The sequence below is a fragment of the Mercenaria mercenaria genome, chromosome 16 (genome assembly GCF_021730395.1).
Source record: "Mercenaria mercenaria strain notata chromosome 16, MADL_Memer_1, whole genome shotgun sequence".
NCBI classification, from domain to species: domain Eukaryota; kingdom Metazoa; phylum Mollusca; class Bivalvia; order Venerida; family Veneridae; genus Mercenaria; species Mercenaria mercenaria.
The window spans coordinates 33,743,594-33,796,262 of NC_069376.1; the positions used below are offsets into that span (position 1 = coordinate 33,743,594).

Genomic DNA, 52,669 nt, shown 5'->3' on the forward strand with positions numbered 1-52,669 from the left:
AGTTTCAATATCCTAGATTTGAAATCGCAGTGGGAACTGCAAACCTGTTTGCAAACTTGTCCGCATTTCACGATCCGAATCTTAAAGTGCAATCTGGTCAGCACTTTCTTACTGTGGACTAAAATGCTGTTCACAGTTCTCAGGTCCTAGTTTGACTGGAGTTCGAACTGCAGATTGATTTGAATCAGTTTGCAGTTCGCAGTTCAAATTTGCGAACTGCAGACAGTTTGCAAACCGTATATAAAATTGCGAACTGCAAATTAAGAACTACAGACCAATTTAACCAGTCTGGAAACAGTCACCGCACAGATCTGAAAACATTAACAAAAATGAAAAATATAAAACTGATTTAATGTATTCAGATATTACAATTCTGATGGCAAATTTCATGGGCACAGTCCAATGCTGCGGAACGGTGATAGTCTGGGAACTGTATGCCGAAGGACAGGGGTTTGTATCGCTGCAGGTATGGAGACCAGTACCCGGCGAGGCCAATAAGTACATGCTGGTAGGCCGCAATGGGATCAGGCATAGGTGTATGTACCTAACCTTTCATTTGTTTTATCAAAATAAGACTGTTCGATACTTTTGCAGCTTTAATTTAAACTTATATCATATCATATAAATAATTCTCACTGCCCACTTGTTTTTGTCATTATGCAAGTTCTGTTTTTGGTTGCGGGTTTACCCGCTACTATAGTTACAAGTGTAATTCTGACAATCATATAGCATCTTTATTTTATTCCAAATCACTTCCAAAGGATGTTCATGTGCTACACAAAATAGTCCCATTCATGAATAATGTGGATGAATTATCAATGATAAAGCAGTTCTGATTCAACCTGTATCCATTCACACTGACCATTTGAATTACACAAGATCTATCAATGATAAGGTTTTCCAGCCCATGGTTACATCACAAGCTAGGTCAGGCAGAGTTCATCTTAGATATGAGGCACATTTGTATATTTGTTTCTCATTCATGTATATTTATAGATTGGCATTTAAACCGAAAATAAATCTAACAAAACCCGCAACCACCAGACATCTCAAGGCTTTGATTAATGATTTTATCATTTTCAGCGACGGGTATTTCCCAAGAAGGAAGGTCAATCGCCAATAGGAATATGATCCACGTCGTCCCGGGGGACATTATTGGGTTGTAAGTATCTTTATGTAATAATTATTTAAGATACATTTTTTTTTTTGATACAGTATCTTGAGTTTTATGGAAGCATTTCCATCACACATGTAAAAAGAGTTACCGCTCTTTAGATTTCATGATAGCAAGCAGTGATGTCATCTAAATTGACGTCATTTAAGTTAGTGGACCCGTAATGACATTCGGCAATTTACGTATTATCCGTATTCGATTTCGGCATTCTTCGGTTTTTATCGAGAGTCGAATGTGCGCATTCTGATTACCTTGGCCTTTATTCTAACGGAGGATTCCGGAGATGGCCGAGGCTTCCCGATTGGTATGTGCGGTCAGCTACATTTACGTACGAAGAACACTGAATAGCATAACGGGAGTACGTAACCATACGGAACTTGCCGAATGTCATTAACGGGTACATTACCATAAAAATTGGAGGGTATGGTAAAAAAGGGCGGTAGCGGTGCTTCAGTGGATTTCATAGACGTCGGGCACTTTCTGCTATAGATATTTAGATTTTTGGGACGTTTCACAGGGCCTCTGTTGAAATACACACATCTTTTCTCAAAACCGTGCAGTCTCATATTTGATATACATGTATATGAATGAAAGAGGCTTAGTAGACTACTCTATTGGACAATATAATGAGCATAAACATATCAAACATAATCTTATTTCTGATACAAAATAGTAAAACAACTGCTAGGGTTCAGACTTCTGGGCTACGTTACAACTTTGCTCTGACCGAAAAAATATAATCAAACAATGGGACTTAATTAAACGGAAGGGAAAGGGCATAAAGTATTTTTAAAACAGTTTAATTGTTTAAATATTTCTCTTAATTAATAGGAAATGGTGGCCTCATGTTTAGGCTGAAAGAAATTGAAATTCACACTTTTATAGAAATAGTTATTAAAATGCAATTCAGTGATATGAGATCCAACACTAGTCTAACACCGCTTTCAAAAAATCTAAATATGTATGACACTTTCCTTCATTTTGAGAACAATTGTTACGAAAAGTCGACACAACTGCGTATCAAGAAAACTTTCACAATATCCACTTATGTTGATGGCAGAAGTGGGCACTAACAGGAAGTTTTGTCCTGTTAAAAAAATTATCTGGATAACACGCAAGTTGCCACTTGCAAGATAATAACTGTGACATTTTTAGACAAAACTGTCTACATAAACAAGCTGATATGTGGTTGGCAGAAATATGCCACACCGTAATTGACGAGCGAGAATTTACAATCAGGGGTAGCAGATTCTTTTAAAGCTATTTCTTCATAGGGAGGAGTAAGCTGAGTCGGCTGCATTTCACAACTTAACTCAACTCAACTCAACTCAACTCATATTTTATTAGAGTCTCATCTTTGTGTACATTACAATTTACAGATAAAACCATTCACATAACACAAAGCCACTCCTTCATAGGAATTATAAGAGACTATAAAACATCCCTATTAAAAATCATTATTAAAAATTCTATTTACATTCTACCAATATTATATCCAATATTTAGCTCATTAATTACAATGTGTATATTTTCTATTTTGTTTTGGCTATGATATTATATAGTTATATAAAAAAATTAGCTAAAATTTATGACTATTCCTATTTATAATCTTTTAAGCATGATGTACAAAATTCATATTAAGCTAATTTATAATTTCCAATTTTCTAGAATCATTAGAAGGTATTGATAAAATATATAAACAAACTGCTATTTATTACTGCTAGAGTCATTTCAAACTTACAGCCAAAAATTCATATTATTTTAGAATTTCTCCTTAAACTAAAATTACTTCTCAAAGGTTCTAAAAGAAAAAACAAAGTTCACAGTGAACACCAGATTTGTCAAAACTATCTGCACCTAAGTTGTAAAATATAAAATCAAAATACTATATATTACAACTAGAGAGTCGCTTCAGCCTACCATCTTATTTTAAAATTTCTTCTAAAACTTAACATTACTTGTTTAAAATTCTAAAAACAAAGTTCATCAGTGAACACTGAATTTATAAAATTTATCTCCTGAACAATTTTAAGCGTCTAAGTTGAAGTATTTGGAAGCAGGCTTTGGCAGAAAATTTTACTATATCAGAATTCTGAAGTATAAAGCAAAGTTTCTCTCTATCAGACAACATCTCAAAAGTGTTACAAACATTTCGTATTCCACATATTTCCACATACAAATCCTCACGGATTTCATTGTATACCTGACAGTGCAGAAGGACGTGGATCTCGTCCTCAACACACAAATTACAATTAAAACATGTTCTACTATTAACATCCAGATTTTCAAACCGACCGGTTTCAAGACGAATTGGTGCCACACCACACCTAAATTTTGACAAAGCACTTCTATGATGAAATGGTAAATTATATTGCAAATATTTTTCAACACCAGGTTCCTCTTTAAACAGTCTATAAGTTCTAAGTTTGTTACCACCATTACTTCTATTTGAGACATTCCTATTCAATAACATTTCCCACTTATCAAGTTCAATTGATACTAGTTTACTTTCTACCATGTCAACAACATTCTTTGCACTTAAAACTTGTGTGTTATTAACATCTACATCAGTGCTATTAAACATTTTACATATTCTAAATACTGGTTTTTACACTTGGAAGAAGCACTCCGTCTGGCCCAATCAAAGATCTTATGGTTAAGCCTTCCATTATCCATATTTGACATTCTACAAAGCTGTCGTACAACCGACCCCCATTGCCGTACTATGGATGGTTTCCACTCCATTTCTTCAATTACCGCCACATTTGGGGTATATTTTCCAACCCCTAAGAAGTACCGCATTGCTCGATTCTGAATAGCGTTTATACAAGAGAAGGACTGGTCACCCCAAATAGAAGCACCATAGTTTAAAATAGGCCAAACCGTGCTGTCGTACAGCTTCGAGAATGTCGTGTATTGAAAACCCCCTACCTGTTTACTCTTTGATATGAGTAGACAAAGTGCTCTTCCAGCAGACAGTGCTACTGACTTTGCCATTTCAGCATAATCCATAAACTCATTCAATATTAGACCCAGATATCTATAACTATTAACAATATCAATATTTTGGTTACATATTTTAAAGCTAAAAGATGTCAGATTTGTACTTTTAGTTCTAAAATGTATAACCTTTGACTTATCACAATTTACAGACGTAGCATTTGTATCACACCATATACTAAGACGTTCAAGTAAAATTTGCAGGTGTTCTGCCGTTTCAGCCAGTAGGACAACATCGTCACATGTTAAAAATAACTATTTCTGTAAAAGTGTGAAAATTTCAATTTCTTTCAGCCTAAACCCGAGGCCACCATTTCCTATTAATTAAGAGAAATATTTAAACAATTAAACTGTTTTAAAAATGCTTTATGCCCTTTCCCTTCCGTTTAATTAAGTTTTAAAAAATATCTGTGTCAACGTTATATAAAACGGTTTTGTTTTCGTTAGTTTCCCATAGTTTTTCGGCGACGCCGTCTAAATTCGTTTTCGTTACCTATGCCACGTGACTTCAGATTGCAAATCAAACTACTTGATAACGCATTATATAGATAATTTATCAAAATGGAAGATTTATGCAACACTCTGCCTGATTGGACGAGAGTGTCAATTTCTTTCACTCTGTTGATTGTGCTACGCTGAGTGAAATGTAGACAAAGCGTTTATCCTAAACGACGCTGTTCACAGTTTTGAAGCTAACTTTGGTTCAGTATATTTAGCAAGAATATTGATATATCTCAAAATGATAAGTAAGTTTAATAAATATGATAAAAACCTGTTGAAATACCAACATATATCAAATTAAAGAAAGAGCTGAATACGGTCTGCGTATCACATGAATAAGGGTGTGATAAGAGTCTTTTATGTAGAGAAGTGCTTTTTAAAAGATTTTCCTTGTTACAATTGTCGTCTGTATATGAAAAGGTTTCTTGCTTTTGTGTCTTATTCAGATTGCATATTAAAATGAGTACTTGTTTGCTTTGATATATTTGTTATAAATTATTTAACTGATTTATTATATATGAATATTTTTCTTTAGTATGGTATGCAAATATTGAACTCAGTTGAAATCTGTTTTATTATATATATGCTATATAATGACTGAATCTCATTACACTGAAATGAAGGTACGCTGCATACAGTTTATCTATGTGATATGACTACGGTCAAACTTTGCTTATGAAACAGAAATATTGAAACAATTACAATTGTATGTTTTGCTTGACCTTCACTTTTTAATAGGTGTGACGTCATTGTCCAAAGATTCATGAATAGCGAATATGCTATTTGTTAAAGCGGGATCAGTTGGCCTATTTTATAAATAAAAAAAAATTAATAAATAAAAAAATCCTTTAATTGATTTTTTCTCATGTATTCTAATCAAACTTGATTTGTAGCATCTTTATTAGGCCCGCAGCCAACTTTGTTCAGCTGGGACATTTGACCCCTTTTAGGGGCTGCTAGAGCTAAAACTAGAAATGCCTTTATACAGCGTCTCATGAACAGCTTACCATGGTGGATCTTTGTCATACTTGGTCTGGAGCATCATTATAAGGTCCTCTTCCAAATTTATTTATATAGGAACTTGGGCCCTATTAGGGACCATTATAGCTAAAAGTAGATATGCCTTTCTTCGCATTAACCACTAAAATGTAATGGATTTTTATCAAACTCGATGTGTAACAATATCGTAAGGTCTCCTGCTATTTTGTTACAAATGGGGATAGGGACCAATTTAGCTAAAAATATAAACACGTTTAATGACCTCTTCTCATGAACCGCTTCATGAATCTTCATCAAACTACTGCTGTAATTATTCGTCTAAGGATAAACGAAACAAAATTGCAGCCCTACGAAACCTTTGCGAAAAATTAAAAGAGAACCATTTAAATTGTTTAAGTGCGGTGTTTAGTTTTGCAATTTGAAAAATGTTAGATGAAAGATAAATGTTAGATGAAAAATTCATAAACTTCTTTCCTTATTACAATTCGCCGACCATCATTTTTAAAGATATTTCTTGTATTAAATGTTTTTTCTGTCATACCAAAGTTGTAACGCAGCCTGTGCAGCACTTTCGTGATGCCAGCTTTTATATATAGCAGACTTTAGGGTGTAATAGATGGGGTGATTTTTTTTTTCATTTTTACATCTCCACTTGTTTTATTGTATATCTTACTGACATATACTAACTGCGACGTACATTTATGGTGTATGTATAGGTTGTTTCCTAACAAAATAATCTCAAGAAAACCAAAGCTATTTCGTGAGGACTAAATCAGTGTGCCGGTATAACGGCAGGCAGCGTTCGAAATAAAAATCAAAGCGCTGAAAGCACTGAAGGACGGTTGTCCTGAAAAGGAGCAAAAATGAACATTTGCGTTAAACAAGTAAATGCTGACCAAAAGTCACACTAGAGCTCAATTAAACAATTAGATAAAGTACAGTAGGCATTCGTTTGCATTGTTTCTGGCGGTGCACACACAAGTGGCAGATAAAGGTTATTTTCAACCTTGTTTCCATTTTCTGCAGTATAAGTGTCATGTTCTTGCTTTTATCATGTGGTGTCGTCTCAGAAATGCTGCACAGTAGATTTTTTTTGGCTTCATCACTAGACACCATAGACACAAAGAAGGTTAAGGGAAAAACTGTTGTATTCTGGAATAAAGGTTTCACTAGGAGGCTTGTATATTCTTTATATAGGTTGAATTAACCACTTCTGTAACAAACTCATTTCAAACATGGTTTTAAGAGAAAAGAAAGAACATTATATATCCTATAAACCTTAATGTAGTAATAAAACAATGTTAGACTAGTTTAAAGTGTTCTAAAAAACTAACAAAATTAGGATTTCCAACATGCAGGTATTTACAAAACTAGTTTATCTTGTTTCTTTTTTTTAAAATTATTTTATTCAACTCGTTTAATAAATTCAATATGGAAAGACACTAATGTAATACCCTCTAGGTAAAACACATATATGCAAGACTCATTTGCTGACAAATTGTAAAAGAAAAAACGCACTATTCAGCCAGCGGTTGCGAATCGTTTTCAATATCAAGGCAACCGTGTGACTTTGAAATTCGAACTAACTTTAATGACCTATATGAAAATCACAGTGATTCAATAATCATATCAAGTTTCAACGGGTTCGTCGGTTAACTATCAATAAAATGTGGTGTATGGATCAATGGGTCCATGCTTTTTTGTAGGGCAATATGAAATAAATAAGATTGATCGGAAATTTAGTCAATATGACCACCCCAATTCAGTGCAAGTACAAAACAAAAGTATAAACAATATACAGGCTATATTCAGCAAACTAACACAAAAATACTGTGATTAATCACAAGACGTCGTTTTGAATATTGCGCACCAGATGTGAGACTTTGTTTTCAAGTTGGCCGAGTAACAGTTACAATGTATCAAACTTAACATTCATTCATTCATTCATTCATTCATTTTATTGGTAAATCGGTAAAATACATTACCTTTGGCCATTTACAAAATTATTTGACAAATATGGCAAAGATAATTAACATAAACGTGAATACAACATAAGTTACAATACATATAAATTCAATTCTTAAGGATAATATCACAACTAAAAGAAGAAAAATCAATTCAAGAAGCAGTTACATGGTCAAGAGACTGTCGCCTTATTTTAACAGCCTCCTTAACATAGTGAGCACTCTTAAGCATAAGTTTTTTGCTACTTGTTGACAATATATTTGCAAACTTTTGCAAAGTGGGCCATGGGTTATATCCTAGATATTTATTTCTTATATCTACATATTTTGGACAACAGAGAAGAAAATGATATTCTGATTCAACAGCGTTACATGTACATAATTTGCATTTGCGATCATTTCGTTCCATATTTAAAAATCTGCCAGATTCTATTTCTAAGTTATGAGAACCTAATCTTAAACATGTGAGTTCTTTCCTCAACGAGCTATTGGATACAACATCTAAATATTTTTCATAACAGAATTGTGTTTTGAATTTTCTGAAATAATCAAGCTTGGGCATATTCTGAATACAAGTATTCCAGTTTTGAATATATTGATCTCGTAGACGCTGCTTAAACAAAGGCAAATAGTTAACATTCGTATCAAAGTTTAACCACGCATCACTAAAACCTAAACTAACTAGTAGACGTTTTACATTTTTGCCTAATTAACATACATATTACTACTGCATTGATCGACAAACATTTTATACATAGGTGTATCCTGGTTTTTCATTACTTTCAACCAGTATTTCAAAACCCTCTCTTTACAAATAACAGAAAGGAGAAATCTACCTAACTCTCCAAAAACAGCTACATTTGGTGTTTGTTGGCGTACGCTAAGACTATTTTTACAAAACTTTACATGGATTTTATCAATTTCTTTATAATCATAAATGCCCCATACCTCAGCGTTGTACAACAAAATTGGTAACACCATTGAGTCAAAAAGTGATAATTTAGTTCTTATATCTAAATTTACCCTACTAAATAATCCTTGCAAACAATTATATGCTTTCAAGGCTTGATCGGACAATGACTTTTTTCATATTTCCAGTGTAAGTAAAGTTAACACCTAGATAACAAAAGTGATCCACCACTTCAATTGGTTCGCCGTTTACGAACCATTGAAAGTCGTGTCTCTGTTTACGTTTCTCAAATATACATATTTTGGTTTTATTAACATTAATATTCAATCCCCACTTTAAAGAATAACTATACACTGAATCTAGCTGGGCTTGTAAAGTACGTGGATCAATTGTGAATAACGCTATATCATCTGCAAAAAGTAACATATACATAGATAACTGGTTGAGATCATTCTCTGTTAAAGCATTGAAGTTGATGGTGTCACATATATCATTAACGAAAAGGATAAATAAAATCGGCGAAAGTGGTTCCCCTTGTTTTAAACCGAGAGTTACATCGAAAAAATCAGATAAAGGCATTGATGAAGAAAGTTTCACACAAGAGGTAACAGAAGCATATATCGCTTTCAACGTTATTATCATCTTAGAGCTAATGCCTGATTTCGACAGCTTTAACCACATTGCATCCCTAACAATAGTATCAAACGCTTTTTCATAATCAATAAAGGCACAGTATAATTTAGATTTACATTATATAACTTTATTATGTATTAAGCCAATTCTGGCCCATGTACATGCATCAATATAACATAATCACAGAAGAAATAACAATGCAACTATACAAGATGTGTAAGCAAGATGACAATAGATATATCAAAACATGAACACTTCATACCAAATGCATGTTATATCTTTGAGAGAGGGAGAGACTGTGAGAGCATTATTTAACATTATGACAAATATCAAGTGTTACATCATAAATAGAGACATTTTAACATATATTACTGACTGCTACATTGAATTAAAAATCAAGTTTCGTTTTTCAAACGCCTTGTAAACATACGCTGAAAGTCTTCTTAAATCATTAACATTTTCAGTTTTAATTAGTTCCATAAATTTGATATAGTTAGGATGAAACCAATAGTATCTTTTAATGTACTGATGCCTTAAATCTGTATATAGAGAGCACTCAATAATAAAATGGTATTCATCCTCCAATACATTACAAAATAAACATTTTCTTTGATCCAATGGGACGCTTACAGGTTTTCTCCATCTGCCACTTTCTATTTCTAGTCTATGTGATGACATTCTTAGTCGAGACATACTTATTCTATGTTTTTCAACAATGACATCATTTAAATATTTCTGAAAAGTAAAAGTAGCTATTGTTCTGTAAAATAAGGCACGAGAGGATCCCTGTAAGCTGTCGTTCCAATTTTGTTTAAATATATCAAGGTTTGTAAAAATATATTAATGTCCCCAACTCCTTGGTTTAACCACACCTCATAAAAACCTAACCTTGACAATAAATTTCTAACACTATGTACCCAATTTATATGATTAGGGTGTAATTCAATATCATTTTTTAATAGAACATACATCTGTCGTGCATATTTTACCTCTTCGCACTGACACAATTTTAACCAGTATTTTATAATGTGTAAATATCTGTGCGTAATATATGTCACTCTTCCAGTTTCACCATATACAAAAGCATTTTGACAACAAACTTTAACTCCTAACAACTTTTTACAGAAACAAAGATGGGCTCTTTCAATATGTGTACCCTTGTTAAAACCCCATATCTCTGAGGCATAATTCATAACCGGTGTAACTAATTTATCATAAAGATTCAATTTATGTTTTGGCGAGATATATGTGAACTTATACAAATACTTATTAAGTTGAAAGGTGGCTTTCAGTGCTTGGCCTGCTAACATTTTATCCATCTCGTTAAAAGCACCACCTGTCGTAAAAAGAACACCTAGGTATTTAAATTTGCTAACAATTTCTATTTGTTCATTATTATAAGTAAATGCTAAATTATCTGGCAACCGACCACCTTTTCTAAAAATCATAATTTTTGTTTTCTTCGTATTAACAGTGAGCTTCCATTTAGAACAATAATCATACAAAACATTTAAAGAATTCTGAAGACCGTCTGCAGACTGAGAAAATAATATAATATCATCAGCATATAATAAAAGACAGAGTTTCATAGTACCAATATCAATACCTTCTATACCTTTGTTTATGAACGTGTCTTCTATGTCGTTTAAAAACATGCTAAAAAGGAAAGGAGAAAGACATTCACCTTGTCTGACCCCCAAATGACATTCAAAAATATCACTGACATTATTAGAGAGTTTAATTTTTGATTTTACATTATCATACATAGACTTAATAACATTTAAAATTTTCCCTCTTACTCCTGTTCTAATAAGTTTGTACCATAAAATGTCTCTCACAACGAAATCAAAAGCCTTCTGAAAATCAACAAATGCACAGAAAAGTTTTTCATTACTATTACACATATGAGAAATAAGGCTGTTTAACACAAAAATATTATCTGTTGTTCCCATATGTTTACGAAAGCCAGCTTGCGCTTCAATATAAACATGATAGTTTTCTGCCCACTCCGTAAGTCGGTTGTTTAAGATTCTGGTGAACAATTTACCTAAAACACTTAAAAGTGTTATACCTCTATAATTGCTTGGCTCTCTAATATCACCACTTTTAAAAATGGGAACAATAAAACCGTCGCTCCAAGAGTCTGAGAAATAACCTATATTTAGACATTTGTTAAATAACTGAGACAAGTATGGTAATAAAACATCTATTCCGTGTTTGAAAAATTCATTTAATATAAATCTGGACCTCCACTTGTATTACTTTTCAACTGCTTAACTGCTTTCAGTATTTCTGTGTGACTAATATGTTCATCTAATTCGGTGAACATTATTTGAAGTTCCCCGTTTAAATACCTTTCGTTAAAAAATAAAACATCTTCATCTGCCTGATAAAACATATCCTCAGGGTTATTTATGGCTTTAAAATATCTAGCGAAATTATCCGGGGTAAGAGAGTTAGGATGACTACCGCTAGTTAATCCCTTCAACATTTTCCAATACTGCTTAGCATTATCTGTCCTCGCTTTAATCAGCTTATTAGTTTCTTTCTGTCTATGTTTATAACGCTTATTTCTCAGTACATGCTTATACTGAGACCGTGCCCTGCACATATTTAGTCTGTTAATATCACTTTTACAGTTTCTATATGAATTTAAACAGTTATAGAATAAGTCACGCTTTGAAGAACATTCATCATCGAACCATTCCTGTTTCCGCCTTTCATTAAAACTATCAGTACTTCTTGGTACCTGCTTAAACAGAGGTGAACATACTTCATCCATGATTTTCAAAAAATCAGAAATATTTTCATCAACCTCGTTGCTGTGTGAAATATTATTGAAATTATTTGTCAAATTAATTAATTCATTTACAACAACGTCACCTGTCAATTTCTGTGTATAATCATGCATTTTATCAGAATTCCATTTATATGTATATTCAATTCTATCACAGTTATTTTCTTCCGGAATATTTATATCCGACGTATATGCCTGTAAGCTAAAAGAAACTACACAATGATCAGATAATATATTCGGATCTAATACTTCAAAAGAGTTAAACAATGCCATAATATTTTCACAATATTTTTTGCTAGCACATAGTCTACTAGGCTACTACCTAATGGTCCAATGTAAGTGTATTTACCAATACTGGCATCTTTTCTTATCCGTCCGTTAAGAATTCTAAGCCCCGACTGTTTGCAAAAGTCTAACAGTAGCGTTCCGTTTTGATTTGTTACAAAGTCTTGTGATACTCTGGGTAAAACCAGAAATGAGCTCAAATGTACATTTAATTCATCTTCGTTAACAAAATCATTTAACTGGCCAATCCTGCTATTCATATCTCCAAGAACTATAAAAGAACAGTTGTCATTGGTACTACTACTTATCCTTACTATCTCGTTAATAACTCTACCATAAATATTTGTCTACCATAAATATAAAAGCTTCTCGTGAGCTCCCTTTTGGAACTACATAGCAAAGACATATATATACATCATGTTGTAAATCAAGAACTGAGCCTTTAAGTTTCAGCCATAATATGTCATCACTGTCCGCGCTGTATAAAGATACATTATCGATAATATCAAATTTCACATACACAGCAATACCACCAGAATTCCTTTTAACAGCATGATTTTTCACCGTCCTATGTAAATTAAACAACTCAAAACCGTCAATATTCATATTTACGTATTCATTTGACCAAGTTTCTGTCATGAAAATTATATTATGATTTTTGAAAACAGCCCTTAATTCAGGGGATTCCAGTTTGTTCACATTTTTTGAAATAAGACATTGTATATTTAACAGCGCACATTTTATCGACCGTCTCTCCCTATTGTACTATTTATCGGTAGGATTATCTCTAGACTCGCTTATCCTGTGATTTGATAATTGATCATGGCCGCCCCCGCTGCTATAATTAACTGAACTATCAATCTCCACGTGCTGTCTGTTGTCTGCCCCAGCAGACGACACGTTTCTAAAATGCGGTACGTTAGTCGGTTGAACGGTCGTACCTGCTGCTACTTGACTGTATAACATTTTGTTTAATTGCTGAGACTGTGCTGGTATATTATATATTTGATTTTCAATGTTTGCTGGTCTCTCAGGCTCGATCCGCTGGTTTGGACTCGGCATACTAGCCTCGCTTGCAGAATTGTCAACATCAGTTGACACTGAATAAACACTACGGTTTTGCTTACTACAAATATCGTTTTGGGGATTAAACAACTGGGATCTGTCTCTGTTTAAAATGTCGTGCCAGTCGGGAAATTCGTCCGCTACCACTCGACCTTTGATAATAAATTTCGCAGGGTAGGCCATTTTCGCATCTGGACCAAAAGTTTCCCTTTCGCTGCGAAAGCGATCCCAAAGTCTCTTCCGCGCGTTGGCGATTTCTTTTGGGTAATCCCTGTCAATGCTAAATCGTGAGTTTCTAAGCTTTTTAGCTTGCTGCAGGATATATTCCGTATCCTGATAGTCCCGGAATGCCACAATTATCGGTCGCCTAGGAGTCTGTGTAATACTTCTCGCGCGGTTTAGGGAACCTAACCGATGCACACGCTGGACATAAAACTCTCCAAGATCTAGTTCTAAATAGTCACTAAAAAACTCAGAAAGTAGTTCATACGTATTTTTTGATCTCACGTCAGCTAGGCCGTAGAAAATAAGATTATTGCGCCTGGAGCGCGCTTCAATATCTATACTGTGGTATGCTAACTGTTTCAAGTGACCATTTCTCACGCTAATGATATGCTCCAGGGTATCAACTTTTCGAATTGTGCTATTTATTTTCTCAGTCATTGATGTCACAGGGTGAGAAAAATGTGCAGCCAGACCGGGACACCTGTAGCGGACCCATACAGGATAGGTACGTCAGAGAGTGAAGCTGGTAAGAAATATGATGAAGCTTTGGACTTCACTCTTGATGATTCATTTGATGAATTCAAAAAGAGAATACAGGCATTGAGTGCTTCAGTATTCACAATTGATGAAGTAAATGGCGATGAGGACACACACAGTGTGAAGGAAAAAGAAGCAGGAGAGAGAGTTTTTGATAAAAGACAAACTCTTTTGGCAGAAGAAGAGAAGAAACTCAATGAAAGAGAAATTAAGATAATGGAAAGAGAAAATGAGATGATTAAGAGAGAAAAGTACTTGACAGAAATGGAACAAACGATATTAGGAAAGATGGACAAGTTAGAGAAAGAACACATAAAGAAGGAACGGACATTACATTTAAAGGAACAAGAATTCACTTCATATATGAAAGAGACACAAAAGAAAATGAACGACAAAATAGACAAGTTAGAAACGTGGTACCAAAGAAAGGAGAGAGAGATTAGAGAAAAGGAACTAGCGATAGAAAAAATGAAAGATGAAGGGCGAGAAAAGCTTGAGCATAAACCAGAAAGGACTGACACAAAGAAAAAGTCAGTAAGAATAGATACAGACACAGATACAGAGGATGGTACAGATCATATTGAAGAGTCTGATAGACGGAGGCAAAGAGCTAATAAAGGCCTAGACAATCTGAACCTGAAACTGAACTTAACACCGTTTTCAGGAATGGAGCCAGTGCCTCGTAATGAAGCTACCTTTGAAGAGTGGAAGCTAGAAGTAGAATGCGTGAAGGCAATCTATTCAGAATTAGTAGTAATTCAGGCTATAAGAAAAGCCCTTAAAGGACAAGCTAAGAGAATCATGCTTCACCTAGGCCCTTATGCATCTGTAGAAAAGATAGAGAAGAAATTAGAAGATGCTTTTGGAAATATTGCAAGTAAAGACAGTATACTTTCACACTTCTTTCTTGCAGAACAGGAAGTCAATGAATCTATAGTAGAATGGGGTCTAAGACTAGAGGATATGCTCTTGCAAGCATCAAGGAAAACAAGGATTGAAGAAAAGGAGAAGGAAGATATGTTAAAAAGAAAGTTCTGGAGAGGCCTAAGAAATGAAGAGTTACAAAATGCAACAAGAGTTCATTTCGAAAGTGATATATCTTATGAACAATTACGAAAACAAGTAAGGTCAGAAGAATTTGAAATGAAAGTACAAAAGGAAAGGAAGGATAAGAAAGAGAAGCCTCCAACAAATAAAGCTAAACAATCAGCATTGAACTTTCAAGATGATGAAGGAAAACAGATGATGAAACTCCTGATAGAAAAGATGGAACAGTTGGATCAGAAAGTCAATGATTTAAAGAAGGAAAATGAACAATTGCAGAAGAACAGAGAAACACCACAAAGAGACAAGGAAGGATACAGATATAACAGAGGTCGAGGATACAACAGAGGAAGATGGAACAGAAGAGGAGGAAGAGGACAAGATACACAACAAGGACAAAGCTCAAATGAGAATAACAAGAAACCTGACAAAACAGCCGGTTTAAACGAGAAAGGTTCTTCATGAACGGAGGCTTGAAGAACTCTCAAGAAAAACCTCCAAAACAAAGTTGCAATGTATTTGATCGGTTAGTTGGACATTCAAATGAAAACAAAGTTTTCTTAAACGGTATTGAAACATCATGTCTTGTTGACACAGGATCAATGATCACAACTATCTGTGAAGATATGTTTGATCAATTAAGTCCAAAACCAGAGTTACATGGCCTCGAGGAATTTATAGTAAGAGGACCAGATGGCAGTGCATTACCATATATTGGTTACATTGAGGCTACTATCAACATACCTGGTATTAGAAATAAAGACATAGATGTTCCAATACTTGTTGTTCCAAACACAGACTATAACTTAGATGTACCAGTTATAGTTGGAACAAATGTTTTGAAATTTGTCTCAACTAATGATGAAGACAAACTGTCTAAAGAATGGAAATCGGCTGCTTCAACAGTTAACTGTAGACAGTCTGTTGGAACAGTGCGGTCTACTAATGACAGAGACATTACTGTGCAACCAAATGAAACCATTGTTTTGTCTGGCTTTGTTAGAAAGAGTGACAACATATCATCCGCCATCACAGAGCAATCAGAACAGGCATCAAGTAGAATAGGTGTATGCCCAAGAGTAGTAAAACTTGATAAACCTGGGTCATCAGCAAGGGTACCTGTAAAAATTTTCAACATGTCAGCTAAGACCATCAAAATTCAACCGAAATCTGTTCTTTGCGAATTGAATGAAGTTAAAGTCTTACGAAACTGGGATCCAGAAACCATCAAACCTACTGTAAATCCAGAAAGTAACAACAAACAACAAGATCAGCAAGCATTTATTGAAAACTTAAAACTGAATGTCGACCATCTTGAACCTGTGCAGCAAGAACAGCTGAAAAATCTGTGTTACAAATGGAGAGATGTTTTCTCACAAGGTCCATTGGACTTAGGAAATACAGATCTCGTAAAACACAGTATTAAGCTGAAAGATGAACAACCGTTCAAAGAGCCATACAGGAGAATACCTCCCGCTATGTTCAATGAAATAAGAGAACACCTACAAGAGATGTTGAATATGAACGCAATACGTCCTTCACATAGTCCTTTCTCCTCCAACGTTGTGATTGTCCGTAAGAAAGACGGGTCAATACGTTTCTGTCTGGACTACAGAAAACTCAACAGCCGTACACACAAGGATGCTTATGGCATTCCTAGGATTGACGACACACTGCATCTTCTCTCTGGTTCAAAATTTTTCACAAAGCTCGATTTGAAGGCAGGTTATTGGCAGGTCGAGATGTCTGAGGAAGATAAAGAGAAGACAGCATTCCAGGTCGGAAATCTTGGATTCTTCGAGTGTAACAGGATGCCATTTGGCCTATGCAACGCGCCAGCAACCTTCCAGAGACTGATGGAGCGTTGCATGGGCGACATGAACCTCCAAGAATGCTTGATTTACTTGGACGACATCATCATCTTCTCTTCATCTTTTTCGGAACACCTTCATCGTCTGGAAGCCGTCTTTAGCCGCTTGAAGGAGCACAACCTGAAATTGAAAGGTTCAAAATGTGAGTTTATGAGAACAGAGGTTACTTACCTGGGTCACGTCGTCTCTGATGAAGGCATCAAAACAGATCCAGATAAGATTGACGCAGTCCGGAACTGGCCTGTTCCTAGGAATGCAAAGGAAGTAAGGAGCTTCCTTGGCTTTGCTGGATACTTCCGGAAGTTTGTTCCTGGATTTGCTAGCGTTGCCCGTCCCCTGAATGAACTGCTTGTTGGAGCTTTCACGGACAAGGGCAAGAAAGTAGCCAAACGTGTTCCTTTTGAATGGAAAGAATGTCACCAGGAAGCCTTTGACAATATAATAAAAGACTTACCTCTGCACCAGTTCTCGCTTACGCGGACTACTCCAAACCTTTCATCTTGCACACCGATGCATCGATTAGCGGACTAGGGGCAGTACTTCTCCAGAAGCAGGATGATGGAGTTGAGCGTCCCATTGCATATGCCAGCAGGAGTCTGAAGCCCTCAGAACGAAACTACCATTCAAGTAGACTTGAATTTCTCGCTCTTAAGTGGGCAGTCACTGAGAAATTTCATGACTACTTGTACGGAGCTAAGTTCGAGGTGCTTACAGACAACAACCCATTGACCTACATCAAGACTACGGCCAAACTTGATGCTACTGGACATCGTTGGGAAGCAGCACTTGCTAACTACGACTACAGCATCAGTTATCGTAGTGGCAAGAAAAACGTTGATGCTGATGCGCTCTCCAGACAAGTTACCCCAGATGATAATACAACTGAAGGAGATGCAAACATTGTGCATATAGAAAACGAGGTAGTTGGGGCCATGCTCAATATTAACCACTGCAGTACTCCTTTCACAGTCGATCCAGATACTGATGATGCTACAGACTCTGAGACACTCAACAATGATATTCGAGATGATCTATTGAAATCATATGCTTTGAACAAGCAGGACTGGATCTCTGGACAAGACGCAGATCCTACAATTTCAGTTGTTAGGACAGCAGTTTCACTTGGCAATCACCCCTCTGCAATCGACATGAAAGACTGTCCCGCCACAGTGAGGAAATACTTCCGCAACTGGAAACAGTTAGTACTGAAAGACGGAGTTCTTCATCGTAGAACTACAGTTCGAGGAGAACATGTCGACCAAGTTGTAGTTCCGGAATCTGCCAGATTTATCCTTTTTCAAGCTCTTCATGACGACATGGGCCACCAGGGAAGGGATAGAACTACCAGTCTGTTCAAACAGAGGTTCTTCTGGCCAGGTATGGATTCTGACATTGCGAAGTGGGTGAGACAGTGTGATAGGTGCATTCGCCGTAAGATATCACCTACTTTAGCTACAGGGTTGGTAAACATCACTTCTTCGGCGCCGATGGAATTGGTGTCTATTGACTACCTGTCGCTGGAGGTATCTAAGGGCGGCTTTGAGAATGTACTTGTCATAATGGATCACTTCACTCGTTATGCTCAGGCCATACCGACAAAAAACCAAACAGCCAGGACAACAGCTAGGGCTCTTTTTGACCACTTCTTTGTCCACTATGGTTTTCCGGAAAAACTACACTCAGACCAAGGCCAGAACTTCTTGTCTAAGGTTATAAAGAGACTGTGCAGGATTACCGGCATCCGAAGGTCAAGGACGACTCCCTACCACCCGCAAGGGAACGGACAAGTGGAAAGATTTAACCAGACACTTCTTCAATTGCTCGGCACTTTATCAGATGAAAAGAAGAAAGACTGGAAATCAGCAATCCCTCCACTTGTCCATGCCTACAATGCTACGCGTCATGAAAGCACTGGGTACGCACCTTACCAACTAATGTTTGGACGACCCCTAGATTGGCAATTGATGCTTTCTTAGGCCTCAAAGGACAGCGTATAAGCGGCACTTCTCCTTCGGATTATGTAAGGAAACTCGAGGAACACCTCTCCCACGCATACAAAGAAGCTAATAAGGCAGCCACCAGAAGTGGTCAAAGAGGGAAGAAGTATTACGACCAGAAGGTCAAAGAGTGTAAACTTCTACCAGGTGACCGGGTCCTTGTTAGAAATGTTGGCCTCAAGGGCAAAAACAAGCTTGCCAACATCTGGGAGGAGACCCCTTACATCATCCAGGGACAACCGAATGCAGAGATGCCCGTTTTTGCAGTAAAGCGGGAAGATGGCGAAGGTAAAACGCGTGTTTTACACAGAAACATGCTTTTACCATTCATGAGTTTACCAACCTCAATATCTCATGAAAGTGCGAGAAACTCATCTGACTGTCATGGGGACCACAGTGAACCAAGCAGAGAATCCGAGAATCACTATGCTTTTTCTTTTTCAGGTTCAGAGAATTCTTCTACCCCATCAAGCACTAGCGTTGAAAGGTACAGACCTCCACACAGACGTAAGCCTGATGAACCTGGCCTATTACCTCGTAGAACTCGACCGCGACAGAAACCAGGTTGGATGACCTCTGGTGATTTTGTTTTAGGTCAACATCAATTTACAGTGCCCTCTGAACAGGTCGTCACATTATGATAGTGATGTGAATTTTTTTCAGTTGAAGACATCACACTACAGAACAGTTGTAAATAGCAATATGTTTTATGTATGGAAGTAGAACTTTATAAAATGTATTGAAATGTCTGTCATTTGTTAATTATGTGATATGCTTAGTTAAGGTAACCTTAACATTCTTTTTCAGATGATATTCGAAACATGTTTATTGTTAATATCATTGGAATACAGCAGGAAAGTGCACTTAGTCATAACACTAGTTATATACTGTTGTTAGTTAGAGATTAAAGCATAGTCGGTGACTAATCAATATTCTTGATTTCATTTCAGGAACAACTTACAGTTGCTGCTTCTTTACTCTGCTAGTAGTGCATTGATGCTTATTTTTATGAAACTCGTTAAAGTTTCCTGCATTGTTATGTCATCTTTATTTTAAGGTCACATACCTATAATTAATACTATGTTGTACATATCCTTTGTTTTTCGATATTATTTGCGATGCGATATTTATTTTAAGTAATGTCGAGGACGACATTTCACGGAGGAGGGAAATGTGTTACAGGTTAATATTTTACTTGATAGCATTCATAAATAAACTCTTGAAAAGATCGTATGACTTCGTTTTATTTCTCACCAAATGCACTTGTTCCAACTCCAAACGTCGAGTAGCTAGCTGTAGTAACATCATGTACTTATAGTTGTAAGCCGTAGCATTGTAGCTAGGATGCCGTATCAGGTAATACCTCTGTTTACTTATCTAACCTGTGCACTTTATATTTATCCTTTTGTTATGTAAATTACCGGACTGTATCGGCCAATCGATATGCGTAAAATCAATCAGAGCCACCATCGATTGATATTGTACATACCATTGACGTACATGCCATCTTTAATTACATTAAATATATATTATTTCATATATATTTACAGGTAATTTATATTGCATCGTCTTTATTATACATTTTTCTATAATTGTGTATACTTTGATGTAATTCTGTTGTGTAATTAATGCATTTGAATACCTTTATATGTCCTATCTACATGTCTTTGTTAAATCTATTATTAGCATCCATCCGCCATATTTGTTATTGTTTACATTTATTATAAATGTAAAATGAGAGCCACCATCGATTGATATTGTACATACCATTGACGTACATGCCATCTTTAATTACATTAAATATATATTATTTCATATATATTTACAGTTGTCATTACTCGCCGTTAGCCCAGCTAAGAACCCAAACCTCAGATAGAACTTTCAACAATATAACCAGATATATACGCTACATATATAAAACACGAAAGCCACATCTGTAACACTGGCGCCCAACGTGGGACCGTGACTGAATATACTCCGAGATCATGTTTACCTTGTTCTCTATCCCATTAGAAATTCGAGGACGAATTTCATGTAGCGGGGGGAGTATGTCACGGTACAGGACTTGAATATTAAAACGGGGAGAAAATGTGTAGGCGGCCGGGTAGCTCAGTCGGTAGAGCATCGGAACGGTATTCCGAGGCCCCGAGTTCGAGTCCCGGTCTGGCTGCACATTTTTCTCACCCTGTGACATTGACAACAAGGATCTATCGTTCTCGTCTAATTTCTCTAATTTTCGAAACATCATAACTAATTTTTCGTCGGTATTCAACGAATAAAATGAATTGTCACTATTTGATGTTATAAACGAGCTACCTGTAATTTCATGCGCATGTTTCTGTCCCCCTGTATTTATAGGGGTTTGATCACACCCCGCCCACTGCTGTAGTGGGATATATCTGTTTGATGTTGGGACTGCAAAAGTCACATTCTGTCCATTCTGTCTATTCGGGGTACTAGTATTCCACATATTTTGTAACATATTGCACAAAGTTCTCGTCAGTTTCTTTCGTCTACCCTCCTAAATCCTTCAAAATTCTCAAAAATTCCAAAATTTTACACTCTCAACACTGACTGAAAAAATACGTCCGCCATCTTACTTCACACCTTCTTACTTCACACCTTTACAATTAAGAACATTTTGAATAATTGAGTGGAGTAAAAATAAACAATCAGTTGTGGATTTATTATCTCTAAAACCAAATTGTGATTCGTTTAAAATGTTCTGTTCCTCACACCATCTATTTAACCTATTTCTAAGAGCTAGTGAAAATATTTTAGCAAGTATACTGACAAGGGTGATCCCCCGATAACTGGCTGGGTTTGAAGTATCCCCCTTTTATGTATCGGTACAATAATACCTTTACACCAAGCCTGTGGGTAGATTCCCGAATCAAAAATTTTGTTAAAAAGTGTTACAAGATATGGTGAAATAAATGCATTCGAATCAATGAAAAAATCCGCAACTATTCTACTATAATCAGCACTTTTATGTCTCTGCATTGACCGTATAGTTTTAGAAATTTCCTCAGCTTTAAATGCGCAGTCTAATGTCTCAATTAAAAGTGGTTCAGATTGTATATTGAGTTCTACTTCCTCAAAATAATTACTCTGCCGGCTATTCGAAATATTTTTTAAGTGATCTACAAAATCAGTCATATTGACATCAGATATATTTCCCGTACCAGTATTCCTAAATTCATTAATGTATTTCCAAAATTTTCTCGGGTTATTTTTGCTCATAGCAGATAGCTTTACTTTTTCACTGTAATTAAAAGTACGCTTTGCTCTCCTTTTTACTGAGCAAAAATTGCTTCTGCTGTCCAAAAAGTTCGTTCTATTCTCTTCAGAAGGATTACTATGAAAAATTCTTTTATTTGTTAAAAACAATGCTTTTGCCTGTTTGCAATTATCATCAAACCATGGCGCTCTTTTTATAATTCGTTTCTTATTCTTCGTGTAACAAGTTCTGCCGTGCATTTTAAAAGAAATATCATATACAATATCAGAAAAGCTGTTTATACACATATCAATATCAATTTCAGCAGATATTAATTTATGAGACAGTTCATCAAATAACATCCTATTATCATTCAACAATGCCTGAAATACATCCGGATTAGTATCATTCCAGAAAATTTTATCATAAGTTAAAATGTCAGTATGATAAAATATCATATGCTCACATTCTAATGAAAATACAAGAGGGCAGTGATCAGAAAATTCTGTCATTTCTAAAACCTTCATATTTGATATACTTGAAAAATTTCTATAAGTCGTTAATAAATAGTCAACTACACTAGCTGCTCTCCTGTTTCGGATAGTATTATAACACGTAAAGTCTCCACGCTCAAGGCGACCGTTTGTAATTAAAATGTCGTTTTCTTTGCAAAAAGATAACAGTTTATTGCCAAAAGCATTCACAGTTTTATCACAAGAAAAACGTGCTGGTATCGCTCGTGCATACAATTCATCACTAGGCATATCAACATAACGGTCAAGGTTCATGTTCTCAATGTAGTCTGATCTTTGACCTGTCCTAGAATTCAGGTCACCTGTCAAATATATGTCACCCAAATATCTATATTTTATTACATCAGTATTTAATTGTTCAAAAAAAGTCATAATCATGAAGCTCGGAAGAAGCGTTTTTATATACCCTAGACTCCTCCGGCGGAATATAGCACGTGCAGAAATATTGGTCGTTTTCAGTACCGAAATATTCTTTCTTAAATTTAATCCACACAGTACCTTTCGTATTAAGACTTACAAGTTCAATTTTATTTAAATATTTGTCTTTGTAATAAATAATAATGCCACCACTAGAGCGTTTTGCCTTTTTATTAGTTTTAGGCCTAGGGCAAGAAAAATTTTGATATACGTCTATTTTAATATTTGTTATTTGTTATTAACAAGGCATAAAAGACTATTACCTTTGGAATTTTCACGACTTTACACGAGATAGATAATGGGCCTATCATGTTCACCAGATTAATCAACGATAGCCTGCAACAAATTTTGTGCTAGGCTTCCATCATCCGTCTATCAGAGATGTTATTGTATATTTAAATCAGTGACCTTAAAAACGCAGAATGTAGTTTTCTCGTGGCTCGGCTTACTTAAGAAATTTTATAAAAACAAGAAATCGGTTACTTTTTAGAAATTCAGTGCGAGTACATTACAAAACATAAGCTATATACAGGTTATGTAACAGCAAACTAACACAGAAATACCGTCACTAATTTCAGACTTTCGGTGCAAATACAATTTCACCTTCAGTGATGTATACGTGCGGATCTATCTAAAGTAATTCAATGACGTGACCTTCAGAAAATAGAAATAACGTCTGACCAACTTTTCTAAATAATTAGGTATATAATTCTGTGAAGAAAATCAATATTCTGCCTGGAAATGAAATTCATCTTTTAAAAGATATGTGCGAAACTTGCGATTGCAAATTATGCCTGGTCGTTGGATAATGCAACAAGTTCAAGCTTCCTTCCAATATGGCGGTTTCCAGTAAAATGACCGCATCTTTTTGTCCCGTGACTCGGCGTCTGTATTAGATCTAGTACTCGTTTTATATTTCAAAATACTTAGCCTTTTTACTTGTCTTAATACAAAATTCGGTGCTACTTAAAAGGCAGAGCTCCATTGAAAAATCACCAGTGCCCCTTAAAATTCAAAGAAGCGGTGTTATTGCAATGGCTGCAAATATCTGTAATTACCGATCCGTATAAGGAAGTTTATATTTTGTTATTACAATTATGACATTTGTATCAATGATTATCCATAATTTGTAAAAGCAAATTACATTCATTTCGGAAGGAAGAATGGGACCAAATTTCGGTCAAGAAACACTGCTATGCAAGACCTCTGGTATGGGAGAATAACAAACAACCATTTACATGAACATTTTAATTTTAAATTCAAAACAAAAACGTCTTTAAAACGTAACTGATCAGAGTTTAACATAGAGAAAAACACTGAACACAGACGACCTCTTGAATTCGAAGCGAGAGCACTTACCATTAGGCTAAGCGAAACCGTGACGTCATAACTTTTATAGAGATATAACAAATTTCAGTTCCGGCGGCGTACATTGAAATTTATGTAATACTTTTTTCTATGGGTACTATTTTTTTATGATCAAACACTCATTTACATTGTTATTCACAGTTCAAAAGAATAAGCGGGTCGCATTAATTATAAGTAAACAGCAAGCGTCTACTGACTTCTATTAAAACAAACAAACTTTGATTGTTTAAGTATGGAACTATTTTATTCCAACGGAGTTTCGAAATCAAAGGAGTGATAAAAAATCGAGTAAGCATTTTTTTCTGGGAGGAGGGTGGGGTGAGTGTTTGCACAGGCCGGTATGTCTTCGACAACCGTCCAAAAACCTGCATGATTTGGAAAAAAGTATATTTTGTCCTTCTTATTTGTAGTAAAAAACCATTGGGTGTATGTTTTGTTTCAGTTTTCATCACAAACAGTCAAATAAAGACCAAAATTATCCATTTAGGACTAAATCAGTGTGTATTTATAAGCAATGGCAGGCAGTGAAAATGCATTAATTTTTAAAGAAATTTCAGGAGCTGAATGTTTTGCAGAAAAAGTATTTGTTATTCTCATTTATAGTAAGAATTCAAAATATATATCGTGTTTTTTCTCCAGTATTTTACAAAATGATTTGCAGCAATTGCAGCGCTTTGAGCGCTTTGATGTAGAGGAGAACCGAACATATTACGGCCCAAAAACAAAGATAAAACAACGCAGACATTCATGGCCGTGTATTTCATGGAAATTTAGTGACATTGAGGGACAATATATATTCATTTATCAGTTATTACACGTTTTATGCTAGAATAACGTTAGCGCAAGTTCATTTCGTGTTGTAACATCGGATACGTTGGTACCCTCGCCCTACCAGGCTCGGGTCCCAACCAATTCCTCACAAGTCTGAAGATGTTATAACATGAAAAAACATGCATTATCCCTACATTTCTACCAGGCAGTAAATATGCCCTTTGATTTTTATCCACGCTTCTTTTGCCTTTTTTCTTGCTTGGTAGGTAGGTTTTGAAAAAAATGATGGGGACGTTAACCATAGATTCAGTTTGGCATGACCTTACCTTTAGAGAAGCTTAGTGGTCGCATCACCCGGTAAAATGTATTACTATTTATATATCACATTATTTTTCATATGTAAGCGAGCAAAAGGAAGCATCGGTCTTGCGCTACACAACCTGTAACCCAGCTTCACCAACTGATCCCGACATCTGCGCAGAAGATTTGCTCATCAATACTGGTGTATCGGAACCAGCGACTGGCGACATAGCAGAGTTTGTATCCGAACAGTCGACATATCTGGGTTCTACTACAGTTAGGGGCTATGCTGTAACGGCTTATCTGGATGGAAGTAAGATTTTAGGTTCTTTTAACATTTCTATTTTGTTAGATCTAGGCTATTTACTCTCTGAACATCATGAAAATGTTTTCAGAAAAACATTTTGCTGCATTGCAGATAGATCTAGATCTTTTTATTTTAAATTTCTGTATGGGAAACATGAATACGGATGATTTCTCAAAAAGTTCGTGATTTATTAGAGTTTCTTCATTTTTTTCTCCAGAAAACCCAGTGAGCTGCACGGACAAACATAAAACTATCACAGACACTCTTAGCGTGGGTGATCACGTGACACACGTGCACGTTGAAAACATGGATATGTTCCATCCGAATTCCACATTCAACGTAGTGTCTCTAACACCTTCTTTGCCTGTGGCTTTAAATCAGCAAACAGGTTTGTTTTCGTATCCTTTTTTTCACGCTGTGCTTTCTGTCATAAAACATTTGAGCCGAACCATGAGAAAACCAACATAGTGCGTCCGCGCAGTCTGGTCAGGATCCATGCTGTTCGCTAACGGTTTCTCTAATTGCAGTAGGCTTTGAAAGCGAACAGCATGGATCCTGACCAGACTGCGCGGATGCGCAGGCTGGTCTGGGTCCATGCTGGTCGCAAACGCACTATGTTGGTTTTCTCATGGTGCGGCTCATATTTAGAAAGTACAAAAATCTACTAGTATACATTTTTAGTAAGATGCTTTAAATCTTTGAACAGATAAAAACCAAACTGGTGATAGAGCATATGACTCACAGATAAAGGTCACAAAAGGGAATAAAATGACACACACAACATTACAAAAAAAAAAAAAAAATGCGGGAATAATTTTATCGAAGTGACTGAAAGAGACATATACGTGTAACCAAAACCATTAAGTTGGTATAATTGCTGCAATGTCTGGGGACTTTGTCATAAATCGGACACTGATAAAATTACGTCTTTGCAAAGACGCGCTATAAAAATAATCTCAAAATCAAAATCTATCGACCATGATGATGTATTACGAAAGTCAAAACTTCTATCTTTTGAAAACAGATGCATTGCTAGTGTACAAATGTAAAAAAAGGAGGTTGTCCTAAATACGTTTCAGATTTAGTCTGCATTCACCCGAACACAAGGATCTTTCTGTTGTTAAACCTGAAACGAACTACTAGTACCTGAAAAACTGCATAAAATTTCATTATAATAGGAGAGATCGCTGTGACGTCACGCATTTACACCCGTTTATCTGGTGGTGGGCAAAACATTTTTACATCGTTGGTGTATAGGATCGGAATTTTTAATTGTTAATAACTTTTTAGCTCATTTATGGATTTTCAAAAGTTAAAAAGTTTTGAAATAATTACAATTATCATATTTTCAAATTCAGATAACTTTTTTAAATGAATAACCTTTTTAAATGACATATGCTTTTAATAGCGGCGCGATGATGTTCAAAACGTTTGGAAAAATACTGTATGTTAAGCGTTCATAATCAATCCATTTTATTTCGAAATCATAATTAAAAGTAATTAATAAAGTGCTTGTTTTATAACCTTTCCATTGATAAAAAAATATTGATATAATTTGTGTTTTAAGAAAGTTTAAGCCGTTAGAAAAACATCACTGTTCACAAAAAAACATGGACGTTCAGCGTTCTGCCCATCCGATCACTGTCTTATCAGTTCTAAAAATAGAAAAAACAACGGATTTGTATACAAACAAGATCTCTCCTGCGTTCAAACGTGCCTTAAAGAATTTTCTCTTGCTACAATAGTTTTTTTGCAGTTTATTACTTGTAGACTAATAACAAGAAATTTGTTGCGTTAATGTTATTATATTTTCAAATGAACATGAATGTTGAATCATTCGGTTAACAAAAATAATAATAATTGTATTATCTTTATAATCCAAATATGGAACATCTATATCATTTCATGGTTTTGCACGTCTGATTTGTTGTGAAATAATCTTTGTGACGCGTGGTAAATTTCTGCGCCAGGTTTGCAATAGGAAGATTTTCATGAAATATGTCGCAAAAACCAAATGCAAATCAGAAATCAGGTTGAAAAGAGTTCTATGATACTAAGTAAATGTTATATTAGACTGCAAGTTATATCTCTTTTCCAAAAATTTTGGGTGGGGGGGGGGGTGTGGGTGGCTGGCCCCCGCTGCCCCCCGGCTCCTACGCCTATGCTTACCACTTCGCAGGACTGAGTGTGTATAGTGACACAGTAACTCCCACGTACAAAACTCCTACGCAGTTCTCTCCCTTACTGCGTAGGAGTTTGCCCACGTACGACTTACTAAGACCTATGTATGACTTACTAACACCTTCATAAGACTAAAAGGTAATAACTCTTATGTATTCAAATACTTACAAAGTCCTACGTAGAAGTTACTCAGTCGAACATAGAAGTTAGTAAGTTACACGTAGGTGTCTTCGTTGGAGTTAATAAGTCAAACGCACAAGTTATTCATATAGGAGTAATTTGAGTCGTACGTAGGAGATACCATGTCCTTGTAGAAGGTAGTAATTCGTACGTAGGAGTTACTATGTCCGTATAGGCGGTAGTAAGTCTTACGTAGGAGTTACTATGTCCGTGTAGGCGGTAGTAAGTCTTACGTAGGAGTTACTATGTCCTTGTAGGCGGTAGTAAGTCGTACGTAGGAGATACCATGTCCTTGTAGAAGGTAGTAATTCGTACGTAGGAGTTACTATGTCCGTGTAGGCGGTAGTAAGTCTTACGTAGGAGTTACTATGTCCGTGTAGGCGGTAGTAAGTCGTACGTAGGAGATACCATGTCCATGTAGAAGGTAGTAAGTCGTACGTAGGAGTTACTATGTCCATGTAGAAGGTAGTAAGTCGTACGTAGGAGTTACTATGTCCATGTAGAAGGTAGTAAGTCGTACGTAGGAGTCAATAAGTCATGCGTATTAGCTAGTCAGAAATATATGATACAAAACCATTCAATTGTTGTTGTTGTTGTTTTTTGCTTTAAAAAACAAAAATATAACTAACTGAGTCTACTCAAACTGATCACATAAATCTCTCTGGCTACCGTCCCTATGTTTTGTTCTGTTACAGTTTTCTTCATATCAGTGGAAGTAACTCCAGCAGGTTATTTCTGTACTGACACTTTTTATTATTTCCTCTTGGCTCCGAACATCGGTATGGTTTAGCCATCAGATAAAACTGTGCTATTTTAGAGGCTTAAAATTTAAATTTACTTATAAAATGTTAGCAGTACTTTAAAAAAATATCCATGCAGCCAGGGAGCTATGTTTTAATATCTATATTCTTTGAAATTATAAATATGTCGCTACATAGTGTTTTTTTTCAACGAAAATAGTCTACACGCATTTTATCATTAAACAGACAGAAATAAAATGCAGTATTACATTAAGATAGCCTAGTATTCCATTTTTGTAACAAGAATCCATACGGAAGTCTGTAGATTTGACGATGAATTAAACATTTGCAAAAACGCATCACCAGTCTGTAGACTAAACGATGAACTGTAGTGGTGAGATGCCTCGTTTGTTATGTAATTGTTTCCATGATTATTTTTATGTCATTCTGAAATCAAAATGATATGTAGAAAAGATATAACTCTTTCTCTCTCTCCGTGATTTCTTTTATGTCATTCTGAAAACAAAATGATATGTAGAAAAGATATAACTCTCTCTCTCTCTCTCTCTCTCTCTCTCTCTCTCTCTCTCTCTCTCTCTCTCTCTCTCTCCATGGTGTTTATGAGTGAAAGATATTTTGATCTTACAATCTTACATGCAAAACGAACAAATTTTCTTTTTATTTCATGTTTTGACTTAATGTACCAATTTCAGTTTCTTGCCATTTTTTTCACTGTGAAAATACCAGATATATTTCCTTCTAATATTTCGATAATTAAAACATGTAATAAACTTTGATAAAGTTATTATAATAATAGCTTGATCTGGGATGCTGTATTTGGCTCGAGTGGATTTTTATCAGATCGGATGTCATGAGGCGCGCAAGCACCGAGTGTGATCCGGCCTCGCAAAATCAGCGAGAGCCGAATACAAAATTCCAGATTTAGCTACTGTTATAATGACCCTTTTATTTTACCTCCTACCCCTATCTTTTTGTTTGTTGTTTTGTTATTGAACAAACTCTTCAATGTTTATCGATGTTAAGATGGACCTTAGTGAAGTTTTTATGTGCGCTATTTATAGAACTGTGTCAGGTCATTCATATTAATGAAAGTAGTCCGGCAACATACAATACAAAAGGTATAATACGGATTTTTTTTTCAAATTTACTTGTGAAATACAAGCCGAACATTTAACAAAATTTATATAGGTATGTAATAAAAGCGAATACTTGTAATATTCTTTTGAGGTATGGAATTGCCTGTAGGATAGGTGGTGCTAGCGGGAAGTCGTAGGTTGCTCGAGGTATACCGGTATATGAATTGAAAATAAATCATGAAAAAATATTTAGAACATAAAATTCTCTTCAAATCGTTCAACAATTTCTTCTTTCAGTCTAGACTTTGAACTGTAACAGTTAGTATTACTAAAACTAACAAAATATATCATTAAAGGTGACTCGTGTTTTGCTTAGTAAATGTTTTAAAATATGAGCCGCGCCATGAGAAAACCAACATAGTGCGTTTGCGACCAGCATGGATCCAGACCAGCCTGCGCATCCGCGGAGTCTGGTCAGGATCCATGCTGGTCGCTTTCAAAGCCTATTGAAACTAGAGAAACCGTTAGCGAACAGCATGGATCCTGACCAGACTGCGCGGATGCGCAGGCTGGTCTGGATCCATGCTGGTCGCAAACGCACTATGTTGGTTTTCTCATGGTGCGGCTTATACATTGATAGTGTTTACCTTGTACTCACTATACGATTGGTTTAATACAAAGCCAGTTTGTTGTATATTTGCAAAATTAGACCGATCCCAAATAAAGATGGGTTATCTAAACTGTACGAGTTCATATTTCAGGTGAAATAATAGTGTCTGACGTACTGACCCCTGACTATCCCTCTACAGATTACAAACTCACTGTGAGGGTTGTTGACGTATGTTCCACGAGCAGCACGTGCACTGTTACAATCACAGTTAACAACATGCCGAAGGTATAGTCTATATAGTGTTATCTTGATTCATATACATATATAGTAAAAATTTAGACATTTTCGGTAGCATTTCCTAAAACTGAAATTCTCACTCCGTTCTTTGTTGGATTCTCGTCAAACTTACGTCATTCCATCTAAAAAGCAATGTGATAATCTACAAATAAATGAGATTATGGAAATGGTTATAACTCGATTATCCAGGTCTAAAAAATGATTGAATTTTTCTAATTTATAATTAGTACAAGGAAGGCTCCGACGATCGAGCACCCATCCTAATAACTGATTGCGAGAAGACGGCAATTAATGAAGTGTTCGTTTATCATGTAAAATGCATGCTATGAAGAAAACCACAAACTGGCGTATACACATTATTTGTTTTAAATTCAGTTTTCATGCAGAGGAAAAATACTTTATTTGTATCTAACTAAGCATTTTGCAGTTGGTAATGACTAGGTTTTAACATAGAAAAACTAGTGCGCTGTAACAGCAACTATTTAAGTACAAGTAAACCGAACGTTCTTCACTAATTATCTTTTTAAGTCCTTTAAAACCAGGAAGTACAAATACACTTTCATCTTATCATTGCGAGATGTTTATGTCCTCTGTCTAGACATCGTTTGTAGGCTCAAACTTCAGAGTTGAAAGTAGAAAGCGCAGACATTTTCTACGGTGTACCGTTCGAGCCGTCGCGGCACACATAATTCCGAACACCGTGAGCGCGAAACAGTGTTGAAAAATCGAAACAACGATGCCACGATATGATGGAAAGTCAAAACTATAACAGTTTCTACATTTTACGACATTTTTGTAACTACTGCGTAACATCAGCTGGGGAGAGAAAAACTTCCCATCAAAATGCTTCCCTCGGCAGATCACGTAGCGTTTTCATCTCTGAGTTCAGAACATCGTCTAGAAAAATATTAAAATTGTTATATTCAAATTTGTAAGGCAGAGCATTAATGCCAGAAGTGTATTATTTATTTACTCGAGAATTCGAGATACCAGGAATTTCGATCTAGGTACTGAAAATTTCGATTTTGTTTCTCTTAATTTTGAAATTTCGAATTAATAAATAACTTACACCTGGCACTAATGCATGTATCATTTTTGTAAAGTTTGGTGATTGTCAGTCAGATGGTACCCACTTTCGGGACGTACGTACCTACGTATTACTCATTCGTATGCACGGACAGAGAAGAGCAGATCTTTATGCATCCCTCTCCTCCTAATTGGGGATGAAATCATATGCCCAAATAACGTTTTGTATTACTCTTAAATTACTGTTGCATCATTTTAATCCATGTTTAGGGAGTCATATTCGGATTTGCATATGCTTGCGTTCGTATACAGCTCCTTTATAGCAAGGAGCTATATACGAAAACGTGCTCCGAATACAGTTCCCCGGGGAGCGATATCCAAAGGGAGCCATATATACGGGGTGTGACAATGCTATGCAGTAGCTAACCCACTTGTTATAATACAGACCCTGTACGAGATCTGCTGAGGATGAAAATCTGTGCATATTTTGAAATTCTTCTTTAAAGCAGGACTTATTTGTGCATTCATTATTTGTTATTGTATCTCTTCAGTCAATAACGTTTGCTTCACTTCCGGCAAACGCAAAGTTGTCAGACCTGACGAAAACTGGACACGTTTACGACTTTAAAATCTCGCGGCAACGAGATGTTGACTCAGTTAAATGTTACATCAGATCTGCAATACCAGACAGTCTAACATTCGATGTCAAAAATATAAGTAAAACAGGTAATTCAATTTTCCCTGTTTATATGTATGTAATTAAACGGCTTTATATTACAGATCATGATTTTGACTTGTATTCTATTCTTATTCTTTCCTGGGTTTATTGTGATCAATTTTGCCTAAGTATTATTCAATGCCTACTTTTTGGGAATGAATACGTTTAAACTAAACCATGTGCGCCAACATCAAAACATATTTGTATTCACCAAAACCTAGGCACGGCGACGAACAATTATGCACTACTACGAAAACCTATGCATTGCCACCAAATTGAATGCATCAAAACCAAAACACATCCATCACCAGCAAAATATGGGCATCATGACAATCATATTAGCATTACCACTAAAACTTATGCATCGCCATCAAAATATACGCAGCATGGCCAACATAATTGTACGTATTCGCAACAAAACCTATGCATCTCCACAAAAATATTTGCAACATGACTAACATACTCGCCGCACCACAACCAAAACCCATGCATCGCCACCAAAATATACTTAACATGCATTACCAGTAAACCTATATATAACCACCTGATTAAACTCATTATGGCCAATACATACACGTTACCTACAAAACCTATGCATCACCACCAAAAGCAAGCATCATGATCAACATAATTATACGTATCACAATAAAAACCAATGCGTGCCACAAAAGTATACGATTCTTGACCAAAATAATACGTATCGCAATAAAAACCCGTGCATGACCGCAAAATATACACACCATGAACGACATATACGCATAACCGCAAAAACCTATGCATCGCCACCAAAATATACCTAAAATACCTATGCCTGACGACCAACATCAAAACCTACGAATCGTCACCAAAGTTTATGCATTACCAACAAAAACTCTCAATCTTCACTTATTTTTGCACTACGATCAACGTCATACATAACTAAATAAATTGGTGCATCCTCACAAAATATATGGATTCCACTAAAATATATACATCGCTGCGTGACACTTGAACAGTCCATTATCGTATCATTTCACTTACTTGGGTTTTAAAATCCTTTCATAGGAGGATGTCATCCAGTTGTCTTACGGCAGGTCTGTGGTTCCCATGTGTAATGAAATAATGCCCGGAGGGGCACCTTGAGTCTACCTCCACCATCAAAAGCTGGAAAGTTGCCATATGACCTATATGACGTTAAATCCTACCAAAATATATACCAAATGAACTTAATTTCAACAATTAATGTGTTACTTTTATATGTTTCATTTCGTTATCTTACAGAATACAGTGTACACCTTTTAGAAACTACAGATGCACCAGGTTTGCTGGAACAACAAACCCTTGTCATAGTGTTGGTTATTGCTTGTGAAAACACAGCGGAAATGTATAACCAGACCACACTTACACTTACATACCAACCAGAGGAAAGTAAGAACCTCGAATCATCTGTTGTTTAAATCGTCAACGTGTCTCTATTTTAGGGGAGTGGGGGAGCCCGGGGCATGGGGGGAGGGGCAGCTTTGGAGGAGGTAGTCACTGTATATCTCTTTTTGACCAAATGCAAAGGATCCGATTTTGTTTTTGGGTTTCTCTATAATATAGCATTTTATAATTTCAGTTTCGACTGCAAATTACACAAATCACTCACTCAGTTCCACTTTTCATGTAAAATTTTACACTGTTTAAATATTTCGTTATCATATATATTATGTTGTTTATTAGCAGTGAATTGATGGGGTGACATGATGGCAGCGTTCATTCTGATTTCTATGTTTTGTAGGTGGATTAGGAATACTCTTGACTATCGTCGGGATTATTGCAACTCTGATAGTTCTTGCAATGGTGACAGTGTTAATGATCTGGCTTTGTAAAAAAGGTAAGAATCAAGCGTAGTTTTTTATGTAAATAAATTGGTACTTTTACGGGGTTTGCAAAAATAAAAGAGTAACAAAGTCCAAATGTAATAGCAGACTCAGTTTGACTGAACTTGGACATCCGCCATGGAACCTTAATCACTAGACCGGAACCAGTACTGTTTTTCCGGGAACCGGACTCGAGATCAGATCAAATAAGCTTAAAGTTTTCATCGCAGTCGAGTCAAAATAAATAACTATCGTAAACTATAACAACAATCCAACAATCCCATCAATCCGAGTTAAATCATCTCTTTATACAGAAATATTATATAGATTCAATGGGTTAAAAGTTATATCTTGAAAACTGTTTCAATAAATAGCAATTAAGTTCCTCGAACACTATTTCAAAAATAATGATGGTGCTTAAGTTGTACTTTTTGGAACGCTGCATTAATAAAAAGACGCAAAAATGATGCTTCAGCCACTCTTTTATATTGATCACCATATAAATAGATAGCATGGGTTCATTTTTGTTTTGTTTTTGTTGGGTTTAACGTCGAACTGGCACAATTTTAGGTAACATGACGACTTTCCAACTTTTTGATAGCTGAGGACGACCCGTGTATTATTTCATCAGTGGCGGGCACCTAGGTTGAACCACCGACCTTTCGTAAGGCAGCTGGATGGCTCTCTAATTTGAAGAATTCAACGCCCCCGAGGCCACAGCAGTGAAGGGCAAGTGATTCAACGTCACTGACCGTAACCGCTCAGCCACGGAGCCCCCTGCCCCCCACCATCCGCATTAAATTTTAAATAAAAAAACCCAGCCAAGTGTCGATGAGATTAAAATAGATGGAAAATCATTCGCCATTTAATTAACCTTTAGCCTGCTGGCGGCATTTGGGTTTGCCTTTGCGACCAGTGCAGGCTGATCAAAGTCTGCACTGGTCGCTATTCAGTCAGTAATTTTTCAGTGAACACCCCCTTGAATAATTAGTGGTACTGCCAAAATTGAATGATGGGACAGTCCATTTTAGAAATTTAGCAGGGTAAAGGTTAATAAAATGTATTGATGTCTACACTTCAGGGAAAGTAAAAGTTTGGCCAAGTAGTGCCAGCAGCACAAGCAAAGGGTATAACAGCCAGTCTGAGCCAAAAGGAAAACATCTGGAAGTTGTTGAAAATAAACCCAGCCAAAATGGCCATATAAGAAACAAGCAGCTTTGGGACAACTTCAGTAACTTTTACAAGGTGGAACAAAGTATCACATCCGGGCGATTGCCAATTAATGGACGATTACAAAATGGCGGCTGGGATAACCAAGTCACAAAATCGCAGAAATCTATTCTCATATCACAAAGTAATGGACAGGCATTGCACGATGTTTTCAAGCAAGATTTGAGTGGTCATAATCACGTGTTTCAGAAGAAACCATGGAGGCCATGATCAAGTTACATTTACGATATTATAAAACATTTTTCCTCTAACTTACATAGTAGATTTTAGATGTATGCGTATATAAAGCGGCAAATTTCAAGGGGTGATGTTTTTTTCAGAACAGGTGATTTTTCTTATATGTTACATAACATGTCAATATTTTTTCATGTTTTGTAAAAACACATGTTATACTAAATGTCTATATATGGTTTTTATATTATTGAAATGCTTTAAAGTACTGAAAATGAGGTCTCAAGATTTCATTGTTTATATGAAACAAAGACGGAACTGAATTGGTATAGACTTAGTGTCAGACTCTTCACAATGGAGACTTACACGTTTATTGTGCGACGCAGAATATTCCTTTGCGGACAAAATAGTGTATATAGCCTGGACAATCCTGAATTTCACTGTCAAAGTACATTCTATGTCTATTTTTATTATTTTAGATTTAGTGAATTAGAACATCATATCTTATCAAACTTGTGCTAAACTGTACATATGCATGACTTGCATGTATATAATTGCAACAGCTATGCCCATGTGTCCAGTCATGAAACAATGCTTAAAACCACTACTGTAGTACAGACCTAAAGTTCAAATTGTATGAGATAATTCTAGTGCTTGTATTTGACTTTCGTAAATGCTAACTTTTGTGTGTGAATACTTCTGAAAAGGACTATGCTCTGATGGGTGTTTAATCAACAAATCCTAATTTATATTTATAATTAATAACGTTAACAACTGGACTACTTGAACTTTTCAGGTATTTTATATAGTATTTCTTACCGAAAATATTTTTTTAAAAAAAATGTTGAAAATACTAAAATAATGCCTATCAAAATGCTTTTCCTGTGAAAACTCTTTACACATTAGGTTAAGAGTTTTTACGAGATGGTGGCACTTTATCATCAAAGTACGCCTTGTATGAGTTCGCCAAAACACTTGAAATGAGTTTCAGATCCATATATAAATGAGCCGCACCATGAGAAAACCGACATAGTGCAGTTGCGACCAGCATGGATCCAGACCAGCCTGCGCATCCGTGCAGTCTGGTCAGGATCCATGCTGTTCGCTAAAGGTTTCTCTAATTGCAATAGGTTTTGAAAGCGAACAGCATGGATCCTGACCAGGCTGTGCGGATGCGCAGGCTGGTCTGGATCCATGCTGGTCGCAAATGTTGGTTTTCTCATAGTGCGGCGCAAATAACTGCTGCTTCGCGGCCGCTGACTTCGAATCACTTGCTTATAACCCATGTGGGCTAGGGGCATATAATTCTTCAACTGTGTAAGGCGACCAGCTGGATTATGGAAGGTATGTGGTTCTACCGGAGTGCCCGCCCTTGCATGAAACAATGCCCGGATGGGGAACTTGGGCTCTCCCGTATAAAGTAGCAATAGAATCTAAATAGTGTCGGTGTGACTCTAAACCTAAACGAAAATAACAGAAAACAGACCAAATTGAACCGCAATACCTTTCTTAAGTTTATATGATGCAACTATAAACATCAACAATATCAATTCCAGTGAATTTCGTTCAACGCCACCCTTAAAAGTGCAGCTTTTCTGAGACCACACTGTTCAATTGGTTGGGTTGTTTCTATATCTCGTTCTCCGTAATGAAAAGTTCAGAAACCACTAATGCTACTTGCACTCTAGTTTGATTATAAGGTACCGATGATAATCTTTATGACTGGCAGATTGTCTTATGAAACGACAGTTTGAATTCCAGAGGTATGCAAAAATTATTGTGTTGTCAAAATGCACCCAACTTTGCATGCTGCACTACACGAAGCCAGTATGAACAGGGAGTAATGTCAATAACACAAAAATACAAATATTAAAATCTAAAATAAATATTCATATGAATATTGGTCGTGCTTATCAATGGAATTTGATCGGTCTTGACACGAATATGAGTAACACAGGTTTAATTTTTGAAAATAAATGCAAATAAGAACGTTACAATGGGAGCCAATAAAATAAATGGTAGTCACTGACCTATATTCGAGAAGGATGCCAAAAGGAGATCGATTAAAACGATGTAAAACGAGAGAGAAACAAAAAACTTCGGGTACATTATTAAGACATGTTTACACCAAATAGGAAGTGACTATTTGGTGTAACATGTGAACAAATCACAAATGTAGTTCCATGTTGTTGATGAAATATGGTATGATTAGCCGTATAAGAATGCGGCATCTATGGCACGCCAATTGTCCAAATACTACGTGAACCCAGGTTCACGGTCGAAAAACTAGGATTAACGATCGATAAACCAGGTTTAAAGGACGACATCGGTAGGATCGATTTCCTATAAATTCAACTACGAATTTCGGGCGTGAACATGGGTTTACGGCCGTGAACCTATGTTTACGAGCGTGAACCTACGTTTACGGACGTGAACCCATGTATACGACCGTGAGCTTAGGTTTATGACCGCGAACTATAGTTCACGGACGTGACATGTATGGCAATTGTCCAATAATTAAGTGAACTCAGGTTCATGGTCGGAAAACTAGGATTAATGATCGATAAACTAGGTTTTTCGAACGGAAAAGCATGTTAACCTATTCTTTCGAGCGAAAACATAGGATAACGTCGTAAACCATAGTTCATGCTCGTAAACGTAGGTTTACGTTCGAAAACCTAAGTTTACGGTCGTAATCATAGGTTCACGTTCGTAGACTATGCTTCACGCTCGTGAACCCCGGTTCACTCTCGTTAACATAAGATAACGACCGAAATTCATAGCTCAATCGAGAAACCTAGTTTATCGAACGTAAATCATGGACGTGAACCTATGTTTACGACCGTTAACTTGGGTACCGGGTATACTAGAGTGAACCTAGGTTTACGTTCGATAAACTAGGTTTCTCGATTGAGCTATGAATTTCGAATTTCGAACAAAACTATGATTTCCGGTCGTAAACATAGATTCACGTTCGTAAACTACGGTTCATGCTCGTGAACCCAGGTTCACGCTTGTGAACTTAGGATAACGACCAACATTTATAGTTCAACCGAGAAACCTAGTTTATCGAACGTAAACATGGGTTCAAGAACATAAACTATGGTTTACGCCCCTTATCCCATGTTTTCGCTTGAAAATATAGGTTGGTATTCGATAATCCTAGTTTTTTTTACCAAGAACGTAATTAATGGATAATTGGCTTGCCGTGAACCATAGTTTACGGACGTGAACCTATGTTTACGAACGCGAACCTATGTTTATGACCGTGAACTTGGGTTTATGAGCGTGAACAATAGTTTACGAACGTGAACCTAGGTTTACATTCGAAAAACTAGGTTTCTCGAGCAAAACTATGATTTTCGGTCGTTATCTTATGTTCACGACCGTGAACCTATGTTTACGGTCGTAAACCCATGTTCACGGTCGTAAACCCAAGCTCACGGTCGTGAACATAGGTTCACATTCGTAAACTATGGTTTACGCTCGTGAACCTAGGTTTACGCCCGTTAATATAGGTCCAAGCTCGTGAACTTAGGATAACGACCGAAATTTATAGTTCAATCGAGAAACCTAGTTTATCGAACGTTAACCTGGAACGTTAAACGTTAAACTATGGTTTTCGCCCGTTATCTTATGTTTTCGCTCGAAAATATAGGTTAGTTTTCGAAAAACGTAGTTAATAGATCGTTAATCCTAGTTTTTCGACCATGAACCTCGATTTACGTAATTATTGGACGACTGGCGTGCCGTAGGCGGCTACATTTTGTTTGCTTATTAGTTTTATTGCTGACTGTATTGTGAACTTTTATGTTTAAGTTTATCCATTGGATAAAAGACTACATACGCCTAATTGCAACAGTAATTTTCATGGGGGCATTTTCAGAGGGTGTTTTTACAAAACAGATTAGTTTTCTTTGTAACGTAACATCTCAATATATTTTTTTGTAAGCAGACGAGTTATACTAACTGGCTGTAAAGATCTTTTATATTGAAAATTACCCCAAAAAATGAAGTATCAAGATTTAGTTGTTTATATGACATAAAGAAGGAACTGAAGTAGTATAGCTGAAACCTTAAAAAAGACGTATGTCTGAAATTGAGACATCGGTCATGTTAGTCAAAATTGTCTGCTCGCTGCACTTGCAAAACTATAACAGTAGTATTTATAATTGCTGAAGTGATGGGACCTGACGACAGCCGAATAAGAAAGGTAAAATATTTGTAAATCAATTTAAAACATCTACTCTCAATGGGAGCATGTCCCCAAACCCTTAAAACTTCCCCTCTCCATAAATAAAAATCCTTGATCCGACTCATGTATATTTCATCTTGGTAACACTGATGTTCGTTTTATATGATCCAAATACGATACAGCAAAAATGTTGTAAAATTTTTTTCTCAGTGTTCGTCGGGCGGCAGGCTTTTTTTTTTGTAGAAAAGAAAATGTCTTTGGTATATTTCATATCGGTTATTTTTCTTTTTTTTCTACTAAAACTTTTAAATGTGCTGTATCCCTTTTAACTTTTCAAGTTTTTTTTTATTTGAAAAAAAAAGAAAAGATATCCTTACATATTTAAGTTTCCTGTGTTATTAGTTAATCTCTACTTATTTTGTTATTTCACTCATTACCAGCGGAGAGATGTCATCAATGCTTGTAATCTTACCGGGCTGAGTCCATCTGCTTTAGACAAATAGCAACTTTTCATTTTCACTAGCATTTTATTAAACCCACCACTAAGTTAGGACAAACGAGTATGTTAAATTCTTGCAAAAATTAATTGATCATTTTAAAAAGAATTTCACAATTGTTATTCTATTCAGAGTTCTATGTTTAATATTCCTAAAACTACGCAAAAGCTCGACATACGTTCCCAGTTTTCTCGCTAATTCAAAATCCGCATTTGTCCTTCAATGAGATAACACTCACACCTTCAAAATAGAAATCTCAGTTCGGAACGCAAAAGCAATATGGCTACAAGATAAGGATATGGACAAGAGAGTGATTTGATTTTTATCTCGACAACGTTTTTAAAACATTTGTTTTCTCTCTCTCAAAGTTATAGACCTAGAATGAACAGGTAAAAAGTTTTGTCCTCAGTTTCACTTTTTAGTCGGACGGCTGTATCCTTAAAGGCTTGTGTGAAACTCGGCGCCATGCTAAAATGACGTGAGAATGGTTCTACAGCTCGAGAATGATTCACACTCGAACGGTTTGTTTAAACAACATTGCACAAAAGAAAGCGTTATCTTTGATAAATATGTTTGCACTGAAGTAATTCTCAAACAATTATCTTCCTGTGTCATAGTTAAGGCTAGCAACCGAGACTTCCTCATATGAAAAAGACTTTTATCGTCAGAGTATGTAAAATACAACCGGGAACAAAAGGTCATTTTAGTACTTTAATTACCTGCTCATATTTACGCATTGAAACTCCAACTTTTTTTGCAAGATCTGAAGAGAGGCACTGGCAATTTTGATATGTCGTTAGGATGGATACATTTTCAAATAAAAACAAATTCAGCCGCACCATGAGAAAACCAACATAGTGTTTTTGCGACCAGCATGGATCCAGATCAGCCTGCGCATCCGCGCAGTTTGGTCAGGATTCATACTGTTCGCTTTCAAAGCCAACTGTAATTAGAGAAACTTAATGAACAGTATGAACCATGACCAGACAGCGCGGATGTGCAGGCTGGTCTGGATCCATGCTGTTCGCAAATGCACTATGTTGGTTTTCTAATTGCGAGGCACATTTTCTTTGTTTCATTTGTTGTAGTGGAAACTGAAAATAACAAAATGGTATCCACGACTAGAAGCAAATACGAATTGGAGTATTTTGTATCTGTAACAACATTTCTGTCCTTGGCAACTGTCGTCATGGGCCATGGACGACTGATTGATCCGCCATCCCGGTCGTCTGCTTACAGATTTGGCTTCGGCACTCCACGGAATGAAAACGACCACCAGCTTAGCTGTGGAGGATTCTGGGTATGATGTATATAAATAACTGGCTTTCTTTAGGCCTGAATACAAACACGTCTTATAGATAATGTTACATATATATTCTTTATAAGTGTACTAAGTTCACTGACTTTATGACGAGAAGTAGAGAGCTCGTGCATCCAGGACGAGTGACTTTTCCTGTCATGCTTGTTACGTACCGAATTATTTTAAAATTTAAATTCTGTGACCTGGAATTACTGCCTACACTGACAAAGTCTTTTACTTCACCAATTCCATATACAATCTCCGTTTTCATTTTTTTTCTATCAAAATGAAAAAACAATGTACATCAGCGGAAACCGGCTCTTATGCACACACATAGTGATTCCCGCAAAAATTAAATTAATACTTGTATGAGCGAATATACATAAAAATAAATGGGAGCATTTTTGAACCATGGTCTTTGGCTATTTAGTTTTTGCTTACCTGATGGTCAAATTTTATTGCACCTGGCCTACTCCAATAAATAGAAACCATCAGAAAAGTTTACAGTCGTATTTCTGTTCCCGGTCTTGGTTTCTTAGATATTCGCATTTTATTTAGAATCAGTGGGGGAGAAATCACGGCCGTTGTGGTGTTTGTGGGGATCCCTATCAAGGGCCTCGTGAAAACGAGGCTGGTGGAAAATATGCAACAGGGACAATAGTGCGTCATTACAAGGAAGGGCAACAGATTACCGTGGTAATCGGTAAGTTTGTGTCAATATACAATTTATTCAAAATGGAGGCAATATATGATAGTTTTGCATGGTATATTTTTTATACGAAATGAACGGATAAGGAACTGCTTGGTATGTGATACTTTATAACACCTACGTGTAAATGCAGCATGGAAGGGTCTGAGGGCTGTTGTTGTAGCAGTCAAAGCTTTAACTGTCATACAAATGTCTAGTATATTATGTACATTGTACCATGATGTGACACAAGTTCCAGTTCTATGTGAATGATTTATATTGCAGACATCACCGTAATTACGAGTCTTACGACTACCAATTCTTTTTATTTTTCTCCAGATATGACCGTAGGACACGGTGGATTTTCTGAGTTTCGGATATGTCCGAATAATGATGTACACAAAGCGATCACACAACCGTGTTTAGATCAACACCTTCTGGCGACACCTAGCGGAGAAACGCGCATAGAACACGGACATGTGACTGGCCTCTTGAGATATAAATTGAAACTTCCACGTGGGCTCACGTGCACTCAGTGTGTTCTGCAGTGGAAATGGAACACTGGTAAACATTTTTCTCCTATTCTATTTTCTTACTTACAAACTTTACAGAAATACGTTTAATCACTTTTGTAGGTATTGAATAGTCAAAATGCATAATGTTTTCGAATTCTTTGATATCATCAGAATTATTTGTTACTATTTTGGTCCTTTTGAAACATTGTGATCTATATAATAGACTTTTGATAAAGCCGCTGATAGAGGGCGCTTTTCATAACCTTCCCTGAAAAGGCCCAATTAAGGCGAGTCTAATATTGTTTGAGTGGTTAGATATGTTTGCTTTCATAGGGTATTATGTATATATATATTTTAAAAGTACTTGCAGAGAAACATGAGTACGCTGTCTTTCAACCATAACTTTTGCTGTCTTTAAGAGTCAAATCTGAAAACAGACTAGTGTCCATCATGTCCAACTGCTTCTTTAAAGAAAAGCTCCAGTGTTCGGATTAGTACATGTATACGGGTCGTGTTTTAGCTCAATATCTGAGAAGTTTATTTTCGTTACAGCTTCAAACAATAACTGCAATTACGTCACCCATGAAAATTGTTGCGAAGGATGTGGGCCACAAGAACAGTTCTACGGTTGTGCTGATGTTTCAGTCGGGCGTGACTCCAATGCTGGTCGTTATACAACGCGAAAAACCACAAAAATCCCGTTCAAACCAAATATTTTTGAACCCACGCAGCCAAGTGGCTTTATTCCGATTGATATTTTTGGCCGTGAGCTGAAAGAACCAAACTAATTTTAAACAGGATTCCTTCCACTGGTAATGAGAGGGAGTGACAATAATGCGAAAATAGGGAAATCTAGGTCTACGTAAATAACTCTCCTTGGATACGGTATTGTACATGTGTTGAAAATCATCTAAAACATGACATTCGTTTAATGTTTTATGATACATTGTTGTCCTTGTTGTTGTTGTTATTGTTGATGTTGTTGTTAATGATAATAATAATGATATTGTTTTGGTTGTTGTTGTAGTTGTTGTAGCATTTAGATAACATAAGTGTATTCTAAAATAGCAAAGTTGCTTTTTGCAATTCAAAGTCAAGGGAGAAACATGGACAAATTTGTTTCAATACAAATTAAACGCCATGCGTGTTTGTGTGTGTGTGTGTGTTTTTTTTTTTTTTTTTTTTTTTGGGGGGGGGGGGGGGTGCGTGTGCGCGTGTGTACGCGTGCGTGCCTGAGTGTGTATGTGTTATAGTTCAATCGACAAACCTAGTTTACCGAACGTTAACCTGGGTTCTCGAGCGTAAACTATGGTTTTCGCCCGTTATCTTATGTTTTCGCTCGAAAATATAGGTTAGTATTCGAAAAACATAGTTAATAGATCGTTAATCCTAGTTTTTCGACCATGAACCTCGATTTACGTAATTATTGGACGACTGGCGTGCCGTAGGCGGCTACATTTTGTTTGCTTATTACTTTTATTGCTGACTGTATTGTGAACTTTTATGTTTAAGTTTATCCATTGGATAAATGACTACATACGCCTAATTGCAACAATAATTTTCATGGGGGCATTTTCAGAGGGTGTTTTACAAAACAGATTAGTTTTCTTTGTAACGTAACATCTCAATATATTTTTTTGTAAGCAGACGAGTTATACTAACTGGCTGTAAAGATCTTTTATATTGAAAATTATCCCAAAAAAATGAAGTATCAAGATTTAGTTGTTTATATGACATAAAGAAGGAACTGAAGTAGTATAGCTGAAACCTTAAAAAAGACGTATGTCTGAAATTGAGACATCGGTCATGTTAGTCAAAATTTTCTGCTCGCTGCACTTGCAAAACTATAACAGTAGTATTTATAATTGCTGAAGTGATGGGACCTGACGACAGTCGAATAAGAAAGGTAAAATATTTGTGAATCAATTTAAAACATCTACTCTCAATGGGGGCATGTCCCCAAACCCTTAAAACTTCCCCTCTCCATAAATAAAAATCCTTGATCCGACTCAGGTATATTTCATCTTGGTAACACTGATGTTCGTTTTATATGATCCAAATACGATACAGCAAAAATGTTGTAAAACTGTTTTCTCAGTGTTCGTCGAGCGGCAGGCTTTTTTTGTAGAAAAGAAAATGTCTTTAGTATATTTCATATCGGTTATTTTTCTTTTTTTTCTACTAAAACTTTTAAATGTGCTGTATCCCTTTTAACTTTTCAAGTTTTTTTTTTTATTTGAAAAAAAAGAAAAGATATCCTTACATATTTAAGTTTCCTGTGTTATTAGTTAATCTCTAGTTATTTTGTTATTTCACTCATTACCAGCGGAGAGATGTCGTCAATGCTTGTAATCTTACCGGGCTGAGTCCATCTGCTTTAGACAAATAGCAACTTTTCATTTTCACTAGCATTTTATTAAACCCACCACTAAGTTAGGACAAACGAGTATGTTAAATTCTTGCAAAAATAAATTGATCATTTTAAAAAGAATTTCACAATTGTTATTCTATTCAAAGTCCTATGTTTAATATTACTAAAACTACGCAAAAGCTCGACATACGTTCCCAATTTTCTCGCTAATTCAAAATCCGCATTTGTCCTTCAATGATATAACACTCACACCTTCAAAACAGAAATCTCAGTTCGGAACGCAAAAGCAATATGGCTACAAGATAAGGATATGGACAAGAGAGTGATTTGATTTTTATCTCGACAACGTTTTTAAAACATTTGTTATCTCTCTCTCAAAGTTATAGACCTAGAAATGAACAGATAAAAAGTTTTGTCCTCAGTTTCACTTTTTAGTCGGACGGCCGTATCCTTAAAGGCTGGTGTGAAACTCGGCGCCATGCTAAAATGACGTGAGAATGGTTCTACAGCTCGAGAATGATTCATACTCGAACGGTTTGTTTAAACAACATTGCACAAAAGAAAGCGTTATCTTTGATAAATATGTTTGCACTGAAGTAATTCCCAAACAATTATCTTCCTGGGTCATATTTAAGGCTAGCAACCGAAACTTCATCACCCGAAAAAGACTTTTATCGTCAGGTTATGTAAAATACATCCGGGAACAAAAGGTCATTTCAGTACTTTAATTACCTGCTCATATTTACGCATTGAAACTCCAACTTTTTTTGCAAGATCTGAAGAGAGGCATTGGCAATTTTGATATGTCGTTAGAATGGATACATTTTCAAATAAAAACAAATTGAGCCGCACCATGAGAAAACCAACATAGTGTTTTTGCGACCAGCATGGATCCAGATCAGCCTGCGCATCCGCGCAGTTTGGTCAGGATTCATACTGTTCGCTTTCAAAGCCAACTGTAATTAGAGAAACTTAATGAACAGTATGAACCATGACCAGACTGGGCGGATGTGCAGAATGGTCTGGATCCATGCTGTTCGCAAATGCACTATGTTGGTTTCCTAATTGCGAGGCACATTTTCTTTGTTTCATTTGTTGTAGTGAAAACTGAAAATAACAAAATGGTATCCACGACTAGAAGCAAATACGAATTGGAGTATTTTGTATCTGTAACAACATTTCTGTCCTTGGCAACTGTCGTCATGGGCCATGGACGACTGATTGATCCGCCATCCCGGTCGTCTGCTTACAGATTTGGCTTCGGCACTCCACGGAATGATAACGACCACCAGCTTAGCTGTGGAGGATTCTGGGTATGATGTATATTAATAACTGGCTTTCTTTAGGCCTGAACACAAACACATCTTATAGATAATGTTACATATATATTCTTTATAAGTGTACTAAGTTCACTGACTTTATGACGAGAAATAGAGAGCTCGTGCATCCAGGACGAGTGACTTTTCCTGTCATGCTTGTTACGATTATTTTAAAATTTAAATTCTGTGACCTGGAATTACTGCCTACACTGACAAAGTCTTTTACTTCACCAATTCCATATACAATCTCCGTTTTCATTTTTTGTTTCTATCAGTATGCAAAAAAATGTACATCAGCGAAAACCGGCTCTTATGCACACACATAACTATTCCCAAATGAAAAATTATAGTGATTCCCGAGAAAATTAAAATAATATACGTAAGAGCGAATATACATAAAAATAAATGGGAACATTTTTGAACAAAGGTCTTTGGCTTTTTAGTGTTTGCTTAACTGATGGTCAAATTTTATTGCACCTGGCCTGCTCCAATAAATGGAAACCATCAGAAATGTTTACAGTCGTATTTCTGTTCCCGGACTTGGTTTCTTAGATTTTCACATTTTACTTAGAATCAGTGGGGCAGAAATCAAGGCCGTTGTGGTGTTTGTGGGGATCCCTATCAAGGGCCTCGTGAAAACGAGGCTGGTGGAAAATATGCGACAGGGACAATAGTGCGACATTACAGGGAAGGGCAACAGATTACCGTGGTAATCGGTAAGTTTGTGTCAATATACAATTTATTCAAAATGGAGGCAATACATTTTGTATATGATAGTTTTGCATGGTATATTTTCTATACGAAATGAACGGATAAGGAACTGCTAAGTATGTGATACTTTATAAAACCTCCGTGTAAATGCAGCATGGAAGGGTCTGAGGGCTGTTGTTGTGGCGGTCAATGCTTTATCTGCCCTACAAATGTCTACTATATTATGTACATTGTACCATGATGTAACACAAGTTCCAGTTCTATGCGAATGATTTATATTGCAGACCTCACCGTAATTACGAGTCTTACGACTACCAATTCTTTTTACTTTTCTCCAGATATGACCGTAGGACACGGTGGATTTTCCGAGTTTCGGATATGTCCGAATAATGATGTACACAAAGCTATCACACAGCAGTGTTTAGATCAACACCTTCTGGCGACGCCTAGCGGAGAAACGCGCATAGAACACGGACATGTGACTGGCCTCTTGAGATATAAATTGAAACTTCCACGTGGGCTCACGTGCACTCAGTGTGTTCTACAGTGGAAATGGAACACTGGTAAAAAATTTTCTCCTGTTCTATTTTCTTACTTACAAACTTTACAGAAATACGTTTAATCACTTTTGTAGGTATTGAAAAGTCAAAATGCATAATGTTTTCGAATTCTTTGATGTCATCAGAATTATTTGTTACTATTTTAGTCCTTTTGAAACATTGTGATCTATATAATAGACTTTTGATAAAGCCGCTGATAGAGGGCGCTTTTCATAACCTTCCCTGAAAAGGCCCAATTAAGGCGAGTCTAATATTGTTTGAGTGGTTAGATTTGTTTGCTTTCATAGGGTGTTATGTAAATATATATTTTAAAAGTACTTGCAGAGAAACATGAGTACGCTGTCTTTCAACCATAACTTTTGCTGTCTTTAAGAGTCAAATCTTAAAACTTAGACTAGTGTCCATCATGTCCAACTACTTCTTTAAAGAAAAGCTCCAGTGTTCGGATTAGTACATGTATACGGGTCGTGTTTTAGCTCAATATCTGAGAAGTTTATTTTCGTTACAGCTTCAAACAATAACTGCAATTACGTCACCCATGAAAATTGTTGCGAAGGATGTGGGCCACAAGAACAGTTCTACGGTTGTGCTGATGTTTCAATCGGGCATGACTCCAATGCTGGTCGTTATACAACGCGGAGAACCACAAAAATCCCGTTCAAGCCAAATATTTTTGGACACACGCAGCCAAGTGGCTTTATTCCGATTGATATTTTTGGCCGTGAGCTGAAAGAACCAAACTAATTTTAAACAGGATTCCTTCCACTGGTAATGAGAGGGAGTGACAATAATGCGAAAGTAGGGAAATCTAGGTCTACATAAATAACTCTCCTTGGATACGGTATTGTACATGTGTTGAAAATCATCTAAAATATGACATTCGTTTAATGTTTTATGATACATTGTTGTCCTTGTTGTTGTTGTTAATGATAATAACAATGATATTGTTTTGGTTGTTGTTGTTGTAGCATTTAGATAATATAAGGGTATTCTACCATAGCAAAGTTGCAATTCAAAGTCAAGGGAGAAACATAGACACATTTGTTTCAATACAAATTAAACGACATGCTTGTGTGTGTGTGTGTGTGTGTGTGTGTGTGTGTGTGTGTGTGTGTGTGTGCATGCCTGTGTGTGTATGTGTTATTTTTCAATCAGTTGAGATATACTCCTTAAATTTGATTCCCCTTTTCGTAAAAAAACATTGTTTTCTATTTTGATGGATGAAGGATCCGTTTCATTTTGAATGCTATTTGCCTTATTGGATTCTTGAAGAACTGTAAGAATATTGTAATTTTCTCATGAGCAGTAATACTGTTTTTTTTTGTAAAAAATGCAAACACACAATGTTTTCATATTCACTTCTTCCAACAAAAGTAAGACGTTTGTAAACTAAGTTCTGCAAGAAATCACTGTTTGGTAGTATATTCATATAGTTGATGAGCCGATAGGTTGGTTGGTACCATCTGGGGTGATTAATTCTCATATATAGTTATTTTTGGCAAGGTATACCTTGAGTTAGATGATATGTAATAGAATTGTATAGGCGTAAAATTGTGATATCGTGATATCGTCCGGTTTATGTGCCTACCCTTAAAAACGCTATTTGGATATTTGCCAAGTAACAGATAATACATTCTTACTTAACCTGACAGCATTTTGTTATCAGTCATATTTTCACATTCAAATTTATCTTACCTATAGTCATGATCATTTTGCAATCTGACTAAAGTGCATCACCTATTACGCTATACATAGGATCTGACAACGAGCTATAAATAGCCTCGTTCTGACGACCCTTTCGCTAGCCAATCAGAGCTTAACTAACAACATTTTGCAAATCTATAGTTAGCCTTGATTTTTGATATTTACAATTCTTATGTCGCAATGTGACAGATAGCCGGTTAGCGCAGTCGGTAGGCCACTTGCTCTGTAAGCGAGGGGTCCCGGGTTCCAGCCCTGGATTGACTGTGCATTTTTCTTACTCTTTGACATTTGAACAAGTCGTCTGATTAGTTCAAATAAAATAGATTCGCGAAAATTAAAATAGCAATATATACAGAAGACGAATGTGAATGGGTCATTCTCAGATCTTCGTTTAGAAGATCAAGTACTTTAGTCAGATTGGATTCTTTTGATTCTCAATAAAAAGTACTCCGCATGCTTAAAGCAGCGTGCCTCCAGATCGTTCGACAACGAAATATACAGTATATATATTTTTATATATTTTGAAATAAATGCTATATTTCTTAAGAAGGCTTTAAAACTAAATTACTGACAAACTTTCTGTTACGGAAACACTTGAGAATTTGCTGTTTTTACTACTTTTTCCGATGAAAATTGAAAAGCGTTTGTCACGCTTTTACTCCAGGTAAATTGTCTCGGTTATAAATATCTATATTTTGAAGTCATTATTCACTACTTCAGCTTTAGCGTTATTGATAACCTCGACGGGAAAATGTCTTTATTGCCGCAGCGGTCCGGGGTTCGATTCCCGACGCGGTCATACTTTTTCTTGATTTGGAACTTTTAAAGTATGTTAGAAACAAAAATTCATATTCTAATGTTTATAATATGATCAAACTTCAATTTGAAAGAAAGATTTTTTTTAGCCAAATCTAGAGGCATGCTGCTTTAAAATATGATTACTGTGCCATCGGTGATTACTTATAGACCATAACCTATAGCCAGTGTGATAAATCATACCACTTTCAGAAAAAGTCTCAGATTATGATTAAGTGTTGATAAGTGAATACAAGATGAGAAACACATTTATTTAAATGCGTTAATAGCAAGTTTATTAATTATTGTGTCTAACAATGTTTTTTTCTTTGTATATAAAATTATGTCACTCAATAAAAGAAAAACAAATATTGACGATATACGGAATTTGTTTTATGTTATGAAGTTTTTCTATACAGCTTTTGACTTATGTTGAGGTCAATATGTGTTTTTACGGACCTGTAAAAATGATATTGACCTCGGACGCAGACGCAGTCCGAGGTCAATATCCTATTTACAGGTCTGTAAAACACATATTGACCTCACCATAAGTCTATAATTGTTATGTTATATGCCCTTTTCAAACGCACTCATTTGACTGGCCGATATTTCATACATATAAGAAAAAGTGATATCATAAGTTATTATCACTTTTGCGGATCAATTTCGCTTTTACGGACCCGCGCGTGCACCCCTTTCGTCCAATCAGATGAGCGCATTTGAGAAGATTATATTATAAATATAATTGTTGTTATATACGAATAGTTTCCTAGAATCAAACAAAAGTAGATAAAAGCAAATGATACAGATAGTTACCAATGTGCAATTTTACGAACGTGTCAATGATGACAATAAAATGCAAACTTTCGAATACAAAAAACAACAAATACTGGTGTTGCGCACGAATAAAAGCCATTATCTAAACACAGTTTGTTGCTGATATATACTCATTGGCTTTAAAAACGCCCCATCCATATATGGCAATTATTTCCTTCTTGCAACTTGTATTCAAATATTTCGATATTCATAAAAATAAAAATAAGTATCTAAATTTACAATAGCCATTTTGGACATGGCAATCTCTCCACACCGCTAACACAAATGTTTCATGTAAACTGTGACCAAAATTGCAAGAAGAGAAAAGTTGTATAATAAGTAGGCCCGGATCCAGGGCCGGACCCATGGGGCCAGTGCCCCCTACCCCTCCCCCAAATATGGCTGAGAAGTGACCTACACTCGTCACAGTTGCACCCAACTTTGACAAATGAAGAGTATTTTCTCAAAATTTAGACCTAAAATGTATAAGAAGTCACCGTTTTAAACATACATACATACATACATACAAACATACATACATACATACATACATACATACATACAAACATACATACATACATACATACAAACATACATACATACATACATACATACATACATACATACATACATACATACATACATACAAACATACATACATACATACATACATACATACATACATACATACATTTCAAAATTGCCCTGAAGAGACCCCCAATGTCCTCCCTAAATGAGGGGTGGATACCATTTCCCGTACCTCAAAATTTATACCAAAAATGCACCATAGGCCACCATTCCCTTTCATATTTATATTTCAAAAATTCCCTGGGGAGAGCCACTAGACCCCATCCTAACACGAGCGGAGGCCCCCCTCCAATTCTTGTCACGTCTTACCTGTGACGCTTTCGTTCTTAAAAGGCCCACTCATCCCCAGTCAAATATTTCTTGATCCGTGCATGTTAAGTTAGAGAGGACAAGAGTGTTTCCAAGAATTACTTTATTCAATATGTATTCAACAGTTACGTTATATAAAAATTGCAGTTCCTTAACCGGTCTTTACCATGCGAGTTTGGTGTAGATCCAGCCTTTCATGAGAAGTTGTTAAAATGTATTTCTATTTTAGTTCTAGTTACATCTAAAGGGGCCAAGCGTCCCCATTTGAGCAAAATTGGGAGAGGACCTTATA

At 36.1% G+C, this 52,669-nt stretch overlaps 2 protein-coding genes across 3 annotated transcripts; both read left to right on the plus strand.

Moving 5' to 3' along the window:
* The first annotated feature begins 368 nt into the window (after positions 1 to 368).
* On the plus strand, positions 369 to 36,412 carry LOC128549608 (uncharacterized). The gene is made up of 9 exons (XM_053526658.1): positions 369 to 536; positions 1,084 to 1,162; positions 25,716 to 25,924; positions 26,136 to 26,306; positions 30,878 to 31,011; positions 32,601 to 32,775; positions 34,028 to 34,174; positions 34,527 to 34,622; positions 35,690 to 36,412. Exons 1-9 carry the CDS (start codon positions 377 to 379, stop codon positions 36,046 to 36,048), a joined length of 1,530 nt encoding a protein of 509 aa, XP_053382633.1. The 5' UTR covers positions 369 to 376; the 3' UTR covers positions 36,049 to 36,412.
* A 165-nt stretch (positions 36,413 to 36,577) lies between these two features.
* Positions 36,578 to 51,039, plus strand: LOC128549609 (uncharacterized). 2 transcript variants are annotated; one of them, XM_053526660.1, is made up of 5 exons: positions 36,578 to 36,805; positions 46,677 to 46,888; positions 47,466 to 47,610; positions 47,944 to 48,168; positions 48,674 to 51,039. In XM_053526660.1, exons 2-5 carry the CDS (start codon positions 46,697 to 46,699, stop codon positions 48,907 to 48,909), a joined length of 798 nt encoding a protein of 265 aa, XP_053382635.1. In that variant the 5' UTR covers positions 36,578 to 36,805; positions 46,677 to 46,696; the 3' UTR covers positions 48,910 to 51,039. The 2 variants fall into 2 exon arrangements, with proteins under 2 accessions (XP_053382635.1, XP_053382634.1); XM_053526659.1 differs by lacking the exons at positions 46,677 to 46,888; positions 47,466 to 47,610; positions 47,944 to 48,168; positions 48,674 to 51,039 and adding exons at positions 41,790 to 42,001; positions 42,560 to 42,704; positions 43,029 to 43,253; positions 43,757 to 44,221 and having other exon boundaries at positions 36,601 to 36,805.
* The last annotated feature ends 1,630 nt before the right edge of the window (positions 51,040 to 52,669 follow it).

Bases quoted from the DNA above. Each gene is read 5' to 3' on its own strand.
- LOC128549608 (XM_053526658.1), top strand. From the start codon at position 377: ATGGCAAATTTCATGGGCACAGTCCAATGCTGCGGAACGGTGATAGTC. The intron at 26,307-30,877 runs GTTTGTTTTCGT...TTCATATTTCAG, and splicing joins GGCTTTAAATCAGCAAACAG to GTGAAATAATAGTGTCTGAC. The intron at 34,175-34,526 runs GTAAGAACCTCG...TATGTTTTGTAG, and splicing joins TACATACCAACCAGAGGAAA to GTGGATTAGGAATACTCTTG.
- LOC128549609 (XM_053526660.1), top strand. From the start codon at position 46,697: ATGGTATCCACGACTAGAAGCAAATACGAATTGGAGTATTTTGTATCT. The intron at 46,889-47,465 runs GTATGATGTATA...CATTTTACTTAG, and splicing joins TTAGCTGTGGAGGATTCTGG to AATCAGTGGGGCAGAAATCA. The intron at 47,611-47,943 runs GTAAGTTTGTGT...ACTTTTCTCCAG, and splicing joins ACAGATTACCGTGGTAATCG to ATATGACCGTAGGACACGGT.